Genomic DNA, 60,948 nt, shown 5'->3' with positions numbered 1-60,948 from the left:
GAGCAATAATATCTAAAGCAGTTTAAAAAGAGTAAAGCCAAAAGGATGACAAGAAAAGACCACATCACTAAGCGGAAACAGAAATCTACACTCCGGCAGCTATAGTTGGGGGGGGGGCTCATAGGCCTCTCCCACATGCTTCCTGCAGATCAGACATAGTCAATACTATCTGGCCCCCAAGGGGCACCTAGCACACTAAACAGATGTCCATGCACACTGACCCCATCACTCCCTTGGCAATATGCCACAACCCCATCCATAGTCCAGGAGTGCTCTTCTCCCCAGGTGCTGGCCATGAAGTCTTACACATTTCTCCTAGTACCACTCACCTGAAGAAGCTGCTACAGGTGCCAACTCTTTTTTCCCATTCCCAAACAGATACAGCATGATTGGTAGCTGCACTGCCCCGTAACAAGGAGATGGGAGTGGGACTCTTGCTATGGGCCACCAGTACAGGAGTTTGGGGTCATCCACATTTGCTACTACTTGGACAGAAAGAGACTTTGGTTGACTTCTGAGACTTAAAAGTTCGGCTTAGTATAGGGCAAATAAAAACAAGGAAACAGTAAAACTCTGCATTGGATTGGTCTTGGGGACAGGATGAAGAGAGCTTGGGGCCTGACACTTGCAGTCATCTCTAGCTGGGAGTGTTGGCAATCACTATTGTCACCTTCAAACTATATTCCATAGTGAGGGTTTCAAATTCTACATGATTTGTTTAGTCAGACACTGGGTTCAACCTCTGTGCTCTCGCTCCATCTGTACCCAGGGAACCCTATTCAGGACTTGGCTCATTAGGATGTGAGTGAAAGGGCCACAGAGCATGCAAGAGGGCTATCCCACCATATTCCTACTCTTTAGCACACACTATAAATTTGATTCCTGCTCATTCTGGGGAAAGGTCACCAGCATCTCCCACTGCAAATGCATTGGTATAGATACTGCAGATTGCCTAGCTTTTCCACCTTTTCCCTTATTCCAGGATGGACCAACAATGGATCTGTTAGCCCTTTATCAGAGGTCTGAATTTTTTTTTTTTTGAGACTATGTAGCCCTGATTTGCCTGAATGACACCTTCTTGCCTCAACCTTCCCAGGGGTCACAGGCACACTCCACCACATCCAGCCGTAAGTCTGATAACTAATTACAAAGTTAGTAAGTATGGTAGTGCATGTCCCCCTCATTGAATGCTAAAAAAAATCCTTTAAAGATCAAAACAGACTAACAAAACTATGACTTAGCAGTCAGCTTCTGGCTCATGAAGATCTGTATTAAGGTGAGCTGGGAGTCCTGGCATCACAATGCCTCCCAGGACCTGAATGAGTACCCTCAACAACTGCCAGGTTTGTCCTCAAATTGCTGTCCTTCCTTGCAACTTCCTGTCAACCTGAATTGGTGAGGTTTTTATGAACCACCAAATGAAGGTTCTGTAGGAACCTGGCTCAGCGAAGTATCGTGCAGCTAACTATAGAAGGTAGGGTAGCTTCAAATCCCCCACATTTTCTCAGCTCCCTTAGCCACAGGTCCCCTCCATAAGGCTGGAATACTGATTGGAGAGAGGTTCACAAAGCGATTCTCCCGGGATGGCTGGTTATCACTGTAGCTTCCTGGGAGTCAACCCTCCTGAGCCAGAGGCACCATGGGTCCAGCTGCCTTCTTTAAGGAACCCAACATTCCAGCTCTGCCTGAGGCATTGATGACAGGTGGAAGCAAAGGCAATGGGGAGAATGGAGTTCTCACAGATACAGGGAGGAGGTTTAGGTGGTTGGGTATTCACTGCCTTTATAAGCAACTGCATACCACACACAACTGAACTCACAGACCTGGACTATAACTAAGCAGCAGGTGCTACTATTTGTGGTTCTTAAAAGTTCAAAAAAGTTTTAGACAAAACAAACAGGTTGGCTTCAAGGAATGTGGATGACGACCCAGGGAGGAGGGAAGGAGACTGTGGCCCCGTCAATCCAGCTTTTGACCTGGAAAGGTGCAGAACAGAGACAAATGACTTCCCATACACCAGCTAGAGGACAAACTTCCAAGGATAGGCAAGGAGACCCAGGCTGGAGACACTGCAGTGTACTCCCACTCTCAAAAGGGGTATCTTTGCACTATCCATAGCAGATCTAACATGGGGAAGCTGCCATAAGGCCAAGTGAGATGACATAGAAACCCTATGCAAGCAAGCTTCCCAACACAAATACCGTGCAAATGACTGATTCAGGTGGTGTCTGGAGAATGTAACCCAGCCCCTTCCTTGGCAAGTGAGATCAGAGATCTGTCTGCAGTCTTATGGCTGAGAAGTAGAGCTATAGACTGGACTCTGTTTCAGGACACCGAGGCCAACACAGAGATACAGCTCCAGGTGCCTGCCTCTCACCCTGCAAGCACAAGGGAAAATGGGGAGGATCCTTTCCCTAGCCCACCTGCCTGGGTGGAGCCTGACAGCTGCATCTCACTGGATCCACTTGGCTAAAAAGCCCAAGGCAGCTCCACTATCCAATTAATATAAGCAGGCCAGGGCACATCCACAACAAAGACATTGAACATAACTCATACATGCTATTAAAAAGAATAAAACAGAATTTAGAAGAAGACCGTAGCTACACTGCTTTAAATACTGCATGCTACGCACTTCATGTATCAAGGATCAATGGATGGGTGGACTTTATGGGGGGTGGGAGGGGCCCTGACCAGCCACAACAGGTCAGGCTGATGGCTGCCTCTCCATCTTGGTGACTACAGTTCATGATTCTAAGGTTGTGGTGGCTGGGTGCTGATTCATCCTCTAATCACAGCCTCTCCTGAACTTAGTTGAACCCGTCAGTGTGGTAGCTGGGGTGGGAGTCAGCTGTCAGCTGGGTGGTCTCTGTGGCAGATGCTGGCTGTATGACGATCGGTGTGTCTGTGGCCTCTGAAAAGGAAGCAGGCAGCCTTATCATATGAGGGAAGTAGCCATGTTGTGTGCCCACTGAACGGTCCTGGCATCACAACACGCAGCCACCTATATAGATACTCAGGGGAGAGGCTACTTGCTGATTTCCGCCCAATATACTTTCCTCAGTGGCTTCAAATCACACCAACCCTCAGCCCTCCCAGCCTACCTACCACCCTCCCTTCCTCTTGGTCCCTTGGATCTACAGCTACTACAGTTCATGGGTGGGGACAACTCTCTGTGCCTGCTTTACCTCAAGTGTCCACGTTCACACCTCAACAGTCCCAGCTGCCACCACAAACACTCGCGGCACAGAGTCAGTGCCCTCCTGTTTGACAAGACAGTTGACACTGTTCAGGGCCCATGCTGGTTCTGCCCCATACACGCGCAGGGTCCTGGGTCAGGCACTCACCCCTCTCATCGGACTGTAGCTGTGCCTCCAGGTCTTCAGGGGACACGTAGAACTCAGTCTCCTCGCCCTCAGGTGCCTTGGGCTTGCATTTCCCACAGCAGCAGTTAAAGCAACAGCATAAGCAGCAGCAGCAGTAGCAGCAGGTGAGAAGACCGCAGAAGACAAACAGGGCCTGGGGGAGAGAATGCTGGCACTGCATGGCCTTGAGGGTCCACAGGCTATAGCACAAGAACCACCCCTTTCCCTTGAGTGAATGGGATGAGAGCTGAGAGAACACAGCTTGTGCTAAGGCTATCTTTCAGGAGGAAGATGTACGGGGAGGCAGCAGAGATAGAAGAAAAACACTGCTTAAAGAGAAATAGTTTAAAAACATGGGACTGAGGACTGACCTGACCAGTAAAAGCCAAAACAGGGATTCCTATAGCTAAGGGCAATTGGGTACTACACACTGTTTGGCCTTATATGTGGTAGACAAGAAACCAAGGAAAGTCAATAAATAAGTGATATAGCTAGTTGTTGTGGTACGCGCCTTTAATCCCAGCACTCAGGGATTACCTCAGAAAAAAAAGAAAAAGAAAAAAATAAATAATATAAAGTAAGATTTGTTTTTGTTCTGTTTTCAAGGTAGGGTCTCACTCTAGCTCAGGCTGACCTGGAACATACTCTGTAGTCTCAGGGTGGCCTCGAACTCACAGCAATCCTCCTATCTCTGCCTCAAAAGTGCTGGGATTAAAGGCATGCGCCACCACACCCGACATTAAACTAAGACTTTCTGAAGTAGATTTCAAGGTTTCTCATAGTACCAGCAAGCCTGTCTACATCATGATATATAAAGCTTGTTTTCTACCTCAATCCTTCCCCGGTACCCACATAAAGCCAGATACACAAATTGTTGCATGCACTGAGTTTGTTTGCAGTAGCAGGAGGTTCTGGCATGCTCATTCTCTCTCCCACTCTCTCAAATAAATAATTAATAAATAAGTATCTTTTTTGAGGTAGGGTCTCACTCTAGTCCAGGCTGACCTTAAACTCATAGATCTTCCTGCCTCTGCTTCCCAAGAACTGGAATTAAGAATGCATACCACAATACCTGAATGTGTACTCTCTCTCTCTGGTTTGTTGAGGTAATGTCTTGCTCTAGCCCAGGCTGACCTGGAATTCACTATGTAGCCTCAGGCTAGCCTCAAATGTACAATGATCCTCCTGCCTCTGCCTCTCCAGTGCTGGAAATAAACATGTGTGCCACTATGCCTGGCTGAAAGTACTTAAAACAACAACAAAACCAAAAACAACAACAACAAAAAACCCAGGGATAAGGATGGCTCAGTGGTCTAGGTTCTTGCTTGCAAGGCCTAAAGGCCTGGTGGACTCCCTAGTAGCTACATAAAGCTAGATGCACAGAGTGGCCAGTGCATACAGTGGCAGGAGGCCCTGGCATAACCCCTTCTCTTTCTATTTCTTTCCCTCTACTTGCAACTAAAATAATTTAATATATGTGCTGCTGAAGCGAGCACAAATAAATAATTTAAAACAAAACTAAACAGGTGTGGAGTATCTGAATTAAGTCACAGATGATGGCTCAGTACATTCATAGTGTACAAGCTCAGTGCTTATCCTCTCCTCACCTTAGCCCACCAGCTGGAGAGTACGAAGTAGGTATTGACGTTCTCCTCCCCAAACTGCTCAGCCACGTAGAGCCCCAGAGAGCCATACTTGTCATAGATGTTTCTTTTTGTGGCATCTGTCAGGATGGCGTGGGCGTTGTTTATCTCTTTAAACTTGTCTGCAGCCTCTGGGTTATCAGGGTTCTTGTCAGGGTGATATTTCAGGGCAAGCTTCCTGCAAAACAAAACCATTTCCAGGCTCTACCTTGGTCATGCATTTCACATTTATTCATCAGAGCGTCCAGGGGAAGAGATGCTTATGCATTAGGGGAAAAATAAATAGCTCTAAGAGCCAGGCATGGTGGCACAAGTCTTAATTCCAAGCACTTGAGAGGCTGAGGTAGGAGGATTGCTGTGAGTTCAAGGCCAGCCTGAGTTAGAGCAAGACCCTACCTTAAAAAAACAAAAAAAAATCCAGGCATGACAACCTATACCTTTAATTCCAGCACTTAAGAGGCAGAGAGGGGTAGGAGGGTATCTGTGAGTTCAAGGCCAGTCTGAGCCTGAGACTTCACAGTGAATTCCAGGTCAGCCTGGGCTAGAGCAAGACTGAAGGAATTCAACATACTATTGCTGAATGCCAAAAAGTCTGTCCAGAGACTGCTCCCCTGCTATCATTTTAAAATTTAATTAATTTATTTGAGAAAGAAAGAGGGAGGGAGGGAGGGAGGGAAGAGGGGAAGAGGAGAGCAAGAGACAGACAGCAAGAATATATGGGTGGGCCAGGGCCTATAGCCCCTACAAATGGACTCCAGGCACATGCACTACCCTTGTGCATCTGGCTTATGAGGGTACTAAGGAATCAAACCCTGGGTTTTTAGGCTTCACAGGTAAGTGGCTTAACTGCTAAGCCATTTATTTCTCCAGCCCACCCCTGCTATCTTAAAAACCCCAGGGGAGCCAGATACCAGGCTGGCTATCTTGGAAGAAAGGAGTTCGAAGAAGTTCACTCTCTTCACACTTGCTAATCCCTACCCCACCCCATCCCTACCTACCAACAGAACTTCAACCTTCTGATATAAAATCCCCTTGACAAATGCTGAGGGGTAGGGAGCACCTCACATTGCCAGAGTCTCCACTGCTGAAATGTAAAGTGTCTCTCTATGACTAGACTCATCTCCAATAAAGTCTGACTTCTCTGTCATAGATATTTCTACTTGTCTCCATTTTTTCTAACATATGGTACGGAAAATTGAACAAACTTAAAGGATATGAGGATGGTGGTAGCTTGTCCTAGGACAAAACCTAAATCCTGAAGTTTCTGGTATCCACTCTCTCCTTTCACCACAGTAAAGTGCTAGAGAATTCCAACTCCCCTGGGCTCTCAAAACCTGTCTAGAGTTTGTTCAGAGGCTAAAGGTCCTGGCACGCCCATTCAATCTCTCTCTCAAAAATAAATAAATAAATAAATAAATAAATAAATAAATAAATAAAATTGTTTCTTTGCATTTCTCTCACCTTAACTGTTTATATATATATAATTCAACCTTAACTCTTTTTTTTTTGGTTTGGTTTTTAGAGGTAGGGTCTCACTTTAGCTCAGGCTAATTTGGGATTCATTGTGGCATGCGCACCACACCCGGCTTTAATCCCAGCACTTGGGAGGCAGAGGTAGGAGGATCACTGTGAGTTCGAAGCCACCCTGAGACTCCATAGTGAATTTCAGGCCAGGCTGAGCTAGAGTGAGACCCTACCTTGAAAAACAAAACAAAAAATTTCAACTGGTGGCACAACCCTTGAATCCCAGTAGAGATAGGAGGATCGCTGTGAGTTCAAGGCTACCCTAAGACTACACAGTGAATTCTAGGTCAGCCTGAGATAGAGCAAAACCCTACCTCAAAAAATAAAAATTATAAAAAAATAGGGCTGGAGGGATGGCTTAGCGGTTAAGGCATTTGTTTGCCTGCAAAGCTGAAGGACCCAGGTTCGATTCTCCAGGACCACGTAAGCCAAATGCACATTAGCAGTGGCTGGAGGCCCTAGCACACCCATTGTCTCCCTCTTTCTCTCTCTCAAATAAATAAATAAATAAAAATAAATATATAGAGAATGGGCCTGCCAGGGCCTCTAGCCACTACAAAATAACTCTAGACACTTATGTCATCTTGTTCATTTGGCTTTACAGGGGTACTGGGGAATCAGACCTTGATCCTTTGGCTTTACAAGCAAGTGCCTTAACCACTAAGCCATCTTTCCAGCCTCAAACATAACTCTATAATGAGTATATAAATTTACTGTCTCATAACAAAGGTAAAATTCAGGTAATACATAGGTTTCCTACTATGCTAGACTTTGAGTACTGAAAAAAAACTGAGTAATTAACTAAATCAGATATTTTAACTGGTTTTGGGTTAATCTAAATGTGACACTAAAGTAAAAAATACAAGATTGAGGGGCTGGGGAAATGGCTTAGCAGTTGAGGCATTTGCCTGAGAAGCCTAACAACCCCGGTTCGATTCCACAGGACCCACATCAACCAGATACACAAGGGGGCGCATGCGTCTGGAGTTCATTTGCAGTGGCTGGAGGCCCTGGTGTGCCCATTCTCTCTATATATATCTGCTTCTTTTTCTCTCTCATCCCAGCACTGGGGAGGCAGTGGTAGGAGGCCACCCTGAGATACCTAGTGAATTCCAGGTCAGCCTGGGCCAAAGTGAGATCCTATCTTGAAAAAAACAAAACAAACAAACAAAACCAAGATTGCTAGAGAGATGGCTTAGCAGATAAGGCACCTGGCCTGCAAAGTCTCTAGACCCATGTAAGCCTGATGCACAAAGGTGAGGCAAATGCAAGGTCACACATGCCCACTAGGTGGTGCATGGGTCTGGAGTTCGATTTCAGTGGTTGAGGCCCTGGGATGCCAATTCTCTTGCTAAAATAACAAAAATAAAAATAAAAATAAAAGATTGAAGCTGGGTATGGTGGCACGTGTCTTTTATTCCAGCACTCAGGAAGCAGAGGTAAGAGGATCACTGAGTTTGAGACCACTCTGAGACTACATAATGAATTCCAGGTCAGCCTTGGCTAGAGCGAGATTCTATTTCAGGGTGGAGGGAAACACCAACAGTGAGGTAAATGACTTTCTAGACTTTCATAGTTCTATCAGTCTACCTCAGAGGGTCCTATAACAGACTAACTCCATCTATCTGGGTCCCTTTTGTTTTTCTAGCTAGGGTCTCACTAGCCCAGGCTGACCTATGTAGTTTTAGGGTGGCTTCAAACTCCTGGCAATCCTCTTACCTCTGCTTCCCAAGTGCTGGGATTAAAGCCATGCACTACCACACCTGGACTGGGTCCCTTTTGATTGTCCTACAAGGCCAAAATGTCAACAGTAGTACAGAACCCCCCCCCCTCATTTTTTTGTTCTCACTTCAAAGAAGTCAGATTCAAACCCGGCATACCCATCTCCCCCCAAAAACCTGGGATCTCTTTTTCCACTGACAGATGTACAGACAGACATCAGACCTGAGGTCATTAAAATACAGACCCAATTTCTTTTGTCCCTGGTAACATTGAAAGAGAAAAGCCACTACCTTCTGACCAGAGGTCTGATCTTGAATGGAGTATAGAATATAGAATGTGTGCTAATAAATTAAGAGTTGTAAAAAGGTCATTACATTTCTTTCTTTCTTTTTTTTTTTTTTTTTTGGGTTTTGTTTTTTTTTGGTTTTTCAAGGTAAGGTCTTGCTCCAGCCCAGGCTAACCTGGAATTCACTATGGAGTCTCAGGGTGGCCTCGAACTCACGGCAATCCTCCTACCTCTGCCTCCCGAGTGCTGAGATTAAAGGCGTGCGCCACCACGCCCGGCTTACATTTCTGATTGAGTATATTATCAAATACTGATGAACGTTCTAAGATCAACATTCAAGTTTTCTTAAATACAATTCTACTCTTAAAATATTTATACATACACTTCCTGACACCACTACAAGAGATGTCACAGTTATTACCCTACTCTTACTAATGGGCACAAAATGATTTAAACAAAAATTCTGTTAAAGGAGATGCTTAAAACTTGATTATAATAATTGTTATACTCAAATGCTAAGCTTATGTTTTTAATCTGATAAAGGCTTTATTTTGATAAAGCATCTGTTTAACAACAGTAGGTGTGGCAGTTTGAATGGATGTCCTCTAATATATTCAGGAGATTATTAAAGCTTATAGCTTAGATGTTCAGCCACAGGGCTGGAGAAGGTGTCACTGTGGGCACTAGGGCCCAGCCCTAAGGTGTGTTTTGGGGAATTCCAGTCTTAAGATATGCAAAGTGCTTGAGCTTTGCCTAGAGTTCCTGAAGTGTGCTGGTGGCTTTTTTGCTTTTCATTCTGGCATGGACCTGTCAAAGTAGGTCAGATTATTCTATTAATATGGAACTTCCTCTCAATCAAGTTTACTTCAAATAATTTCCCTTCCTCCATAATTGTGCCTGATTTGGAAGTTCACCCCAGTAATGTGAGGCTGACTGCTACAATAAGTTTCCTTAAATGTTCTCTTACTTGTTTTTCCACTGGGTAAAATTTGTTTGCTATAAACTTATTCTAATAGGAAAAAACTGGGCCTAATTATATAAAAAATTTTAAACTTTTTCAACCTACTATACTTTCATTAGTTCTTTTTTTTTTTTTAATTTATTTATTTGAAAGCAACAGACACAGAGAGAAAGACAGATAGAGGGAGAGAGAGAGAATGGGCGCGCCAGGGCTTCCAGCCTCTGCAAACGAACTCCAGACGCATGCGCCCCCTTGTGCATCTGGCTAACGTGGGACCTGGGGAAACGAGCCTTGAACCGGGGTCCATAGGCTTCATAGGCGAGCGCTTAACCGCTATGCCATCTCTCCAGCCCTCATTAGTTCTTTTACAGCTAAGACCTTTTTAAAAAATTTTTTGTTCATTTTTATTTATTTGAAAGTGACAGAGAAAGAGGCAGATATATATATAGAGAGAATGGCGCACCAGGGCCTCCAGCCACTGCAAACAAGCTCCAGACGTGTGCGCCCCCTAATGTGGATCCTGGGGAATTGAGCCTTGAACCGGGGTCCTTAGGCTTCACAGGTAAGTGCTTAACCGCTAAGCCATCTCTCCAGCCCAGCTAAGACCTTTTGATTACTGGACTGAGTAAGTAAAAGCTGAATTTTCTATTCCAAAAACTAGTTACTTATATTTCCCATCTCACATTACCTAAATCAAATCCTCTTATTTACAAAAATTTCAATTAACCCCTCCTCTTCTTCATTTTTTTTTTATTTAGAGGTAGGTTCTCACTCTCTAGTCCAGGCTGACCTGGAATTCACTATGTCATCTTAGGGTGGTCTCAAACTCACTGCAATCCTCCTACCTCTGCCTCCTGAGTTCTGGGATTAAAGGCATGCGCCACCATGCCCGGCTTTCTTCCTTACTTCTACAGACAACATTCCTTGTCTCCTGACTTAATGCCTACGCTATTATTTTCAACCTTAGATATAATATTCATGTGTTGCCTATAAATGTCATGTCATATACAGAAAAATTCATATAGATATACAATGATCAAATCATAATAGCTAATATATTTAATATGATCTAGGTGTTTCTTTCATAATGGCTCTGATTAGTATCACTCATGTCTGAATTGGCATCATCTATAAGACTCTAAGAAAAAGCCACGTGGAGCAGGGCATGGTGGCGCACACCTTTAATCCAGGCAGAGGTAGGAGGACTGCCATAAATTTGAGGCCAGCCTGAGACTGCACAGTAAATTCCAGGTCAGCCTGGGCTAGAGTGAGACCCTATCTCGAAAAAACAAAAACAAACAAACAAAAGCCATGTGGGACAAAGCCTGCCATGTACACAAAATACAAAGTGATGTTTGGCTCAAAACCTGAGGCTCTCACTAAAACTTCACAATGGACTACAATAATTGTGAAGAAGCAAATGTTACCAACCAAGAATCAATAATATTTTGAGCTATATTAGCCTTTTTTCCCCTTCTTTGAGGTAGGGTCTCACTCTAGTCCAGGCTGACCTGGAATTCACTATGCAGTCTCAGGCTGGCCTTGAACTCACAGTGATCCTTCCTACCTCTGCCTCTTGAGTGCTGGGATTAAAGGTGTGTGCCACCATGCCCAGCTTCTACATTAGCCATTTTAGTAGCCAATAATATTGTTTTTCTGCATATGACCTGATATCTCTTTGTGACCAGCTAAGATATATGTTGCTGTAAGTTAGAAAAACACATAGCTCTGCTCCCTTCAAGTCAAATCTATCCTGTTTCTGACAAGTAATTTATCACCCTATATGATAAGGCTCCTCCGCACCCAAAATTTGGAGCCTCCTCTGTCTTTAGTCCAACAGATTCAGTTATCCCCTCCTTGACAATCACTCTGTATTCATAGGTTCCACTGTAGCCTCCTGTGTTTCCACTTGCAGATTTCTTTATACTGACAAGGCACAGGCCCTATAGTTCTCCCAACATAATTCCCATCTCAGGAGACCACTATGTCTTAAGGATTCTTGGTAACCCTTTCCCCCGTTTTTTCCTTTTTCCAATATGCTCAGTTGCTAAAGTGTCATTCCAGCTCCCCTTCCCAAACTAGCAGGAGACTGAGGAGCTGCTCCTACCCTCTTCCAGAAAATAAACCCACCCTTCAGTCTGGGATCCTAAGATCAACACCTTGTATTATGGTAATTCCTAAACCTCTCCTCACCTGGATGGGAGAGAAAACACACACACACACATTCTCTCTCTCTGCACTAACACCTGAGAAATCAAAAAAATATTTTTTTTGTCTTCATAGTTTTCTAAACTTCACATTTCTGGTGTTGCATGAGACCTTGCTTATTTTCCTTCAATGTATTTTTCGTTTTCCAGTCCAATAAATCAGTCTTTTACCTGCCTACTTACACAGTTTATTTCAACAGCTGCAACTCTAAATTGCTTCAGAAATACCTGTTGTTACTCTGGAACTGCCTCCCAGTATGACAGGCCTCACCCCTGCCTCTCCTTCAGGAACAATACACCTCCTTCATGATATCCTAAGACTTGAGCTCTTTTTCCCAGATTCCATACATATGAGTCTGGAATGAAGGAGTTAGCAAATTTCAGGAATTCAACATCCTATTGCTAAATAAGAAGTCTGTCTGGAGACTGCCACCTGGCTATCTTGAAAATACCAGGGGAGGGCTGGAGAGGTGGCTTAGTGGCTAAGTGCTTGCCTGTGAAGTCTAAGGACCCTGGTTCAAGGCTGCATTCCCCAGGATCCATGTTAGTCAGATGCACAAGGGGGCGCACGTGTCTGGAGTTCGTTTGCAGTGGCTGGAAGCCCTGGCACCCCCATTCTCTCTCTCTCTTTCTATCTGCCTCTTTGTCTCTGTCACTTTCAAACAAATAAAAACAAACAAACAAATACCAGGGGAACCAGATACCTGGATAAAAAGGAGTTAAAGTTTATTTCCTTCATACTTGCTAATCCTTCTTCTTCCCCCTCCCCTCCCTACCAACAGAACTTTAATCTTCTGATATAAAACCCGCCTTGCCAAATGCTGGGGCAAACACGTCACGTTTCCAATCTACACTGCTGAAATGTGAAGTGTCCCTCTAAGATTAGAGTTCAATACAGTTTAACTTTTCTGTCACAGATATTCCTACTTGTCTCCACCTCCCCCCCCCCCCACCTCAGGTAGGGTCTCACTCTAGGCCAGGCTGACCTGGAACTCACTAGTCTCAGGGTGTCCCTGAACTCCTACCTGTGCCTCACGTCTGGCTTGTCTCCACCTTTTTTGTTTGTTTGTTTGCTGTGTTTTTTGTTTATCTGAAGTAGGCTTTCACTCTAGCCCAGGCTGACTCACTATGTAGTCTCACAGTAGCCTTGAACTTCTATTGACCCTTTTATTTCTGACTCCAGAGTGCTGCGATTAAAGGCCCACACACAGCTCGTCTCCAATTCTAGCAGAGACTCTCCCTTAAAAAATGAGATAAAATAAAATAATTAATTAAATCTCTTCAATTACTTCAGGGCAAACCTCTCCACCTGAATCTATGACAGGGGAGGACACTGCAGGGTACAGCTTGCAGCATTCACTTCCTGTTTTCATAGGGAAATTCTACTACTGACCCCTAGTGTCTGGGCAGTTAAACTGCATATTGCCAAATATGGTGATAGCATGGATGGGTGTAACAATGGTATGCTAGTGTAAGTACATAAATGGAGGACCACTGGAAAGTCTGAACTGGTGACAATACCTCTCCTTCTTGTAGGTACCACATGACACTGTACCTAAGAACTAAATTCTAAAGTCCAGTCAGAAGGCCATGACAGACTGGAGACCTCTTCACTTAGCATCCAAAGCACTGCCTATGCCCAGACTCTGACCCTTGTGGACTGTTGATAGGTGGCAAAATCTGCATAGTATTTAGCTTTTGCTGCTAAGGTAACATCAGTGTAACAATTATAAGCTGTGAGGCTCAAAATATACACTTAAGTACCATATAATGGTCAAAGAATCTCTCAGGAAAACATGCAATGGTTCTTGGTAAAATACACATGAAACACAGGAGGATTTGTCCTTCTGGGGAACACTACTTCTTACCGATAAGACTTTTTAATGTCATCTGAGGTTGCATTCTTGTCTAGCCCAAGAACATGGTAGAGCGATTCCCCGGAGGTAGAGAGTGAGCGCTGCCTCTGGTCAGCCATGTTAGGTTAATCTATAAAAGAAAATCAAGGAAAACATCAAGTATGGATAAAAAGGGGCTGGGAAGATGGCTCAGTGCAAAGCCTGCTGGTTTGAGTTTAATTCCCCAGCCAACTATGGAAAGTTGGATGCAAAATGGTTTACATGAGCCAGGCTTGGTGATGCAAACCTTTAATCCCAGCACACAGGAGGCAGAGGTAGGAGGATTGCTGTGCGTTTGAGGCCAGCCCGAGAGACTATAGAAAAAGTTCCAACCAACCCAAAGCTCGGGAGGCAGAGGTAGGAGGATCACCATGAAGCCACCCTGAGACTACATAGTGAATTCCAGGTCAGTCTGGGCTAGAGAGAGACCCTACCTCAAAAAGCCAAAACCACAAACAAAACAACAAACAAACAAACAAACAAACAAGGCTCACATGTCTGTGATCCAGTGCACCTATGATAACAGGAGGTGAAGCCAGGAGAAGCAAAGCTGGTAGATCAGACTCATTTGTAGTTCCAGGGCAGCCTGGGACTACAGAGTGAATTCCAGGTCATCACATGGGCTAGAGAGAGACCCTACCTTGAAAAACAAAACAAAACAAAACAAAAAACAAAAATAAATAAAAGAGATCCTGTTTCAAAGAAGGTGGAGTACAGACAATCCCTATGACCTCCACATATATGCTACAGCACACACACACACACACACACACACACACACACACACACCTGCATACAAATAAAAAATACGAAAGGGGGCTGGAGTGGTTAAGCACTTGCCTGTGAAGCGAAAGACCCAGGTTCAAGGCTTGATTTCCCAGGACCCAAGTAAGGAAGATGCACAAGATGGCGCATACATCTGGAGTTCGTTTGCAGTGGCTGAAGGCACTGGCATACCCATTCTCTCTCCTTATCTGCCCCTTTATCTGTCTGTCCTCTCAAATAAATAAACAAAAAATTTTTTAAAATACTTAAGGGCTGGAGAGATGGCTTAGCAGTTAAGGCACTTGCCTGTAAAGCCAAAGGACCCAGGTTTGATTCTCCAGGACCCACATAAACCCAGATGTACAAGGTAGTGTGTGCATATGGAGTTTGTCTACAGCAGCTGTAGGCCCTGGAATGCCCATTCTTTCTCTCTACCTGCCTCTTTCTCTCTCTAATAAATAAATAAAAATAATTTTTAAAAAATCCAAGGGCTGGAGAGAGAGCTCAGTGGTTAAGGTCCTTGCCCAAAAAGCCTAACTGGCATTCAATTTTCCAGTATTCACATAAAGCCATAAGCACAAAGTGGCCCACATGTCTAGAGTTTGTCTGCAGCTGCTAGAGGCTCTGGTGTGCCAATTCATCCTCATTCTCTCTCATTCTGCCATATGTGGTGTCACAAGCCTTTAATCCCAGCACGCAGGAGGCAGAGGTAGGAGGATTGTTGTGAGTCTGAGGTCCATTTGACACTACATAGTGAATTCCAGGTCAGCCTGGGTTAGAGCAAGACCCTACCTTGGAAAACTAAATAAACAAAACCAAATGCAGTGTATGCAGGTGCGCATGCACACGTGTGCAGACACACACACACACACACCCTCAAGCTGGAGCACAGTGCTTGCTTCATAAGCATTGAGGACTTGAGTTTGTTCCCCAGAATGTATTTTTGTCCTCTCAAATAAATAAATATGAAAAATTTAAAAGTAGAAAGCATTCCTTAGAAGCAAAGAACCACCAAGGTTGTCCCTTGTACACAAATGAACATTTACACACTCACAATAACAAAAAAATTAAAGGGCCGGAGAAACTGCTTAGTGGTTACATCACTTGCTGGCAAAGCCAAAGGACCCAAGTTCGATTCTCTAGTACCCACGTAAAGCCAGATGCACAAGAAAGGTGGCTCATGGCCTGGAGTTTGTTTGCAATGGCTGGAGGCCCTAGCATGCCCATTCTCTATATATATATCTGCTTCTTTTTCTCTCTCAAATAAATCAAATAAGTAAATATATTTAAAAATAGGGCTGGAGAGATGGCTCAAAGGTTAAGGTGCTTATTTGCAATGCCTGACGGCCCAGGATTCAATTCCCCAGTACCCACATAAAGCCAGATGCACAAGGTGGTGCATGTGTGTGGGATTTGTTTGCTGTGGCTAGAGGCATGACAAGCCTATTCTCTGTCTGTCTCTCTTCTATCTCTCTCTTCTCTCTGCAAATAAAAATTAATAAAAGCTGGGCATAGTGGCACACGCCTTTAATCCCAGCACTCGGGAGGCAGAGGTAGGATTGCCATGAGTTCGAGGCCACCCTGAGATGAGAGAGTAAATTCCAGGTCAGCCTGGACCAGAGTAAGACTCTACCTCGAAAACCCAAACAATAATAATAATAATAATAGTAGTAGTAGTAGTAGTAGTAGTGGTGGTTTTTTTTTGTTTTTTCAAGGTAGGGTTTTGCTTTAGCTCAGGTTGACCTGGAATTGTGGTCTCAGTCTGACCTTGAATTCATGGTGATCCTACTACTTCTGCCTCCCAAACCCTGGGATTAAAAGTGTCTGCCACCATGCCCAGCTCAATCTTCTTTCCTTTCCCCTTTCCCTTTTTTTTTTTTTTTTCTTATTTTTTGGATTTTCAAGGTAGGGTCTGGCTCTAGCCCAGGCTGACCTGAAATTCACTATGTAGTCTCAGGGTGGCCTCAAACTCACAGCGATCCTCCTACCTCTGCCTCCTGAGTGCTGGGATTAAAGGTATGCGCCACCACGCCTGGCATGATCTTAATTTTAAAATGGGCAAATGTTCTAACCAGATACTTCTAAAAAGAAATACATGAAGAAAAAGAACACCAAAAAACTTATTACCAGGGAAATGAAATGAAACATAATGAAGTATCATATCACCACAGTTAGAATGGCTATGATTAGGCAGACAAAAAGTACAACCGCTGGCAAGAATGATGTGGTAAAACAGAAATTCTTTCATTGCTAGTGAGAATATAAATGATCACCATGCAGAAACGTATGGAAGTTTAAAAAAAATAAATAAACTGGGCTGGAGAGATGGCTTAGTGGTTAAGCTCTTGTCTGTGAAGCCTAAGGACCCCGGTTCGAGGCTCGATTCCCCAGGACCCATGTTAGCCAGATGCACAAGGGGGTACACACGTCTGGAATTCGTTTGCAGTGGCTGGAGGCCCTGGCGCGCCCATTCTCTCTCCCTCTCTCCCTCCCTCCCTTCCTCTCCCTCTCTCCCTCTCTCTCTCTCTCTCTCCCTCTTACTCTCTGTGTCACTCTCAAATAAATAAATAAAAATAAACAAAATATTTAAAAATAAATAAATAAATAAATAAAAATAAACTAATGACTAAGTATATATAGCTTATTGGTAGGGTGCTTGCCTAGCATGTGAGTCCTTTCAAAAAATAAACACACACTAAGCACTAAAAATTCTCCTACTGGGGCTAGAGAGATGGCTTAGCAGTTAAGCACTTGCCTGTGAAGCCTAAGGACCCTGGTTCGAGGCTCAATTCCCCAGGGTCCACGTTAGCCCAATGTACAAGGGGGCGCATGCGTCTGGAGTTCGTTTGCAATGGCTGGAAGCCCTGGTGCGCCCATTCTCTCCCTGTCTCTCTATCTACCTCTCTCTCTCTGTCACTCTCAAATAAATAAAGAAAAATGAACCAAAAAAATTTTTTAAAAAACTGAAAAAAAAATTCTACTATTGGGTACCTCCCAAAGGGAATAAAGTCTCCTTATGAGATAGAAATCTGCACTCCTATATTTATAGCAGCACTAGCCACAACAGCCAAGACATACAATCAACTGAGATGCCCACTGGCAGATGGATAAAGTATATATATATGTACACAAACACAACAACATATATATACACACAAGTACTATTCACCCCCAAAAGGGAATGAAACCTATGGATGGAACCAAAGGACATTATGTTAACTAAGTCCAGGCCCAGAAAGACAAACACCCAAGTGATCTTACTGATATTTAGAAGTTTTGAAAAAGCTGATTTCAGATAGACACACTAGAGAGAGAATAGAGAGGGAGGCTGGGTTGCAGGCATCAGAACAGTTACGTGAAGGAATAAACTGGAATATTCTACAGCACAGTAGGATGACTAATTTATAATAATTTATATGTAAGAGGAGTCTGATAAATGTTCACAGATTAAAACATTAATTACCCTGGCTTGATCATTATATAATATATACATTTATCAAATTATTAAATGAATGTCATAAATATGTAACTTTGGGTTAAATGTTTTTAAAAAGCTGTCTTGAAGCCAGGCATGGTGGCATATGTCTTTAATCCCAGCACTTGGGAAGAAGAGGTAGGAGGATCGCCATGAGTTCAAGGCCATCCTATGACTACATAGTGTATTCCAGGTCAGCCAGAGCTAGAGTGAGACCCTACCTGGGGGCGGGGGAAGGGAGCTGTCTGTAATGTCAGCTACTTGGGATGCAGAGACAGGAAGCGTAAGCTCAAGGCTACCCTGTACAATTTAATTTTTTTAAAAAAATATTTTATTTATTTCTATTTACTTTAAAGAGAAAGAGGCAGATAGAATGGGCACGCCAGGGCCTCTAGCTACTGCAAACAAACTCGAGACATATGCACCACCTTGTGTATCTGACTTTACATGGGTACTATGGGATTGAACCTGAATCTTTTGGCTTTGTAGGCAAGCACCTTAACTGTTAAGCCATTTGCTTGCAAAGCCAAAGGACCCAGGTTCGATTCCCTAGGACCCATGCAAGCTAGATGCACAAGGTGGTGCAAGCATCTGGAGTTCGTCTGCAGTGGCTGTATGCCCTGGTGTGCCCATTCTCTCTCTCCCCTTTTCTCTCTCAAATAAATAAAAAATGTAAATATTTATTTATTTATTTACTTATAGGACAGGAGAGTAGAGGAAAAATGGAGGGGAGGAGAGGAGAAGAGGCACTCCAGCGCCTGCTGCCACTGCAAATGAGATCCACATGCATATGCCACTTTATGTGTCTGGCTTTACATGGGTACTAGGGAATTGAATCCTGGCAGTCAGGCTTTGCAAACAAGCACCTTCAATTGCTGAACCATCTCTTCAGCCCAGCCACAATGGATAATATATCAAGACCCATTTCATAATAAAAAAAAAAACTTAAGCTGGGCATAGTGGTGCAAGCCTTTAGTCCCAGCAGAGATAAGAGGACTGCTGTGAGTTTGAGGCCATTCTGAGAATATACAGTGAATTCCATGTCAGCCTGGGCTACAGGGAGACCCTACCTCAAAAAACTCCCCAAATTTTTAATTTTTTTAATTTTTTTTTTTTTTTTTTTTTAGTTTTGGTTTTGGTTTTTCAAGGTAGGGTCTCACTCTAGCCCAAGCTAACCTGGAACTCACTATGGAGTCTCAAGGGGGCCTCAAACTCACAGCGATCCTCCTACCTCTGCCTCACAAGTGCTGGAATTAAAGGCATGCACCACCACGCCCGGCAAAATTTTAAATTTTTTAAAAAATGTAAATCCCAGGTCAGTCAGGATCTTGTCTTAAAATAAAAATATTAAAAGTACTGGAGATGTAATTCAGTGGTAGAGCAATTGCTTAGCATATGAAGCCCTGTGTTCAGCACCCATCATCACTAAAAGAAGAAAAGAAAAAAAGAGGTTGATGTCATGAGGATTTTTCCTTCATCCTTTGAAATAATGGGTATAGAACTTTAGACTGGATTTACTTCTTTGAATGTCTTACATATTTCACTAGATTCTCTTCAGGTGCTGAGGATCAAACTCAAGTGTCATACTTGAAGAGCAAGCTCTCTTAACTGCTGAGCCATCTCCCCAAGTTCCAAAATCTGGAACCCCAGCTCATGGAATAATATCAACCACATTCATTAAATCTCCCTGAAACTGCCCCTAACAGCCCAGAGGTGTGTCTCTTACATGATTCTAAATCCAGCCAAGTTGAAAATAAAGATTAACCATCAAGGAAAGTTAATTTTCATATTTCATACTTCAGATACAGAAATAGAAACTTGGAAGTACTCATAACCAGCATGAAGTAGCTGAGCTAGAAGAATGGATAAAGCAGCAGGTCATATCCAAACATTCATTCCCAATACCAATGTCAAAAAGCTTTTCCCCTATCTTCTTCCAGTGAAGTTACAGTTTCTGATCTTAAGTTTTTTTGTTTTTGTTTTTTGCTTTGTGAGGTAGGATTACACTCTAGCCCAGGCTGACCTGGAATTTACTATGCAGTCTCAGGATGGCCTCAAATTCATAGAGATCCTCTCTCCTACATGCTGGGATTTGAGGTATGTGCCAGCACACCTGGCTAAGTGCCTTTTTTTTTTTTTTCGAGGTAGGGTCTCACTCTAGCTCAGGCTGACCTGTAGTCCTTCACTATGTAGTCTCATGGTGGCCTTGAACTCACAGTGATCCTCCTAGACCTCTGCCTCCCAAGAACTGGGAGCCAAGGCCTGCACCGCTAAGCTCAGCTTGAAGAGCAAGTTTTAATCCACTTTTAGTTGATCATTGTACATCAGAAGAAATAAAAATTCAACTTCTCTCTTGGGGAAAAAAAAGTTAAGAGTTGTGTGTGGGGAGGTCTAATAAGCATGAGGCCATGCCTGGGTTCAATGTCAACACTATAAAAACATAATGGAGGACTGGAGAGATGACTTAGTGGTTAAGCGCTTGCCTGTGAAGTCTGCAGACCCCAGTTCAAGTCTTGATTCCCCAGGATCCACGTAAGCCAGATGCACAAGGTGGCGCATGCATCTGGAATTCGTTTGCAGTGACTGGAGGCCCTGGCGTGCCCATTCTCTCTCTTTCTCTCAATCTCTGCCACTTTCTCTGTCTCTCTCAAATAAATAAATAAAAATAAATGACAAAAAAATTTTAAAAAACAGAATGGAAGGAGGGAAGAAAAAGAATAACCTGTAGTACATATTTGCTATGGAATATTGTGAAGCATGACAACAAAAATAGAGCCATTGATGTTTACAACAAACTGGATGGACCTCCAAGGAATTATGCTGAAAAGAAAAAAACATTAAGCTCAAGAGAATATTACAAGGCTGGAGAGATGGCTTAGCAGTTAAGGCACCTGCTTGTGAAGACTAAGATGAAGATTCGACTCTCCAGTACCCATGAAAGCCAAATGCACAAGGTGGCTCATTCCTCTGGAGTTTGTTTATTGTGGTTAGAGGCCTTAGCACACCCATTCATATTCTCTCTCTCTCAAAAAATAAAATAAAATATTTTTTAAAAAATTGCTGGGTGTGGTGGCACATGCCTTTAAAAAAAAAAGATTATTATACCACGTATCTACATCTGTACAACTTTTTTGTTTGTTTTTGTTTTTCAAGGTAGGGTCTCAGCCTAGCCCACAATGATCCAGAATTCACCCTGTATTCTCAGGGTGGCCTCGAACTCATGGCAATCCTCTTACTTCTGCTTCCTGAGTGCTGGGATTAAAGGCGTGTACTACCACACCCAGCTACATAACATTAAAAAATTTTTTTTTTTTTGGTTTTCCTCTCACTCTAGTTCAGGCTGACCTGGAATTCACTTTGTAGTTTCAGCATGGCCTTGAACTCAAAGTGATCCTCCTACCTCTGCCTCCCGAGTGCTGGGACTAAAGGCATGTGCCACCATGCCCTGCCAAAAAAAAAAAAAAAAGTTTTGTTTTCTAGCAGAAGGGGGGGGGGGATGAGAATGGGCACACCAGGGCCTCTTGCCACTGCAAACGAACTCCAGATGCATGCGCCACCTTGTGCATCTGGCTTTACGTGGGTACTAGGAAATTGAACCTGGATCCTTAGTGCCTTTAATTGCTGAGCCATCTCCCCAGCCCCTATATAACATTTAAAAAATCAATTTATTTATTTGTAGACAGGCAGACAGCAGGGAGGAAGGGGAAGAAAGAAAGGGAGAGAATGGGCACACCAGGGCCTCTAGCCACTGCAAACAAACTCCAGTGGTAGAAGACCCTGGCCTACCTATGCTTACCCTTTCACCTATCTCCCAAGTAAACAAACCATTAAATAAAACAATACAAAGGGGTCCCTATGGTATTGGAACTGATCAGTATCCCAACCCATCTGGTGGACACATAAAACCTATTCAGGTGCATTTAGATGAGACGTGCCACAAATCTGAGGTATGACAGTATCCAGGTTATGACATTAATCTATGGAAGGAAGGGGATGCAGCTCAGTGACAGTGAGCTTATCTAATGAGCACCAAGCCACGGGTTTAATTCCATTCCTACATCCACAAAAAAACATTATCAAGGAGACTTCCTGTTAAGAAGGCAGGCAAGCGAGCCAAAGCAGCCTAGGGGAGAAAAAGCCAAAAACAAACAAACAACAACAACAAAATCCCAGCAAAATAAACTCTTCTACTAAAAAGTGAGGTGTACAAGAAATTATCAACTGCAGCAGAGAAGCAGGAGAGATTCAGAGCATCTAGAGCCCACAGAAGCAGGCAGAAGTGGCTCCAGCAGCTGCAGAACCAGGTGCACATGGTCACAGCCACAAGGCTCGGCCTGAGGCGCAGAAAACACTAGGTGAGAAGACTTTCAACTCACACCGGCCTGCTCGCAAATTCAAGAAACATGATGGGAGGACTGCAGGGAAGAACAGAGAGGCTCATGAAGAGGATCGGGAGAACTTAAGCCACCTAAGCCACCATCACAGCCTCCCCTCCCCCACTGCCAGTATAAGTGCTAGCAAGCACCAGAGACCTGGGGAAGGTAGCTCACTTACACAGCACCTGGCACAGGCGATCAGAGCAGCGATTCAGTTACCCAGCGACCCAGCCAGCTTACTCGAGCCCATAGAATAACAAAAAGGGACCCAAGCAGGAGCGCAGCATAATTGAGACCAAAGCCATCCCAAAAGGTAACTGGCTGCCAAATAAACCTGGATATAGTCTTGAATTGAAAGTGCTAATCGCACCTTCCATGTTAGGATAACTTATATGTTAAATCTGATGGATGGTCATTTGCCATTCTTAAATAAGCTATGTTTTGGGCTTGTCATTTGTTGCTTCCTGATTTATAGTGCCTTTGTTTCCTCTTCTGTCATTCGTTAGGAAAGGGTCTCACTTGGTCACAAGATGACTTGGAGCCCTCAACAGACCAGAAATCTTAGCCTCCTAGTTGACAGGGCTAGGGGTGTGAGGAAACACACATATTAAGGGATTGTGACTTTGTTAGACAATCTGGTTGTCACAATACCTACTCTTGCATAAATACTCTGTGCTGTTTTTCATCAAATGTGTACATTGCTAGTTAAATTATAGAATCTGCCTGTATTTTGTTCCACTCAGCCTACTTGAATACTCTCATAGCAGGCAAACCAAACATCAAGGGTCATTTTAATAGATATTCTGAAAGGCTTAAGAGCCACACTTAGCACCTTAGGCTCCTACCCTGAATATATATAACAGTAGATTAATTGATATATCTAATAATACTGCAGATAATTAGAAAATCCAAGTATTAAATTAATCCAAGATGTATGTACATTATAACACAAGAAACACAAAAAAATCAAGACAATATAGATCTACCAAAAAGTATGAATGCAGAAGTGACTTCCAGTGAGAACGAGTTAAGAGGAAATGCCTGAGAAACATTTCAAAAGAATGATTGATTATAAATATGTTCAAAGAAATCAAAAAGGAAATCAAAGACGACACAGGAAATCAACTTAATGAAATAAGGTGGACAATACAAGACGTAAATAAGGAAATAGAAATAATAAAGAAGGGCTGGAGAGATGGCTTAGCGGTTAAGCGCTTGCCTGTGAAGCCTAAGGACCCTGGTTCGAGGCTCGGTTGCCCAGGTCCCACGTTAGCCAGATGCACAAGGGGGTGCACGCGTCTGGAGTTCGTTTGCAGAGGCTGGAAGCCCTGGCACGCCCACTCTCTCCCTCTATCTGTCTTTCTCTCTGTGTCTGTCGCTCTCAAATAAATAAATTAAAAATGAACAAAAAATATTTTAAAAAAAGAAATAATAAAGAAAAACCAGTCAGAATTACTAGTAATGAAGAAGAGTCAATGAAATAAAAAACTCTGTAGAAAATCTCACCAATAGAATGGATGAAGGAGAGGACAGACTATCTAAACCAGAAGACCAAGGTGGCAGATCTAATATAGTCCAACAAAGAGAAAGACAAACTAATAGGAAAGTATGAGTGGGAATTTCAAGATATTAGGGACACCATGAAAAGATCAAACATAAGAATTCATGGAAAAGCAAAAGGAAAAGAATTTTACTCCAAAAGCGTAATAGGTGTTTTCAACAAAATCACAGAAAACTTCCCCCAAATTGGGAAAGAGATGCCAATGCAGATACAGGAAGCCTTTAGAACACCAAACCAACAAAACCTGGAAACAACCTCTCCTCAACATATTACAAATAAACTACCAAACATACAAACCAAAGAAAATATAATGAAAGCTGTTAGAGAGAAAAATCAAGTCACACACAAAGGCAAGCCCATCAGGATCACAGCAGATTACACAACACAAACTTTAAAAGCCAGAAGGGCTTGGAATGATGTATTCCAAATTCTGAAAGATAGCAATTGTCAACCAAGGTAACTTTATTCTGCAAAACTATCCATTCAAATAGATAGAGAAATAAGGACATTCCACAACAAAACCAGGCTAGAGGAATATTTGAAAACAAAACCAGCTCTACAGAAAAAAACTTGCAAGGATCCTCCATGCTGAAGAGAAAGAAAAGCACACATATAAGGAACCTGGAAAAAACAAACCATACTCAAATACTAGTTAATACAAGAGGGCAAAGGTAAAACCAGAAGAACTAAAAAACAAGAAAAATGGCAAAAACACATACCTTTCAATAATAACCTTTAATATCAACAACCTCAACGCCCTACCAAAAGACAGGTTTGCAGACTGGGTTAAAAAGCAGGATCCTTCAATTTGTTGCCTCCAAGAAACTCACCTTTCTACAAAGGATGGACACTATCTTAGGGTGAAAAGTTTGAAAACGATGTTTTAAGCAAACAGGCCTAGAAAACAAGCAACAGTTGCTATCCTAATATCTGACAAGGTAGACTTCAGTTCAGTATTAGTTAGGAAAGATAAGAAAGGTTTTTTTTTTTAATTTTTTTTGTTCATTTATTTATTTATTTTATTTGAGAGTGACAGAGAGAGAGAGAGAATGGGCGCACCAGGGCCTCCAGCCACTGTAAACAAACTCCAGATGCGTGCGCCCCCTTGTGCATCTGGCTAACGTGGGTCCTGGGGAATCGAGCCTCGAACCGGGGTCCTCAGGCTTCACAGGCAAGCGCTTAACCGCTAAGCCATCTCTCCAGCCCAAGAAAGGTTTTTTTGATTAAAGGCACACTCCAATAGGAGGACATTACAATCTTAAACATATATGCACCTAACATGGGGGCTCCCAACTTCATCAAACAAACACTATTAGAGCTAAGGTCACAGATAACACCAAACACAGTTGCAGTTGACTTCAACACTCCACTCTTATCACTTGACAAATCATCCTGGCAAAAAATAAACAGAGAGGCATCTGGATTAAATGAGGTCATAGAACAAATGGACCTAACAGATATATTCAGGACATTTCATCCAAATGCTGCAGAATACACATTCTTTTCAGCAGCACATGGAATATTCTCTAAAATAGACCATATATTAGGACACAAAGCAAATCTTAACAAATATAGAAAAACGGAAATAATTCCTAGCACTCTATCTGATCACAATGGGATCAAATTACAAATCAATAGCAAGAAAGCTAGAGAGCATAAACAAAATCATGGAAACTAAACAATACACTACTAAATGAATGAGTCAATGAAGAAATCAAGAAGGAAATCAAAAAATTTATAGTCAAATGATAATGAGAACACAACATACCAAAACTTTTGGGACACAATGAAGGCAATCCTAAGAGGGAAATTTATAGCTTTAAGTGCCTATATTAAGAAGAGTTGCTGAGTGTGGTGTCTTGTGCCTTTAATCCCAACACTCGGGAGGCAGAGGTAGGAGGACTGCCATGAGTTTGAGGCCACCCTGAGACTCCATAGTGAATTCCACTTCAGCCTGAGCTAGAGTGAAACCCTACCTCGAAAACAAAACAAAACAGAAAAAGAAAGAAGGAAAGAAAATAGAAAGGTCTCAAGTAAATGACCTAATGCTTCACCTTAAAGCCTTGGAAAAAGAAAAACAAGGCAAAATGAAAATCAGTAGATGGGAAGAAATAATAAAGATTAAGGCAGAAATTAATGGAATAGAAACTAAAAAAAAAACCAAGCAAACAACAATCCAAAGAATCCATGAAACAAATTTGGATCTTTAGAAGGATAAACAAGATTGATAAATTCTTAGCAAAGCTAACCAAAAGAAAAAGAGACACAAATTAATAAAATTAGAAATAAAGAAGGCACCATCACAACAAATACCAGAGAAATTTAAAAAATCATAGGGACATAATGTAAGAACATATACTCTTCTAAGTTTGAAAATCTAAAAGAAATGGATGATTTCTTTGATTTATATGACCTACCTAAATTAAGTCAAGATGAGATTAACCACTTAAATAGACCTATAACAACTATGGAGATTCAAGTAGCTATCAAAAATCTCCCAACTAAAAAAAGTTCCTGAGACAGCTAAAACTAGATCTACCATATGACCCAGCTGTACCACTCCTAGGCATATATCCAAAGGACTTGTCTCACTACCTTAGAGATACTTGCTCAACCATGTTTACTGCCACTCTATTCACAATAGCTAGGAAATGGAACAAGCCTAGATGTCCCTTAACTGATGAGTGGATAATAAAGATGTGGCACATTTACACAATGGAGTTCTACTCAGCTATCCAGTTATAAAATTTGCAGGAAAATGGATGGATCTACAAAGGATTATACAGAGTGAGGTAACCCAAGCCCAGAAAATTAAACGTAGCATGTTCTCTCTCATATGTGGATCCTAGCTACAAATGATTGGATTTTTGTATGAGTAGGAAGAAAACTCAGTAGCAGAGGCCAGTAAGCTAGAAAGGAGATAAAAGTAGAACAGATTAATGGGGGTGAAAAGGCCTAAGTGAGGTCAGGGGAAGAGATTGAGTGAAGGAAAGGTGGAGGGAGGGCTAATCAAAATCTAAGAGGATATAAATAAGTCATGTAAAAACCTACTTTTTTGGACAATGGAACACACAGGAGCCATAGATTGTTACTAGAACATTTTCAGTGCCAGGGATGGGATGGATACCTTCCAATGAGTTGTTGGCCAGGGAGGTCCCTGATGTCCCCAAGACATTACAGGCCACTGCTGGGGCCCTTGGTTTCCCACCAGGAATAGACAGTAAGATCCTATTGCTAAGGACAGCACATATTTTGACTGCAAGGTCACTGAGAAATCCTGCTGGAGCTGAGCTGAAAACCTCCATGTAGGCCAGCTGATAGAAAGCGGGAAAAAACCATGCTGCATGCAGTTCAATGGGAGAGAGAGAAATCACCAGTGAAGAAACTCAACAGTGGACACTGAAAGCCTTGTATTTGGCCAGCCAGGCCAAATGAGCCAATGGGTGCAATAGTGGCAGGACTGTTACAAGGGAAACTAACCGCCCTCTAATTTGACTGGAGGCCTGCTCCATGGGAGAGAATATATCCCTGATACTAAAAACCTACAACAGAGGTAGTCATGAGCCCTAGGGTAACATCTGCTGCTATCTGGCTAAATGTTTATACTATGCTCATCAAACTGACCAGTAAGCACTTCACTAATGTTCATACCCATATATTAATGCTACTCTCACTTTTGGTTGGAGAAGCTTCTCTTTTCAGATGGCAGTGAATTTGGGATGACTCATATGGTGCTGAAAAGAAGTGACAGAGGAATGAGTGCTCAGCACTGAATTCTATTACACCTTCCAAGGCTCAAGGTCCATTGCAGAAGAGGTGGAGGAAAGAATGTAAGAGCCAAAGGAAGGGTAGGACTCCTTACAACATGCTCCTCTAGACACAAAATGGCCAAGATATCCATGACCTTACAGTGCCTGATACTACCTAAACAAGAGCATCATAATAGGAGGAAAAGATGATGACATCAAAATAAGAGAAAGACTGATTAAAAGGGGGAGAGGATAGGATTAAGAGTGGAGTTTCAAAGGCAAAAGTGGGGGGAGGGAGGGCATTACCATGGGATATTGTTTACAATCATGGAAGTTGTCAATAAAAAAAAGAAAATTCAAATTTGGTAACTTTACATTCTCTTTTTTTCTAGGTAGAGTCTCACCCTAGCCCAGGCTAACCTGGAATTCACTATGTAATCTCAGGGTGGCCTCAAACTCATGGCTATCCTCCTACCTCTGACTCCCAAATGCTGGGATTAAAGGCATATATCACCATGCCTGGCAACATTTCCCCCATCCTCCCAGGTAGGATTTCACTCTAGCCCAGGTTGACTTGGGAGTTCACTATGGAGTCTCAGGGTGATCTTGAACTCAACGGCTATCCTCCTACCTCTGCTTCCCAAATGCTGGGATTGAAGGCCATATGGCACCATGCCCACAATATTCTTTTTTATTAAAAAAAAAATATTTGCAAGCAGAGACAGAGAATGGATGGGCATGACAGGCCTCTAGGCAATGCAAACAAACTCCAGACACATGTGCTACTCTGTGAATCTGGCTTTGTGTGGGTACTGGGGAATTGATCCTCAGTTATCAATCTCTGCACGCAAGTGCCTTAACCACTGAGCCATCTCTCCAGCCCAACTTTTAACATTCTTAGTTAACTTAGTATCTATGGTTCCTACTCTTCATCCACACAATATCAAGTCATTATGTACTGTCTGATTTATAAAATAATTGATTTTTATCTAAGACATGTAAAAGGTAAAAGAGATCAATTACTTAATTTTACTGAAGATAATTTTCTGTAGAACTTTTACATTTTAAATTTCTGCCAGCATTGGTCAGAGTAGGTGAATATGCCAGACTTTGCAGACATTACTGAAGGTCAAAATGTTCTGGTTTCGGGCTGGGGAGATAGCTTAGCAGTTAAGGTGCTTGCCTATGAAGCTTGAAGACCCATGTTCTACTCTCCAGATCCCATGTAAGCCAGACGCACAAAGATGTGGCAAGCGCAAGGTTGCACAAGCCTACTACATGGCGCAAGTATCCGGAGTTCAACTGCAGTGGCTGAGGCCCTGGCACACTAATTCTCTATCTCTCCTCTCTATCTCTCACGCTAAAAAAAAAAAAAAAGGTATTATTTCAATGAGAACCATGCAAATTAGTTTATATCTGGAAAAAGTACTTGGTAACCTGATCAATTTGTTTCAGAGACTTTTAAAACTTTAGAATTACATCGGGTGTGGTGGTGCACACCTTTTTTCCCAGCACTCAGGAGACAGCAGTAGGAGGATTGCTATGTGTTTTGAGGCCAGCCCAAGACTACATAGTAAATTCCAGCTTAGCCTGGGCAAGAGCGAGACCCTACCTTGAAAAACAAAAAACAAAACAACAACAAAATATTTAGAATATTTTAAAATTTTTTTAAATTTATTTATTTGAGAGTGACAGACACAGAGAGAAAGACAGGTAGAGGGAGAGAGAGAGAATGGGCGTGCCAGGGCTTCCAGCCTCTGCAAACAAACTCCAGACGCGTGCGTCCCCTTGTGCATCTGGCTAACCTGGGGAACTGAGCCTCAAACCAGGGTCCTTAGGCTTCACAGGCAAGCACTTAACTGCTAAGCCATCTCTCCAGCCCTAGAATTTTTTTTTTAAAAGGTTGTTTTTGTTACTTCATACTGGAACTTTTAAAAAGTTTTTTTTTTTTTTTTTTTTTTGGTTTTTCGAGGTAGGGTCTCACTCTGGTCCAGGCTGACCTGGAATTCACGATGGAGTCTCAGGGTGGCCTCGAACTCATGGCGATCCTCCTACCTCTGCCTCCCAAGTGCTGAGATTAAAGACATGCACCACCACGCCCGGCTTAAAAAGTTTTCATCAAATAAAGCTTTGTTTTCTACTTTTAAAAAATTTAGAATTAGCTCTCTTAGAGTTTCAGTGAGTTGCCAATAAGTATATTGAACTTTCATCACTTATTTAGTATAAATATTCCTTCAAACTCAAAAATTTTAAAAACTAGCCAGGTGTGGTGGCACACACCTTTAAATCACAGCATTCAGGAGTCAGAGGTAGGAGGATCACTGTGAGTTCAAGGCCACCCTGAGACTTCATAGTGAACTTCAGGTCAGCCTGAGCTAGAGTGAGACCCTACCTCAAAACACAAACAAACAACAACAACAAAAAAAAAAAATTAAGAAACTGATATTCATTCTGAGGCACCTTTTTCTTTACTCAAGTAACATAAACCTGTTAATATGTGGTGTTTGAGATTTCTGAGCAAACAGTGCTACAATGAATTCAGGAAAAAGTGTTTCTAGAAAAAGTCCAGAAATCCAGTGAACCTAGAGACACAGGAAAATAGAAACAAAAACCAGGGCTATCAAGCATGCTGACAGATGTCAAACACATGAAAATATAAGAATGAAAAGTAGGTATGATGGTCAATCCCTGCTTCTCAACTCGATAGAATTTAGAATCACCATGGAGAAAAATCTCTGAGAATATCTTTACGGGATTTTCTAGAATAGGTTGACTGAATTGTACAAAAACAACCTAATTGTAGTTGGGCATGGTGGCTCATGCCTTTAATCCTAGCACTTGGGAGAAAGAAGTAGGAGGATGGCTGTGAGTTTGAGGCCAGCCTGGGCTACTGAGAACCTACTTCAAAAAAAAAAAAAAAGGGAAAAAAAGTTAATGAAAATAGATGGTAGGGCAATGATATAGACCATGCAAGGTTAGTGACATTCACAGCCAGGTGGTATTCAGAACCTAGTAGTTAAACCCCAGGAAGAGCAGGGTAAACAGGAAATCAGTAACATGTTTACCACTCAGCTTTAATTTGATGCCATTTCCTGCAGAGCAGAACCTACTATGGCCCTGCCCTGTAAGCAATACAACCCATCCTCACTGCAGCATTCTGCACATTATCTCTGAATATGGAGTGTGAAAGCTTCAAGAAAAGGCACCTACTAGGGTATGATGGCACATGCCTATAATTCTAGCATTTTGGAGGCAGAGGCAGAAAGATTGTTGAAAGTTTAAGCCAGTTTGGGCTACATAGCAAGTTCTAAGATTTCCAGGGCTAAATAACAATATCCTACCTCAAGAAGAAAAGAAAATGAAAAAAGGCAGCTTTGTACTAATAAAACTGTGTGAAGCTGGGCATGGTGGCACACACCATTAATCCCAGTACTCAGGAGGCTGAGGCATGAAGATTGCGGTGAATTTGAGGCCAGCATGAGACTACAGAATGAATTCCAGGTCAACCTGGGTTACAGCGACAGCCTACTCTGAAAAACAAAACAAATGAAAGGGGGCTGGGGAGATGGTTCAGTGGCATTTGCTTGCCAAGCCTGCTGGCCCAGGTTCCATTTCCTGGTCCCCACATAAAGCCAGACACATAAAGTGGTGCATGTATCTGGAGTTCATTTACAGTAGCAAGAGACCTTGGTATACCCATGCTCTCTCTTAGCTCACAAATAAATAAAAGTATTTGAAAAAACTTTAAGCCAGGTGTGGTGGCACATGCCTTTAATTCCAGCACTTCAAAGGCAGAGGTAGGTGGATAACCATGAGTTCAAGGCCAGCCTGAGACTACATAGTGAATTCCAAGTCAGCCTGAGCTAGAGTGAGACCCTACCTCGGAAAACAAAACAAAACAAAACAAAAAAATTTATCAGGGGCTTGAAAGATGGTCCAGCAGTTGAGGTGCTTACCTACAAAACCTACGTACTCAGTTCAGATTTTATTTCCCAGTACCCACATAAAGCCAGGTACACAAGGTAGCACATGTGTCTAGAGTTCGTTTGCAGTGGCCAGAGGCCCTAATGTGTCCATTATCTCTCTCACATAAATAATAAGTGAAAAATATTTTGAAAAATCTTTATGAAAGCTAGCTGCTGTGTGTAAACTGCTTTATATCTTGGAACTACAGAGCAAGTTCCAGGTCAGCCTGGGCTAGAGTGAGATCCTACAAACAAAATTTATTTATCTGTACATGTGTATATGGACATGCCAAGGTCTCCTGCCACAGACACTTGTGCCACGTCTTACTTTACATGGTTGGTACATTGGGGCATGGGGATTGAACCCAGGCCGGAAAGCTTTGCAAGCGAGCACCTTCAGCTGTTAAGCCATTTCCCCCGCCCCAATTTTTAACTGAAACCAACCTACATAACTTCATTTGTATGCACTGTAGTGAATCTACTCAAGCCAGTATGTACTTTAAAGTCTCTACATTTTTTCTTTTTGCATTAAAAAAAAAGCAACAGTAGGCCAGGCATGGTGGCTAGAGCAAGACCCTACCTTGGAAAACCAAAAAAAAAAAAAAAAAAAAAAAAGCTGGGCATGGTGCACGCCTTTAATCCCAGCACTTGGGAGGCAGAGGTAAGAGGATTGCTGTGAGTTTGAGGCCACCCTGAGACTACTGAGACTACATAGTGAATTCCAGGTCAGCCTGGACTAGAGTGAGAAAAAAAAAAAAAGTAATTTAAAAATCATAAACTGGAGATGACACAGCAATTAAAGGTATTTGCCTGCAAAGCCTGCCAGTCCCTGGAACCCATGCAAAGCCAGATGTACAATGTGGCACATGCATCTGAAATTTGCAGCAGCAGGAGGCCCTGGCATGATCATTGTGCCTCTCTTTCTCAAAATAAATAAATAAAAGTATTTTAAAAAATAAAGTAAGCCGGGCGTGGTGGTGCACGCCTTTAATCCCAGCACTTGGGAGGCAGAGGTAGGAGGATCGCTGTGAGTTCAAGGCCACCCTGAGACTACATAATTAATTCCAGGTCAGCCTGGGCCAGAGTGAGACCCTACCTTGAAAAACCAAATAAAAAGAAAATAAATAAAATAAATAAAAAATCATAGAGATAATGCTACTGCCACGTACCCCAAGGAAAACTGGAACATGTTGGTCTTTACCAGCTGCCATGGGTCTTACCAGTACAGCACCTCTACCACCATGGCTCCTCATAACACACCCTGCCTACCCAAAGCACTGGATATTCATTGTAGAGGAGAAGCCTATATTTCAGATAAGCAATGTAGCTTTCAAGAGGAAATTGCTAGAGCTTACACACTAGATATGCAGTCCTATGCCAATAATATATCCACAGCATGGTCTCAAGGTTTCTCCAACTGGAAAACTTATTAAATGGTCATATAATAGGGAACTACTCTTATATTTTCATACCAAAGACCAGATAGGAACAAAATCCTCTACTTTATATATAGTTCTTTGCCAACAAAAAAGTCTAAAAGCTCTGCCTGGTGTGGTGGCCCACACCTTTAATCCCAGCACTCAGGAGGTAGAGGTAGGAGGCCATCCTGAGATTACATGATCAATAATGTCAGGTCAGTCTGGGCTAGAGTGAGATGTTACCTCAAAAAAAAAAAAAAAAAAAAAAAAAAAAAAAAAAGAATCAGCAGCAGCTGCTGTACAAAACAAATGTACTTTCTTAATTTTTTTTTATTTGCAAGCAGAGAAAGAGAGACAGAGAGAAAAAGAAAGAGACAGATTGAGAATGGGCACACCATGGCCTCTTGCTGCTGCAGCAAAAAAACCCACCAGATATATGTACCATTTGGTGCATCTGGCTTTATGTGGGTAAAAGGGAATTGAATTTGGGCCTGCAGACTTTGCAAGTAAGTACCTTTGCATATTGAGCAATCTCCCTAGCCTACTAAAGTGCTTTTTAAAGATGCTCTAAGAGTGTATTTCTGTCACCACCAAAAGTCAGATATCACAGCACAGACACATGCACCATCATGTGCATCTGGCTTATGTGGGACCTGGAAAATCGAATCTGGGTCCTTAGGCTTTGTAGGCAAGAGCCTTAACCGCTCAGCCATCTCTCTAGCTGCCAGTTATATTTATTTTAAAAAATTATTATTATTATTATTATTATTATTATTATTATTATTGTTGGTTTTTCGAGGTAGGGTCTCTAGCCCAGGCTGACCTAGAATTCACTATGTACTTGCAGGGTGGCCTTGAACTAACGGTGATCCTCCTATCTCTGCCTCCTGAGTGCAGGCAAATGCCTTAACCACTAAGCAATCCTTCCAGCCTGTTTTTTAAAAAATATATTCAATTAATCAATCTATTTACTTACTTATTTGAGAGTAAGGCAACAGAAGTCAGTAAGCTAAAAAAGGGCTATAAGGAAGGGAGGAGAGGGGAGAATTTAAGGAGATGGTATTGTATATATGTAAATAGATGAACAGATTACTAGAAATGGAATGGCCTAAGTGAGGTCAGGGGAAGAGACTGAGTAAAAAATTCAAGAAGGAGCCAAGTGTGGTGTGGTACACGCCTTTAATCCCAGCACTTGGGAGGCATAGGTAGGATTGCCATGAGTTCCAGGCCACCCTGAGACTACATAGTGAATTACGTCAGCCTGAGCTAGAGTGAAACCATACCTCAAAAAACAAAAACAAACAAAAGAAAAATCAAGAGGGGGCTAGATGGCTTAGTGGTTAAGGCACTTGCCTGCAAAGCCAAAAAACCCAGATTTGATTCCCCAGGACCCATTTAAGACAGATGTACAAGATGGCACATGTGTCTGGAGTTTGCAGGGCTAACAGGTTGCACCCATTCTCTCTCTGCTTCTTTCTCTTTCAAAGAAATAATAATTAAATATTTTTAAAAATTCAGGAGATTCCAGGGGAGTTGGCACATGTCTTTAATCCTAGCACTTGGGAGGCAGAGGTAGGAGGATCCCCGTGAGTTCAAGGCCACCCTGAGACTACATAGTGAATTCCAGGTCCGCCTGGGCTGAGTGAGACCCTACCTCAAAAAAACAAAAAACAAGCCAGGCATGGTGGCACACACCTTTAATCCCAGTACTTGGGAGGCAGAGGTAGGAGGATCACCATGAGTTCAAGGCCACCCTGAGACTACAGAGTTAATTCCAGGTCAGCCTGGACCAGAGTGAGACCCTACCTCAAAAAACAAACAAACAAACAAACAAACAAAAATTCAAGAGAATATGAGTAAGCTGTATGAAAACCTACTTTTCTGGACAATGGCACATCAAGAAGCCATAGACTGTTACTAGAAAAATTTCAGTTCCAGTGAGTTGTTGGCCAGGGAGGTCTCTGCAGTCCCCAAAACATTACAGGCCAGTGCCAAGACTCCTGGTTTTGCTAAAAACTCCATATGTGGCTGGAGAGATGGCTAAGTGGTTAAGTGCTTGCCTGTGAAGCCTAAGGACCCCAGTTCAAGGATCAATTCTCCAGGACCCACATTAGCCAGATGCACAAGGGGGCGCACACATCTGGAGTTCGTTTGCAGTGACTGGAGGCCCTGGCATGCCCATTCTCTCTTTCTCTCTCTGTCAATCTCAAATAAATAAAAATTAAACAAACAAACAACTAAACTCCATATGCTTGGGCTGCAAGGTCACTGAGAAATCAAGCTGGAGCTGAGCTGAAAACCTCTTCCCTGTAGCCCAGCTGTCAGAAAGCTGGAAAAAGCTATGCCATGTGCAGCCCTATGGGATAGAGAAATCATCAGTGGAGAAAAACAACAGTGGACAATGCAAGCCTTAAATTTGGGCAGACAGGCCAAATGAGCCATCAGGTGCAATAATGGCATGTCTGTCTGTTATGAGGGTAACCAACCACCCTCTAATTGGACTGGAGACCTGCTCCAGAGGAAGGAATGTATGCCTGGCACTGAAAACCTAGTCAAAAGCCTATGGTGGGGGAGGTCATGAGCCCCAGGGGTGTAACACCTGCTGTTGTCTGGCTAAATGCATGTATTATGCTAACCAAACTGCCCAGTAAGCACTTTTCTTCATGTTTATACCCATATATTAATGCTACTCTCACTTTTGGTTAGAGAAGCTTCTCTTTTCTGATAGTGGTGAACTCCGGGATGACTCAAAAGGCACCAAGTGGGCTAGAGAGATGGCTTAGTGTTTAAAGTGCTTTCCTGTGAAGCTTAAGGACCTAGTTTGACTCCTCAGAACCCACATAAGCCAAATGCACATAGTGGCACAAGCATCTGGAGTACGTTTACAGTGGCTAGAGGCCCTGACATGCCCATTCTCTCTAATAAAATAAAAAGGCACCATAGTGCTGAAGAGTGTTCAGCTCTGAAATATTTCTATCACACCTTCCAAAGCTCAGGGTCCATTGCAGAAGAGGTAGTGGAAAAAAGGGATGAGCCAAAGAAAGAGTAGGACTACTTAGAATGCAATCTTCCAGACACAAAATGGTTTAGACATCCATGACCTCACAATGTCTGGTATTATCTACACAGGACATTCATAATAGGAGGAAAAGGTGATGACATCAAAATAAAAGACAGATTAATTGAGAGATGGGAGGGGCTATGATGGAGGGTGGATTTGTTAAGGGGAAACTGGGGGAGGGAATTATCTTGGCTCATTGTGTATAATTATGGCAGTTGTCAACAAAAAAAGTTTTAAAAGGCCAGATGTGGTGGCACATGCCTTTAATCCCAGCACTAGGAAGGGGCAGAGGTAGGAGGATTGGTGTGTGTTTGAGATCACCCTGAGACTACATAGTGAATTCCAGGTCAGGCTAAGCTAGAGTGAGACCCTTGCCTTGAAGAACCTCAAAAAATTTTTAAATTATTTATTATTATTTTATTTTGGTTTGGTTTATATATGTTTTTTATTTCATAATTTTTTTGGTCTTTTTCAGGGTAGGTTCTTTTTTTTCAAATTTTTATTAACAATTTCCATGATTATAAAAAATATCCCATGGTAATACCCTCCCACCCCATACTTTTCCCTTTGAAACTCCATTCTCCATCATATCCCCTCCCCTTCTCAATCAGTCTCTTTTTTATTTTGATGTCATGATCTTTTCCTCCTATTATGATGGTCTTGTGTAGGTAGTGCCAGGCACTGTGAGGTCATGGATATCTAGGCCATTTTGTGTCTGGGAGGAGCACGTTGTAAGGAGTCCTACTCTTCCTTTGGCTCTTACATTCTTTCTGCCACCTCTTCTGCATTTATTTTTTTTTTAAATATATATCTTATTTATTTGAGAGAGAAAGCAAGATAGAGAGAGAATGTGTGCACCAGGTCCTCAAGCCACTGCAAACAAATTCCAGATGCATGCACTGCCTTCTGCATCTGGCTTAAATGGGTACTGGGGAGTTGATCCTGGGTGCACAGGCTTCACAGACAAGTATCTTAACCACTAGGCCATCTCTCCAGCCCCCTGGTTTTGGATTTTTTGAGGCAAAGCTTTCATTCTAGTCCAATCTGACCTGGAACCCATTCTATATCCTAGCATGGTCTACATTAGTGAGTCTGGGGCTTAGTCAGGATTGCACAGAAAGACTCTCCAAAAAATAAAAAAAAAAATCAAGCCAAATAAGTTTCCCAATCTTAAAGCCAGCCAAGGTGGTATGCCCCTATACTGCTGAAGGGAGCCTAGGTAACTAGTCAGAAGAGGGGGTCCAAAGAGGGAACACTGTGCCTGCCTGCTTCAACAGAACAGAGTTCAGTATCTGATCCAGACTATCAAATCGGCTCTCACCCCTTACTCCTTAGTCAGCCCCTGAGCCCACACCAATCAGCTCTCTTTCAGACTCACCTAAGCCCAAGAGAAAAGCCCACCATAATAAGATTATAAATAGGTCCTTACCAGGTGGGCAAGGCCTCTTCTGGCCTTTCATCTTTCTGAACTGACAGGTCCCTGCTTTGGAAAACCCCCTCATCTCTGCTCTGCTGGGTTGATAATGGGGCAGGGATACTCCCACATGGGCTCTCTACCCACTCCTGCTTTCCACATGGCAGTTCTCTGTACTTTTCTTCTATTAAGGACCTGGGTACCCTAAACTTATGGCTGTGATTGGCATCGGAAGAAGCCCCAAACTCCCATTTCAGTGCCAGCTATTAGGGAGGCTAAGGAAGGAAATCACTTACACCCAGGGATTTGAGGGCAACCTGAATACTAGTATAAAAGTTCTTACTATAAGCATCATCCAAACTGACAAGACTGTCTGACGTCAGATAAATGCTGCCCAATTATAAAAATTACTAAGTTTAACTTTATACACATTTTAAGTTAACTGCTATAGTTTGGGTTTGAAATCATACTATAAGGACTTGGTCTCCAGTCTATGGAGATCTTGGGGAGGGGGATAGTGTACCCTAAGAAATGGTACCTAGTTACCTAGTAGGTAGTCTTCCCATCATACGGAGGCATGCCCTTGAAGGGTATCATGATACTGTTATCTCATTCCTATTCATACATTTCTCTGTTACGATGTGCTACTTTTCTTTTTGGATTTTTTTTTTTTCTCTTTGGTTTTCTCAGGGTGCCCTCAAACTCACGGCAATCCTTCTACCTCTGTCTTCTGAGTGCTAGGATTAAAGTTGTATGCCACCATGCCTGGCAATATGCCACTTTTCCATGGGCTAGGGCAAACAAAAAAGAAAAGAAAAAAGAGAGAAATGGGACCAATATCTGAACACTTCAAATTCATATTGGAGATATAGCTGGTCAATGCACTTCATATGTGGACTTTAAATCTTTTACTTTAAATCATAACTTCAGACACTGCCTCTCTGCCATTACTAAATGTGGTCCCATCAATTCTAGTATACAACTGAGAATTAGATACATCAATCAAAACTATGACAAACTGACTGAAAGACATACCCAGTTTCCAAGGAATTAGATATTAAAACACACACTCAAAAGAGACCTGCCTGAAATTTAGCTGTAACCAATTAGGCTAATTCTATATGTTGCTTCCTCTTTATAAATATTGCTTGCCTAGCTGGCTAAGCAAAGCTCTCTGAACCTTGGGTATCACTTGATTCTTGAATCACTTCTTTGCTCCTCAATCTAACTTGTCTAGTGTTTTTCTTTTAGCAGTCTGGTGTCAGGAGTGGGGTCTGTAGTAGGCATACCCCAGAAAAACTAAGTGAAGGTACCTGCTAGGCCTGCTGTGTCGTCTGTTCTGACAGCAAATGGGGTCATGGGTGAGGCCCCTATTGAGCAGAGCACCAACTTGTGCTTTGAGATACCCAATTTTACTTAAGTGATTTTTACTGAACTGTATCTAGGAATGGATGGCACCCAGATAGAGGCCTTAGGCACATGCCTTTTGATAAGTTTCTCCATTCTTAAGAGATGGTACACAGTTGCAATCACAGTTATTGAGAAGTGAGACTGGAAGATCTATATGAACTACATAGTGAGACTCTGTCTCAAAAATCAAAATCAGCTGGGCATGGTGACACATGTCTGTAATCCCAGCAGGTAGAAGAATCACCATGAATTTAAGGCAAGCCTGTGCTAGAGAGTTCCAGGTTAGCCTGGGTTATAGTGAAACCCTGCCTCAAAAAAAAAGGGCTGGGCAAGGGGGTTCACACCTTTAATCCTAGCACTTGGGAGATACAGGTAGTACTTTTGCACTGAGCTTGAGGCCAGCATAGGCTACAGGGAAATCCCAAGGTGGATTTCCCTCACTAATGTAGACCACGCTAGGATATAGAGCTTGGGGAAAAAAAAAAAAAAGAGCTGGGCATAGTGGCACATGCCTTTAATCCAGCACTCCTGAGGCTGAATTAAGAGTATTGTTATGAATCTGAGGCAAGCTTGGAGCTACAGCTTGCAGCTACATAGTGAATTCCAGGTCAGCCTGGGCTATAGTCAGACCCTACCTTAAAAAACAAAAAAAGGGCTGGAGAGACGGCTTAGTGGGTAAGTGCTTGCCTGTGAAGCCTAAGGACCCCCGTTCGAGGCTTGATTCCCCAGGACCCACCTTAGCCAGATGCACAAGGTGGCATACTCATCTGGAATTTGTGTGCAGTGGTTGCAAGCCTTGGTGCGCCCATTCTCTCTCTCTCTCTCCCTGCCTCTTTCTCTTTCTCTGTCTGTCTCTCTCAAATAAATAAATAAAAATAAACCCCCCAAAAAAATTAAAACAAAAACAAAAAACAGGAGCGGATGAAACAAGTATGAGAGCCACACCAGCACTAATCACCCAGAAGGATGTAGTGAGTCTGTATGGTGGTAACATTCAGTTAGGATTACAAAAACTAGATAGGATGATGCAAGAAAAATAACAGGACCAACCGAAACGGATTTTTTGTAGAAGTAGGGTCTTGCTCTAGCCCAGGCTGACCTGGAATTCACTATGTAGTGTCAGGCTGGTCTCAAACTCTCAGCGATCCTCCTGCCTCGGCCTCCTGAGTGCTGGGGTTAAAGGCATGTGCCACCACACCCAGGGGATTATTTTTCTTGTGAAATTTATAGACTTTATTAGATTAAGAGAAGGAAAGATAAAAAAGTCCAGAGAGCTCCTGCCATGTGGAAGGAAGAAAGGAGGGGAGTGAGTAGAGAGTCCAACTGGGAGTAGGGATCCTCCTCATCTCAGCCTAGCAAGGATGAAATGAGGGGGGCTTACCAGAGCAGGGACTTATAGAGGATCAGGAGAAATAAATAGCCATAAAGAGCCAGAAATGGATTTAAAAAAATATTTTACTTATTTGAGAAAGAGGGAGGGAGAATGGGCATGCCAGGGCCTCTAGCCACTGCAAATGGACTCAAGACGCATGTGCCACCTTGTGCATCTAGCTTATATGGGTACTGAGGAATTAAAACCTTAGTTCTTAGGCTTTGCAGGCAAGCACCTTAATCTCTAAGCCATATTTCCAGCCCCAGATTTTTTTTCTAATTTTTTGACGTAGGGTCTCACTGTAGCTCAGGATGACCTGGAATTCACTATGTAGTTTCAGGGTGGCCTTGAACTCATGGCAATCCTCCTACCTCTACCTCCCGAGTGCTGGGATTCAAGGCATGCACCACCACACCTGGCTTTCCAGGCCTGGATTTTTAAGAAGTAATGTGTAAATTCTGTGCTGCAGTTTCAACAGGTATGATGGCATTATTTGTGTTTATTATTCAATGCCATACCTTTACACTACAGAATACTCACTTGCCTTACTTATGAGGCTTTCTTATGGATATGGTAATGCATATTAAGTAACCATGTCAGAGTGCAGGTTCAAATCAGTTATCACTTTAGACTGTATTTTAGAGTCAGGGAATTTAAAAAAAAATTTTTTTTTGGTTTATTTTTACTTATTTATTTGAGAGCGACAGACAGAGAGAAAAAGAGGCAGATAGACAGACAGAGAATGGGCACACCAGGGCTTCCAGCCACTGCAAATGAACTCCAGACGCATGTGCCCCCTTCTGCATCTGGCTAACGTGGGTCCTGAGGAATCGAACCTCGAACCGAGATCCTTATGCTTCACAGGCAAGCGCTTAACCACTAAGCCATCTCTCCAGCCCATAGAGTCAGGGAATTTCTAAGAAACCTCTTTCTAAAAATTGTGGCAAGTTTACAAACACTTTATAGTCATTCTTCAATGGGAGACATTTTAGTATTCATATCAAAACTAAATTGGAGTTGAGCACAGTGACACACACCTGCAATCCCAACAATAGGTAGAATGAGGAAAAGGAAAGCAAGTTTAAGGCCAACATGGTTTATACAGCATACAAAATTAAGCTTGACCATTAGATTGTGTTACAATTTTTTTAAATTTTAAATTATTTTTATTCATTCATTATTGTTATTATTTTGTTTTTTTTTGGGAAAAAAAAGAAAAATATTAACCTTAAAACAAAACTTGAGCTGGGCGTGGTGGCACATGCCTTTAATCCCGGCACTTGGGAGGCAGAGGTAGGAGGATCGCTGTGAATCTGAGGCCACCCTGAGACACCATAGTGAATTCCAGGTCAGCCTGGGCTAGAGTGAGACCCTACCTACAAAAAGAAAAAACAAAAACAAAACAAAACAAAACCGCAACTTGAGCTAGAGAGATGGCTTAGCAGGTAAGGCGCTTGCCTGCAAAGCCTAAGGACCCAGGTTCAGTACTTTACGTAAGCCAGGTGCACCGGGTGCTGCATGTGTCTGGAGTTCGTTTGCAGCGCCTGGAGGCCCTCACGCGCCCATTCTCTCTCTCTCTCAAATTTTAAACAGTTAGCTGACTGTGGTGGTGCACGCCTTAAATCCCCCACTCAGGAGGCAGAGGTAGGAGGAGCACTGTGTGTTTGAGGCCACCCTGAGACTACATAGTGAATTCTAGGTCAGCCTGGGCTACAGTAACACCCTACCTCAAAAGACAACCACAACAACAAAAAAAAAAACAAAACACAGGAACTTTGTTTGCTGGGATTAAATGTGTGTGCCACCACACCTGGCTAAGGCTGTCCTTTGAATCCTGGAATCAGGTTGGCCTTGGACTCTCCTGTAGCCAAGGCTAACTTTCAACTCTCTCTGAAGCCCAAGCAGGTCTTAAAGTACTTCTGGAGCCCTGGCTGACCAAAGGTTCCTTATAGTCCAGGTAGCCTGTGGCCTCTGTCTAGAGCCCAAGGTATCCTCGAAATCTCTCTCGATGGCATGTTTTCTTTGAGCTATGTATGTAACCTGGGTTGGCCTTGTGTTACAATTTTTTACTGAAATTTCCATGTGTTAAGCAAAAAAGTATAAAATGAACACAGTTCCTTACTTGGATACAACTCCTTTTTCAGCTAATCTGAAAAACCGATGTTAACTGGTTTTATGCATTTTAAGAAGTCTATTTACAAGTAGAAATGTCTATTTGAGAGCCAGGTGTGGTGGCGCACCCCTTTAATCCCAGCACTTGGGAGGCAGAGGTAGGATGATCGCCGGGAGTTTGAAGCCAGCCTGAGACTCCATAGTGAATTCCAGGTCAGCCTGAGCTAGAGTGAGACAAAAAAAAAAAAGAAGTCCATTTTAATGGACACCACAGAGAAATCTAGAAAATTTATTGCAACTGAGGGAAAAAAAAAAACACTCTCAGATTTTAATGTCAATCAAGCCCAGGCTAGAGAGATGACACTCAGCAATTAAAAGACACTTGCTTGCCAAGATTGACAGCACCCCTCTGGCCCTCCTTTAAATCACATTTTGCATGTTGTGTGTTCATTTTGTGTTCTTCCAAGTATCACTGGATGGTGTGACACCCCAGTACTCACATAAATCCAAATACACAAAACAGCAAATGTCTGGAATTTGTTTGCAGTGGTAGGCGGCCCTGGTGCGCCCATTTATTCTCATTCTCTCTCTCCCAATAAATATTTATTTAAGCCAGGTGTGGTGGCAGAGGTAGGAGGATCACTGTGAGTTCGAGGCCACCCTGAAACTACATAGTGAATTATAGGTCAGCTTGGACTAGAGTGAGACCCAACTTGGGGATAAAAAACAAAAAACAGAAGGTGGGCTAAACAGATGACTCAGTGGTTAAAAGACACGTGCTTTCAAAGTCTAACCACCTGGGTCGATTCTCCAGTACCTACATAAAGCCAGAAGCACAAAGTGGCACATGAGTGAAGAGTTCCTTAATGTCTCTCTCAAATAAATAAATATTTTTTGAGTTATAAAAATATTTTATTTGGGCTGGAGAGATGGCTTAGCGGTTAAGCGCTTGCCTGTGAAGCCTAAGGACCCCGGTTCGAGGCTCAGTTCCCCAGGACCCACGTTAGCCAGATGCACAAGGGGGCGCACGCATCTGGAGTTCATTTGCATAGGCTGGAAGCCCTGGTGCACCCATTCTCTCTCTCTCCCTCTATCTGTCTTTCTCTCTGTGCCTGTCGCTCTCAAATAAATAAATAAATAATTTAAAAATATATTTTATTTATTTATTTGAGAGAGAGAATGAGCATGCCAGGGCCTCCAGCAACAGCAAACAAACTTAAGACTCAGACACCAATTTGTGCATCTGGCTTATGTGGGTACCGGGGAATCAAATCTTGATCTTTAGGCTTTGCAGCAAAGTGCCTTAACTGCTAAGCCATCTCTCTAGGGGGCTTAGTGGACAAAGGTGCTTGTCTGAAAAACTTTGGCCCAGGTTTGACTCCCATGAAAAGCCAGTTGCAAAGTGTTGCATGTGTCTGGAGTTTGTTTGCAGTGGCAGGAGGCCATGGTGGGCCCATTCTTTCTCTCTGTCCGCCAATTTCTCTACATAAACAAAGATAAACAAATAAATAAGGCAAGCAGGATGTGGTGGCATATGCTTTTAATCCTAGCACTCGAGAGGCTGAAGTAGGAAGATTGCTGTGAGCTCACGGCTAGCCTGAGACTACCTAGTGAATTCCAGGTCAGCCTGGGTTAGAGCATGACCTGACTTCAAAAAAAAAAAAAAAAAAAAAAAAAAAGAGAGAGAGAAGCCAGGCATGGTCAGGAGGTAGAGGCAGAAGACCACCCTGAGACTATATAATGAATTTCAGGTCAGCCTGAGCTACTGTGAAACCTTACTTGGAAAAAACAAAAAATAAAAAATAAAAACAGCTGGGAGCCAGGCGTGGTGGCGCACGCCTTTAATCTCAGCACTCGGGAGGCAGAGGTAGGAGGATCGCTGTGAGTTCGAGGCCACCCTGAGACTCCATAGTGAATTCCAGGTCAGCCTGGGCTAGAGTGAGACCCTACCTTGGAAAACCAAAACATAAGTAAATAAATAAATAAAAATAAAAAATAAAAAACAGGGCTGGAGAGATGGCTTAGCGGTTAAGCGCTTGCCTGTGAAGCCTAAGGACCCCGGTTCGAGGCTCGGTTCCCCAGGACCCATGTTAGCCAGATGCACAAGGGGGCGCACGTGTCTGGAGTTTGTTTGCAGTGGCTGGAAGCCCTGGCGCGCCATTTCTCAATCATTCTCTCTGTCTCTTTCTCTCTCTCTGTCACTCTCAAATAAATTAATAAAAAATGAACAAAAAAATTTTTTTTTTAAATAAATAAATAAAAATAAAAAACAGAAGGTTAATATCAAACCCTGTAACAGTTGTTAAATGAGCAACAAATATAGTATCAAAGTCTGATTAGGATAAAGGACAAAAGACACAGTTAAGTGCTAGGAGGAGTAGAACTTGGTAAGATATGTCAAGAATGATAGTTTGCACTCTGACACAGAATTTCTACCTAGTACAGAAAAACCCAGCAGGGTTGTCTTGCTACTAATCTTGTTCATTAACAGGAGAATACGAAAGGCAAGCAGTGAGTGGCACACACTCCCACTACAGAGCTCAGGCTCTTCCTACTCCACCACCTTGCCTTCCTTTACAATAGGACTATCAGATGAGTAGCCTGCAGTCTTGTACCTCTGCCCCTGAATTCAGCCAGTATCCCTTGAGGTGACTCTTGAATTATGACACAATGGAATATTTTGTTCTGTTCCTTTACGGGCATATTTCCAACTCACCTGGTTAAAAGAACAGCCACCAAAGACAGAAAACTTCTCTAAGGGGCAGACCACACTGCTTTCCCAGAGATATACTGACAGAGGGACACAGCTGACAGGGGCCCTTCTTTGCAAGTCCTCCTTCCAGTCCTCTGACTCACCAGAATTGCAACTTCATAGCCAATAAGTAAACATTCCTTAAGATACAGCAAAGGATTCTACACATTTCATCTCATATACGTTCAAAAGACATTCACTGAGTACCAGCACCGACCACAAATCACAAAACCTAAACGTATTAGTTAGGTTTCATATGTTCAGAAACAAATGACAAAGTTCTCTGCTATAAACTAAGTCTTACAAATCACTTACGAAAAATGCAGAGTGATTATGGACTGAAGTGAAACAGTGGAGAAAAAATTGACCAAGAATTTTCGGAGACTTCTCCCAAATCTGGCCTGTCTGTTTGAAGAACAAGATGCTGTGCTTCATTTCTGCAATTCTGATATGAAAACATTAAAATATCAATGATATGACAGAAGAGTCTGAAAACTCTTGAAATCTAACATATACACAAGTAGGTATATATTTTTTCTCCTCTCCCACCCCCAGTATTCTCCCAATGTACATATTACTTAAAATTTGCTACCTTCTCTACTATTCTTTGAAGACTTTTTTCTTCCTCCCTCTCATGGGTTCCTTTCTAGCTTTTTTTTTTTTATTTAATGTTTTATTTTTATTTCTTTATGGGGGGGGAGCAGACAGATACATGCACCACCTTGTGCATCTAGCTGATGTGGGTACTGGGGAATTGAACCTGGGTTCTTAGGCTTCGCAGGCAAGCACCTTCACTACTAAGCTATCTCTCCAGCCTCTTTTCTGCTTTCTTGCCATCTATGTACACTCTTCCCCACAATTACACACACAAAGAAATGTTCTAAGCTAGGATTCACATAGAGAAAATATGTGTTTGTCTTTCTGTTCTGGGTTATCTGACTTAATATATTTTCCAACTCTGGAAAACTCTTGAAATTTAAAGCACCTTTTATCTGTAAATACCTGGACCTAGAGCCAGGAATGGTGGCTGATACCTATAATTCCCAGCATTCAGGAAACTGAGGTAGGAGGATCGCCATGAGTAAGAGGACAATCTGGGCTACCGAGTGATATAAGGTCAGCCTGGGCTACAGACCCTGCCTGGAAGAGGAGAAAATTTTTTTTTGTCATGTCTACTTAGGAAGCAGCCTATTTTTCCTTCCATTTATCCTTCCTTTGCTTCTCCAACAGGTGGAGTAGGAATCACTACTTTCATTTTAGGGAGTAGAAGCTCAGAGGAACTCATAGGGCAGGAGGTGTGCCTGACACATTCCTACCAAGACTCTATAGCGCAAACTAACAGCCTCATTTTAGGAGTGCAAATTTTTCTTTGAGGTGTCAGGAACCAAACCCAGGGCCTGACACATGCTAGGCAACCTCTTTGTCAGTTAGCTTCACTCTCAGTCCTGGGTGTATATTTAGGAACTCCCAAGGGGTGACACATAGGACATTAGGGGTCCTCATATGCAGGACTGCTACACATTTCATTTATATGTAGATTACCTCTGTTTATTTCCCTACTGAAGAAAAATGCTTTCATTTGCTGATATCGTTGGCCTACAGCATCATATATTCCAAACCCCACACTGAACATTCACCTCATCTGCTGTCAGAGGCAAAACTCTTAGACAAAACGCCTTATTATTAGCCCCAGCATCATGCATTTTATTCTTAAAACACACACACACACACACACACACAATTTTATTTATTTATTTGAGAGAGAAAGATGGGAGGGGGGAAAGAATGGGCACACCAGGGCCTCCAGCCAATGCAAATGATCTCCAGATGTTTGCGCCCCCTTGTGCATCTGGCTTATGTGGGTCCTGGAGAACCCAACTAGGATCCTTTGGCTTTGCAACCAAATGCCTTAAAAGCTAAGCCATCTCCAGCCTTTTTTTTTTTTTTTTTTTTTTGAGGTAGGGTTTCACCCTAACTCAGGCTGACTTGGAATTCACTATGTAGTCTCAGGGTGGCCTCGAACTCATGCTGATCCTCCTACCCCTGCCTCTTGAGTGCTAGGATTAAAGGCATGCACCACCATGCCCAGCTGCTCCCTCCGCCCCCTTTTTTGGCTTTTCTTAGTAAGGTTTCACTCTACCCAGGCTGACCTGGAGTTCACTATATAGCCTCAGACTGGCCTCAAACTCATGGCAATAAAAACAATTTTAAAAGTAAACACACCCCATCACCTGTAGGAGTTCAAGTCCCCTCTGAGACTGCATAGTTATTCCAGGTCAGTCTGAGCTAGAGTGAAACCCTACCTCAAAAAAAAAAAATTAAAATTAAAAAAAAAGTAGCCGGGCGTGGTGGCGCACGCCTTTAATCCCAGCACTCGGGAGGCAGAGGTAGGAGGATCACCATGAGTTCGAGGCCACCCTGAGACTACATAGTGAATTCCAGGTCAGCCTGAGCCAGAGTGAGACCCTACCTGGAAAAACCAAAAAAAAAAAAAAAAAAAAAAAGTAAACACTCCAGGCTTGGCAGTGGTGCATGCTTTGAATCCCAGCATTCGGGAGGGGAGGCAGAGGTAGGAGGATCACCATGAGTTCAAGGCTACCCTGAGACTACACGGTGAATTCCAGGTCCGTCTGGACTAGAGCCAGACCCTATCTTGAAAAAACAAATACAATAAAATTTATTAAAGGCTGGAGAGATTGCTCAGTGGTTACGGCACTTGCCTGCAAAGCCTAAGGATAAGGGTTCAAAGTCCCCAGATAAAGCCATATGCCCAAGGTGGCACATGTGTCTGGAGTTCATTTGTAGTGGTTAGAGGTCCTGACATACCTATTCTATCTGTCTTCCTCTCTCTCTCAAATAAATAAATAGAAATATTCTTGCCTAGCATGGTGGCACAAATCTTTAATCCCAGCACTTGGGGGGAGGCAGAGGTAGGAGGATCACCATGAGTTTGAGTCCACTCTAAGACTACACAGTGAATGCCAGGTCAGCCTGGACTAGAGTGAAACCCTACCTCAAAAAAACAAAATAGGGGAGCTGGGGAGATGGCTTAGCAGTTAAGGCGTTTGCCTGCAAAGCCAAAGAATCCTGGTTCGACTCTCCAGGATCCCTGTAAGCCAAGGGAGCGCATGTGTCTGGAGTTCGTTTGCAGTGGCTGGAGGCTCTGCCATGCCCATTCTCTCTCTCTCAAATAAATAATTAAAAATACTTTTAAAAAAATATGGCTGGGAAAATGGCTGAGTGGTTACGGCATTTGCCTGAGAAGCCTAAGGATGCCAGTTCAATTCCCCAGGACCCACGTAAACCAGGTGCACAAGGGAGTGTATGCAGAGGCCCTGGTGTGCCCATTATCTCTTTCTCTCTCTCTGTACCTGCCTCTCTCTCTCTCTCAAATAAATATTTTTTTAACCAAAATTAAAATTAAAAAATTGGGGGTGGAGGCTGGAGACATGGCTTAGCAGTTAAGGTACTTACCTGCAAAGCCAAAGTACCCAGGTAAAATTCCCCAGTACCTACATAAAGCCAGAGACACAGGTAGGGCACACATCTAGAACTCACTGGTAGTGGCTCAAGGCCCTGGTGTGCCCATTCTCCCTCCTTCTCAAATAAATAAATAAAGTACTTTTTAAAAAATAGCTCTGGGGGCTGGAGAGATGGCTTAGCGGTTAAGTGCTTGCCTGCGAAGCCTAAGGAGCCCAGTTCGAGGTTCGATTCTCCAGGACCCACATTAGCCAGATGCACAAGGGGGCACACATGTCTGGAGTTCGTTTGCAGTGGCCAGAGGCCCTGGCGCACCCATCCTCTCTCTCTCTCTATCTGCCTCTTTCTCTCTCTCTGTCTGTCGCTTTCAAATAAATAAAAATTTAAAAAAAAAATAGCTTTGGGGCTGGAGAGATGGCTTAGCAGTTCAGGTGCTTGCCTGTGAAGACTAGGGAGCCAAGTTCAATTTCCCAGTACACATGAAAGCCAGATGCACAAAATGGTGCATAAGTCTGAAGTTCATTTGCAGTGACAGGACGTCCTGGTGCACCCACTTTCTCTACCTCTTTCTCTCAAGTAAATATTTTTTTTTATTTTTAAATATTTTTGTTCAAAATTATTTTGGTTTATTTTATTTATTTGAGAGTGACAGACAAGAGAGAGAAAGAGGCAGGAGAGAGAGAGAATGGGTGCACCAGGGCCTCCAGCCACTGTAAACGAACTCTAGACACGTGCGCCCCCTTGTGCATCTGGCTAACATGGATCCTAGGGAATCGAGCCTCGAACCGGGGTCCTTAGGCTTCACAGGCAAGCACTTAACTGCTAAGCCATCTCTCCAGGCCAAATGAAATATTTTTATTGAGGGCTGGAAAGATGGTTCAGTGGTTAAAGTGACTGACTGCAAAGAGGACCTGGGTCTGATTCCCCAGGTAAACAAGGTAGTGCATACGTTCAGCATTTGTTTGCAGTGACTAGAGGCCCTGGCATGCCCATTCTATCTGCTTCTTTCTCTTTCTCCCTCTAATAAATAAAAATATTCTTGCTAGGTATTTGGCACAGGCCTTTAATCCCAGCGCTTGGGGAGCAGAAGTAGGAGGATCACCATGAATTCGAAGCCACCCTGAAACTACCTACATAATGAATTCCAGGTCAGCTTGGGCTAGAGTGAGACCCTACCTCAAAACCCCCACCAAAAAAAACCCCACCAAACCTGGTTGGGTATCCTTGAGTTCAAGTTCCAGGTCTATAGTGTTAAGTAAGACCTAAAGCAAAGCAAGTCGCCAGGGTGGCTCTACAATTGAACCCACAAAGTGTCCATTCTCTGCAAGCAATGGGAACTCTTACTGTTAGGCAAAAGTATGCTAGAGTTATGCAGTACCATGAACCAACAAGAAAGCACCTTTAACCATTGAGCTATCTCGCTAGCCTGAATCACACAAGTAGAACGTTCTAAGGAACACAAGGAAATTTATAACTCTAAGTTTACATGGACAGGAGGCAAAGGTCATAGAAAGGATTACTGAGTCCTTTAGACAAGAAAAAGGTTCTACTGGATGTTGTAGCACCCCAGATAGCTCTAGCTGAGAGAATCAGGAACTGCTTCTTATTATTTTTTCAAAGTAGGGTCTCACTTTAGCTCAGGCTGACCTGAAATTCACTATGTAGTCTCAAGGTGGCCTCAAACTCATGGCAATCCTACCTCTGTCTCCCAGGTGTTGGGATTAAAGGCATGCACCACCACACCCAGCATTAGAACTGCTTATTCTTACACTGGACATAGTGGCATACTCCTATAATATGGTACTCAGGGGGTTGAACAGGAGTATAACAAGTTGCAGGCCAGCCCATGCTACATAGGAAGATCTTGTAGCAGATAAAAAATAAACTCTTCAAGAAAACCAAAGGGGCAAGCAAATGACTCAATCTCATTCAGTTACCTCATGTCACAACACAGTACAGTAACCAAAGAAAAATTTATTTATTTATTTATTTTTTGTTTTTTTGAGGTAGGGTCTCACTCTAGCACAGGCTGACCTGGAATTCACTATGGAGTCTCAGGGTGGCTTCGAACTCATGGCAATCCTCCTACCTCTGCCTCCCGAGTGCTGGGATTAAAGGTGTGCGCCACCACGCCCGTCTTATTTTGTTTTTTTTATATGCATGTATAAAGTTGACATCAGCTGACTTCCTCAATTGCTCTCCATCTTGTTTTTGGAGATAGGGTCTCTCACGTGCATATGTGATGGGAGAGAGGCAGGGGACATGTGGTATATGCACATGTGTGTACAGATGCATGCTCCACATGTAGAAGCCAGAGAAGTGCATCAGATGTCTTTTCTTTTTCTCTTTCCTTTTTTTTTTTTTTTTTTGAGGTAAGATCTAGCTGTAGCCCAGGCTGACAGGGAATTCAATATATAGTATGAGGGTGGCCTTGAACTCACAGTGATCCTCCTACCTCTGCCTCCAGAGTGCTGGGATTAGAGGCATGCACCACCACACCCAGCTTTTTTCACCTCATTTCTGCAACAGGGTCTCTCACTGAACATGAAGCTTGCCATTTTTAGGTTTGACTGACCAGTGGCCTCAACCACCCTCCTGTTTCTGCACTGCCACCCCCGCCAACAGGTATGTGCAGCCACATGTGGATTTTTTTTTAATTTTATTTTTGTGTTTGTTGTTTTTTCAACTTTTTTTTTTTTTTTTTTCGAGGTAGGGTCTCACTCTGGTCCAGGCTGACCCGGAATTCACTATGGAGTCTCAGGGTGGCCTCGAACTCACAGCAATCCTCATAACCCTGCCTCCCGAGTGCTGGGATTAAAGGCGTGCACCACCATGCCCAGCTTCAATTTATTTTTTTTTTAAATTTTTTAAAATTTATTTATTTGAGAGCGACAGACACAGAAAGAAAGACAGATAGAGGGAGAGAGAGAGAATGGGCACGCCAGGGCTTCCATCCTCTGCAAACGAACTCCAGACGCTTGCGCCGCCTTGTGCATCTGGCTAACGTGGGACCTGGGGAACCGAGCCTCGAACCGGGGTCCTTAGGCTTCACAGGCAAGCGCTTAACCGCTAAGCCATCTCTCCAGCCCCAATTTATTTTTTATTAACAACTTCCATGACTGTAAATAATATCCCATGGTAATGCCCTCCCTCCCCCCACTTTCCCTTTGAAACTCCACTGTCCATCATATCCACTCCCTCTCTCAGTCAGTCTTTCATTTATTTTGATGTCACGATCTTTTATCTCCTATTATGATGGTCTTGGTAGTGTGAGGCACTGCAAGGTCATGGATATCCGGGTCATTTTGTGTCTGGAGGAGCACGTTGTAAGGAGTCTTACCCTTCCTCTGGCTCTTACATTCTTTCTGCCACCTCTTCCCACAATGGACCCTGAGCCTTGGAAGGCCACACGTGGCTTTTTATGTGAGCACTAGGAATCAAACTCAGGTCCTTATGGTCGCACAGCAAGTGTTCTTACCCATCAAGCCATCTCCCTAGCTCCAAGACAGGGTCTCACTGAAACTGGTGTTCTGATTTGATTAGACAAGCTGGCTATTAAGTCCCAGGAATCCCGTGTCCACTTCCTTAGCACCACAGGATTACAGATGAGCAACACCACAGCTGGCATTCACATGGGTACTGGATCCAAACTCAGGTCCTCATGCTTGCACACCAAGTACTTTACCACTGAGCCATCTCCCCAGCCTCAAACATAACTTTTTAAAAATTTTTATTTATTTGAGAGAGAAAGAGGAGGTAGAGAAACAGAAGACGAATGAGCACACCAGGGCCTCCAGCAGCTGCAAACGAACTTCAGATGCATGCACCCCCTTGTGCATCTTGCTAACATAGGTCCTGGGGAATTGAACCTGGGTCCTTTGGTTTTGTAGGCAAGCACCTTAATTGCTAAGCCATCTCTCTAGCCTTAAGTCATAAATATTTTTAATATTCTTTTAAAAAATGTCTTGGGGGGGGGGGCTGAAGGGATGGCTTAGCAGTTAAGGCGTTTGTCTGCAAAGCCAAAGGACCCAGGTTCAATTCCCCAGGACCCAGGTTAGCCAGATGCACAAGAGGGTGCATGTGTGTGGAGTTCATTTGCAGTGGCTGAAGGCCCTGGCACACCCATTCTCCCTCTCTATCAAATAAATAAGTAAAAAGTTTTGTTTTTTTTTTTTTTTTTTTTTTTTTGGTTTTTCGAGATAGGGTCTCACTCTGGCCCAGGCTGACCTGGAATTCACTATGTAGTCTCAGGGTGGCCTCGAACTCTCGGCGATCCTCCTACCTCTGCCTCCCGAGTGCTGGGATTAAAGGCGTGCGCCACCACAGTAAAAAGTATTTTTAAAAAATGTCTTTGGGCTAGAGCTATAGCTTAGCAGTTAAGGTAGTTGCCTGCAAAGCCAAAGGGTCCAGGTTCAATTTCCCAGTCTCCATATAAAGCCAGATGGACAAGGTGGCACAAGCATGTGGAGTTTGTTTGCAGTGGCTAGAGGCCCTGGCACATGCATGCTCTCTCGCAAATAAATTAAATTAAAAGAAAGCATCCTCTTAAGGAAAAAAAAAATATATTTGAGAGAGACAGAAAGAGGCAGGCAGGCAAAAAGAGTGTATGGGTGCACTAAGGCCTCCTGTCACTGCAAACTCCAGATGCATACATCACCCTGTACATCTGGCTTTATGTGGGTAGTGGGGAACAGAACTCAGACAAGCAACTTTAACCACCTGAGCCATCTCTCCAGCCTAAGAACATTTTTTTAAACCAGTGACAGGACTGACTTTTAAGTTTAAAATAATTACAAATCAAAAGTTGCAAAGAGATTTATAGGGAAGTCCTAAGCACTCATTTGATTCCCTCTTAACTGGCTGCCCTATTCTCAATGGGCAAGGAAAAATTAGTGGTTCTCTCCTGAGGAAGTGAGGTACATCATATACCTCTCAGAATCTCTGTTGCTTGAGTGCTTAGTATTCACCAGCAATGACTTCAGGGTGACAGGGTTATAGCACAGCTGTTGCTAAGCTCGTGTTCACTCGTTATTTACTGAGCACATACTAGTGTCAGAACTGTACTTTAAAAAGATAAAGCTGAGCTGGACAGATGGCTTAGCAGTTAAGTGCGTGCCTGTGAAGTCTAAGGATCCGGGTTCGAGACTCGATTCCCCAGAACACACGTTAGCCAGAAGGGGGCACACACGTCTGGAGTTTGTTTGCAGTAGCTGGAGGCCCTAGAGCGCCCATTCTCTCTCTTTCTATCTGCCTCTTTCTCTCTATCTCTCTGTTGCTCTCAAATAAATAAATTAAATTAAACAAAAAATTTTTTTAAATAAAATAAAATAAAAAGATAAAGCTGGGTGTGGTTGTGCATGCCTATAATCCCAGCCCTCTGGGAAGCTGAGGTGGAAGGATCACAGTGAATGGGAAGTCAACCTGAGCTACAGAGTGAGATACTTCCTTTAAAAAAAAAAAAAGCCATTGAATTCATTAAAAAATGTTAAATATGTTAAATACACTGAGCAAGATTCAAGTACTATGGAAAGTTTAAGCAGACAAGGGAGACAGACAAATGAGAAGTGGAGAACTGAAATTATAAGTAGGGGAATCAGTGAATGACTCACAGAACAGGGAAGAGAAAGTGAACATTCTAGGAAGCTAAGGACACTAAGCATGTAAGTTTGTTCAGAGATCAGCAATAAATGAGACAGGAAGCTCAGACGCTGTAAGGACTGACAGACCACTACCCCCACCAATTTGCATTCAGATTCCACACTGGCTGCATACTTGGTGACTACATAATCAGGGCCAGCCTGAGTCCTTTAACACTGACATAAGTGATGGAAGACAGGAACACACTGCGTTAGAAGCAGGCCTTTGGCTCTAAAGTCCTGGATTCTAGTCTCATCTTCTGTTTGACAAATCCTTCTTTCTAAAAGGGAGCAAATAAATTAACAAAATTATCTTACAGCAACTGCTGGATAGAGCTTTGCCTTCAGGCAACTACGACAAGAGAATAACATGAAACCCCCTTGCCACTAAAATTCATTTTTGGGGGTTGGATTTTTTTTTTTTTTTTGCAAACAGACAAGTGACTATCAATTCAGACACAGCCTCAACAAATGACACAAATCTACCCCAAGTCCAACATGAAAATAAAGATGAAACTTTTGCTTTCTATTCCTTGTCACAACTGAATTCTCATAAATCATCTCCCAAGCATACTAGTAAAACAAGAGTTCTTAATCCAGCCACACAGTATGACAAATTGGAGCCTAAACGGATGAGTCCTTAATACTCTCTCTAAGAGCACGACACAAAGCACCTCTTGAAATGTCATTGTAAAGCAGATAAATAAAACAGGTCTTTTACAAGCTAAATGCCTTTGAAATTTCCAACTAAGAAGACAATTTTCAGCCTATAAAGTGGCAGTTTTCAAACCCCCGGCTGTGAACTGTGAACAAGACCCGGGCCTCAGTTCCCGGCTTCCCAAAGCCAGAGTTCTGCACAGCGGCAGCGGGGGCGGCTGTGCGCGAGGACCCGTCTGGACCCTAGCTGGCCCCGGCAGCCCAGGCGTGGCGCCGCCGCGCGCACAAGGTCGAGCGGCGCCCAGGGCCCAGCCGAGCAGCAAGCCACCTCCGAGGGTCGCCGCCATTTCCGGTTGTGGCGTGGGGCCCTCGCCCCGCTAGCCTCACCTTCGCCCGGCTCCCAGCGGCCTGTACCCAGCGGCCACGCCTGACTTGAGGCCCGGCCGGCCTGCCGCGAGCTCACCTGTCCGTTCGCCCGCCAGCCGGCTTCGCTCCCCGTTCCACGGCACTGCTGGGCAGCAGGCCGTCGTGCTCCTCAGTCTGAGGAACCCGGGCAGCGACGGTGACGGCAGTGGTGGCAGAGGGTGCGGGAGCACCACCGGTGGCGGGAACGCGCACGCTCACGCACGCACCCGCACTGGCGCGCGCACCCCCGGAAGGACGTGCGCCCTGGCGGGTCGGAGCTGGTTGCGCAAGCGCGCAGAACGCTACAGAGGTCCCGCCTTCGCGGAGGAGGGAGCTTCGTGACAGCTGGTACCCGAGACTCAGAAGCTCGGCCGAAACTCCGCCCAAACAAAGGCAGTGCTGCGACAGACCGCCAGAGGTAGAAGTATCTGGGTGATGGGTGGAACCTGCAGCTCCCACCGCCAGGAGACGGGCGGGGCCTACCTTAGGTGGCTTTCAGGCAGTTCCAGTACCCTGGAAGGCAGGCAGGTACCGCATAACATTGTACAGAAAAAGCGCAGACCTGTTTTGCAGCTGGATTTGTTTAGTATTTCATCTAAGCCTGAAAAAATGTACTAGTCTTGCCTGATGTGGTGGCGCACGCCTTTAATCCCAGGACTTGTAGGAGGATCACCGTGAGTTCTAGACCAGTCTGGGACTACAAAGTGAGTTCCAGTTCAGCCTGGGCTAGAATGAGACCCTACCTCGAAAAAAGAAACAAAAGAATTGGAGAGCGAAATGGTGACCTTAGCATCCACAGGTACTCTCCAGAAACTAACATTTGCTTATCTAAGGAGACCACCCAGAAGAGACTTCTTTCCTGGTTCCCCAATCACTGCCTTTTGGAAATCACCTGCAACGGCCTGCAGAGATGAAGGAGCTTTCCACTGCTTGGTACAACCTTTGGTTCACCATGTCCATTCGCAGAAGGAAGAAACACCAGATCCCTCTAGTCTATCACTCCTTGTAACTAGTAGTCCTACCATTTCTAGTAGTACTGGATTCCTAAGACAGGTGCTACTCTTGATTCCAGAGCCACCTTTGCAGCCAGAACTCCTACAGCCACAGCACTAATCTTGCCTGTTGGGTATTTGCCATAGTCATCTTTTAAAAAAATATAAAGCAGGGGCTGGAGAGATGTGGTTAAGGCACTTGCCTGCAAAGCCTAAGGATCCAGGTTCAATTGCCCAATACCCATGTAAGTCAGATGCACAAGGTGGTACATGCCACTGGAGTTCATTTGCAGTGGCTAGAGGCCCTGGTGTGCCCATTGTTTTTCTCCTTATGTGCCTTGTTCTATAATAAGCCTACTACTGAAAACACCACATGCTATCGATACGGAACATGGAGAGACCTGGCTGGAATCTGGAAGGCAGCCAGCCTCCAGACACTTAGCTCGTCTAGTGCTAGAAGGTGCCACATGAACTACTAGGGGAAAATGTTCAAGCAACTCAAGATCTAGGCTGCTCAGCAGCAAACAACCTGACGTGATGCTCACCCAAGTGCAATAGTGACACACAGCCATGGTGGATAATCATCTGCTGTTGGATTGGCTAACAGATCTGCTCAGTGGAAAGGAACCCATAGCTGGAACTGGGAAACAAGTCAGAATCATATCCAAATAATGAGTTCGCTCTCCAATATCAAGCTCCCACCAATCTTGGGCTACAAGAGGGCCTACATCTATTCTCTCTAAACTAGCAGTGGTTATCCCATTTAACCAGTGCTGACTTCACTTTCCATTGGAGAATCTGCTTTTCTTTTTCAGATGGATGTAGAACCTGAGGAGAGAATCAGTCCATCACACATTACCAGGGACCCAGCTGAAATCATAGAGCAACTAGAGAAATGAGCAATTGTGCTGCTTTCTTGGTGAACCTGATATCAGCACAGGGTGAAGGAGATAAACACAGAGGACACTCAACTTCTATCAAACCAGAGATCCAGAGAGCCCATCACTGAAGAAGACCTAAAAGGAACCCAACATGGCTCAGGGAAATTAGCAGAAGAGGGGGCAGGAAGATTGTTAGAGCCACAAGTTGGGACATTATGCACAGACACATTGCCTCTTCCCCATAAATGATGGCTACCCACACAGTGCACAGCCACAATCCCCATTGGAATAACTGGCATCCCCAATAAGGAGGGTCCCTTTTAGGAGGGCAAGCATGAGGGTAAGGATGGTACCAACATGTGTTGTTTACATATTATGTCCATAACTAATAAAAAATACTTTGCTGATATAAGAAGGCCTCGCCAGGCATGGTGACGCAAGCCTTTAGTCCCAGCACTTGGGAGGCAGAGGTAGGAGGATTGCTGTGAGTTCGAGGCCACCCTGAGACTCCATAGTGAATTCCAGGTCAGCCTGGGCTAGAGTGAGTCTCTACCTCAAAAAAAAACAACAATAAGAAGGCCTCTTGCATGTTGTGCACATGTCACACATCTGCACATATATGCATACACCTCTCTCACACACAAAGAAAAGAGCTGGGCATGGTGGTGCACACCTTTAATCTCAGCACTGAGGCCAAGGTAGGAGGATCACTATGACTTAAGGTCAACCTGAGACTACATAGTGAATTCCATGATAGCCTGGGCTAGAGACCTTACCTCAAAAAAAAAAAAAAAAAAAAGAGGGCTGGAGAAATGGCTTAGTAACTAAGGAACTTGCCTGCAAAGCCTAAGGACCCAGGTTCAATTCCCCAGTATCCACTAAAACAGATTCACAGGGCGATACGTGTGTCTGGAGTTCCTTTGCAATGGCTACAGGCCCTGGCATGCCCATTCTTTCTTTCTCTCTATGCCCCTTCTGCTCTTTCTCAGATAAATACATGAAATATTTTTAAATTAAAAAAAAAGGTGGGTGTGGTGGCGCACATCTTTAATCCCAGCATTCAGGAGGCAGAGGTAGGAAGACTGCTGTGAGTTCAAGGCCACCCTGACACTACATAGTAAATTCCAGAGTGAAACCCTACCTTGAAAAACCAGAAAAAGAAAAAGCAGAAAGAAAAGATGCTGGGCTTGGTAATCCCACCATTTGGGAAGCTTGAGGTGGGAGAATTCCTGTAAATTTAAGGCTATTCTGAGACTATGGTGTGAATTCTAGGTCAGCCTGGGTTAGAGGTAGATCCTACCTAAAAAACCAAAACGGAGAGAAATAAAGAACAAAAGAGGATTGGATAAACAGCTCATGGGCAACAGTAGTTTATGCAACTCCTAAACACCAGAGTTTGGATCCCCAGATATGAATATAAAAAAAGCCAGTAGTAGTCTGGAGAGATGGCCTAAAGGTTAAGGTGCTTGCCTGCAAAGCCAAAAGAACCCAGGTTCAATTCCCCAGGACCCATGTAAGCCAGATGCACAAGGTGGCACATGTGTCTGGAGTTTGTTTGCAGGGCTAGAGGCCCTGGTATGCCCATTATCTCTCCCCTCCTCTATGTGCCTCTCTCAGATAAATAAAAACACATTTTATACACACACACACACATTGTTTGCAGTGGCTGGAGGCCCTGGTGCATTACTCGCTCTGTCCCTCTCAAATAAATACTTAAAAAAAAAAAAAAAGGTGGAAGAAAAAGACAAACCAGAAAGTTGTCCTCTGACCTTCACAAGTGTGCCATGGCATGTGTGGTGGTTTGATCCAGGTGTCCCCCATAAACTTAGGTGTTCTGGATGCTAGGTTCCCCAGCTGATGGCAATTAAAAATTAAACCCTCCTGGAGGCGGTGTGTTGTTGGGGGAGGGCTTATGGGTGTCATAGCCAGTTCCCCCATGCCAGTGTTTGGCACACTCTTCTGTTACTATTGTCCACCTTATGTTGGCCAGGGGATGATGTCCACCCTCTGCTTATGCCATCATTTTCTCTGCCATCGTGGAGCTCCCCTCAAGTCTGTAAGCCAAAATAAATCATTTTTTCCCAAAAGCTGCTCTTTGGTCGGATGATTTCTGCCAGCAATGTAACCTGACTGCAACAGTAATGTTGGTACTGAGAGTGGTGTTGCTGCTAGACACCTGAACTGTGTGGCTGTGGCCTTTTGGAGCTGACTTACAAGAGGAATATGGAAGGATTTGAAACCCTGGCCTAAGACACCTTGCAGTGTTATAAGTACAGCTTGATGGACTATTCTGGTCAAACTCAGACCTGAATACAGTAAGAACTATGGACTGTGAGGTTTGGCTTATGAGGGTGAAAAAGAGCTTTTCATGGACTGGGTGAAAGGCAGTCTTTGTGAGAGCCTTGCTGTTATACCTGTGTCCTAAGAACTTGTCCAGGGTTGCAGTGCATAGAAACAGACTGATGTGAGCAGAGGGATATGGCACAGAAAGAAATATTTAGGCCAAAACTTCTGCCTGTTTAGCTGCAATTGAGAGATTACAACCATTGCGATTGGGCCAACTGACCTGCACTGGGGCAACAGGAAGAATGTAGACTCTCTTGAAGGGGTTTGAGTGCTCAAGGAATGTCGTGTTCTTCCAAGTTTGCTTTATTTACCCCTGGATTAGCAAACTGGCACCCTACCTGGTATTGTGCAGTATAAGAAATGCAGGAAAGAGAAGGTCATTGGGTTTGCAATGTGGTCTTGTGTTTTGGAAACGGCCATGGGTAGTTTGAAGCAGATTTGCTGTATTCCTGCAAGGACACCCAATGGAGCCATGAGGGTGAACCGTGGATTATAGTGGAGACCCAGTGGAGATGCCAGGATCACGAGAAGGCTGCTAAGGAAAACTGCGGGCCCTGGATGAAGTTTTCCAGGACTGTGAGTAGCCTAACTGGAGGGACAGAATTGGTACTCCATTGACTTGTCACTGGCTAGTTGTTGGACTTGGAGCTACAGAGTATGGTGTTTACCCTGATTAAATCATGTATTGCTTGAGTATTTCTTTGCTATGCCCAATGCCGTCTTCTGCAGTGTGAATGTTTATTCTGTGCCATTATTGTTTTTTGGGGGGCGGGTGGTATTATGGCTCACTTAATAAATCTTAGGCTGGGCATGGTGGCACACACCTGTAATCCAAGCACTCAGTCGACAGAGGTAGGATTGCTGTGAGTTCGAGGCCACCCTGACACCACATAGTGAATTCCAGCTCAGCCTGAGCTAGAGTGAGACCCTACCTTTAAACCCTCCATCAAAAAGTAAATAAATAGACTTCCAGTTTAAGATGGTGGTGTAGGAACCAGACTAGGGGAGAAAAGCCTAAGAAAATCCAGCAAAATACATATTTATACTAAAAAGTGAGGTGTACAGGCAATTAAAATGGCAGCAAAGAAGAAGGAGAGATCCAGAGCATCCAGAGCCCACACAGGCAGGCTGAAGCGGCTCCAGCTCTGGCAGCGGCGGATCCAGCAGGGGCAGAAGCAGCTCCAACAGCAGCAACAATGGCGGCTACAGCAGCAGCGGATCCAGCAACAGCAGCTTCAGTAGCAGCAGCAGCAGCAACAGAGGCTCCAGCAGTGGCGGTGCCAGGTCTGCGGGGCCACAGCTGCCAGGCTCAGCTTGCCCCACAGGAAAAGCCAGTGCCGAGCTCCACAAAATAGAACAATGGTACAGGGACCCAGCCTACCAACTTGAACCCACAGGGCACCAAAGATAGATGCAAGCACAGCACAGCATAACTGAGACCAAACTCATCCAAAAAGGTAACTGGGATTGCACCAGGGAAGGGTCTCACTTGGTCACAAGCTGACTTGAAACCCTCAACAG

The 60,948-nt window shown here is 43.4% G+C and overlaps 1 protein-coding gene across 4 annotated transcripts; it reads right to left on the bottom strand.

Moving 5' to 3' along the window:
• Positions 1-973: 973 nt before the first annotated feature.
• Dnajc5 (DnaJ heat shock protein family (Hsp40) member C5) lies at positions 974-55,424 on the bottom strand. 4 transcript variants are annotated; one of them, XM_045156165.1, is made up of 6 exons: positions 55,267-55,424; positions 14,095-14,240; positions 13,574-13,691; positions 4,970-5,183; positions 3,345-3,516; positions 974-2,911 (listed from the first exon to the last, which is right to left on the bottom strand). In XM_045156165.1, the coding sequence occupies exons 3-6, from the start codon at positions 13,678-13,680 to the stop codon at positions 2,808-2,810; spliced, it is 597 nt and encodes a 198-aa protein (XP_045012100.1). In that variant the 5' UTR covers positions 13,681-13,691; positions 14,095-14,240; positions 55,267-55,424; the 3' UTR covers positions 974-2,807. The 4 variants fall into 4 exon arrangements, 3 of the variants coding, with proteins under 3 accessions (XP_045012100.1, XP_045012101.1, XP_004669579.1); XM_045156166.1 differs by having other exon boundaries at positions 14,095-14,236; XR_006638508.1 differs by lacking the exon at positions 14,095-14,240 and adding an exon at positions 3,186-3,260.
• Between the last annotated feature and the right edge of the window lie 5,524 nt (positions 55,425-60,948).

Source organism: Jaculus jaculus, chromosome 8, assembly GCF_020740685.1.
Source record: "Jaculus jaculus isolate mJacJac1 chromosome 8, mJacJac1.mat.Y.cur, whole genome shotgun sequence".
In the NCBI taxonomy this organism is placed as follows: Eukaryota; Metazoa; Chordata; class Mammalia; order Rodentia; family Dipodidae; genus Jaculus; species Jaculus jaculus.
Note: the sequence above shows the minus strand (reverse complement) of the source record. Positions and strands in the feature narration are given on the sequence as shown.

Bases quoted from the DNA above. Each gene is read 5' to 3' on its own strand.
- Dnajc5 (XM_045156165.1), bottom strand. From the start codon at position 13,680: ATGGCTGACCAGAGGCAGCGCTCACTCTCTACCTCCGGGGAATCGCTC. The intron at 5,184-13,573 runs GTAAGAAGTAGT...TTTGTTTTGCAG, and splicing joins GACATTAAAAAGTCTTATCG to GAAGCTTGCCCTGAAATATC. The intron at 2,912-3,344 runs GTGAGTGCCTGA...CTTCCTTTTCAG, and splicing joins GCTACAGTCCGATGAGAGGG to AGGCCACAGACACACCGATC.